Genomic DNA, 61401 nt, shown 5'->3' on the forward strand with positions numbered 1-61401 from the left:
AATTAAAAATAAAAGTATATCTGTTTATAAATTCATGAAAAAGGCTCAGGAAAGAAACACAATGAAGTGCTGTCATTGGATAAAGAGGGACCTTAACAGGTTGCTTGTATATTTTTTATTCTTTGAATCTTACAAAGAGTATATTTGTGCATTGCTTATGTAAGTTTTAATAGAAAAAAAGAGACATATGAATATGACATAGAAATATAAAAATACAGTGTTAATTTTTAAAGAATGATTTACAAAACATTTTTTATAGAATCATGCATGGGTGTATGTACAGGTAGATATACTGCATATATATGTGTATGTGCAGGTCTGTAAATGTTAGCAAGGTTACCTCTGGAAAAGGGAATAGACTTGGAAAATGGAAAGAACGTCAGTATTGCTGCATTTGTATAATATGTATGTATTATTTGGTAATTTTAAAACAAATTTCCTGATAAAATTTCTTTGCCTATAATTCTTAACACTCCCCTAATTGGCCTTAAACCAGATTTCCATGCTTTTCTTTCACTTCTGTATTTTTATAGTCCTTTTGTGAAGCTCAAGACCGCTGTTTCCATAAAGCCACACTTAATCACCGAAGCCAAGGCTGTGGGTTATTTTGCGCAGATTATGCCCTGGACAGGGATATCTGGCCATGGGATGAAGGACTCAAGCTCACCAACACCGCATGGGCCACTACAGACCCAGGACAAAAGCACTCTATCGGCTGGCAACCTCCCTAAGCCCAGTCAAGAATGAACATGCTCTCCTGTGATATCTTTGATTCATTTACCATCTTTCTATCACATTCATTTGCTAACTTTTTTTCTCCCCTATTATGTGTAAAATATCTTGGTAATGGCAACTGTATTTTATTATCTTTCAAGTGCCTAGGACTAATATGAAATGGCTAATACATATCTGAAAAAGGAAAGAATGTGTTTAAGAGGCATGCTATTACACACTGATGTGGCATGAACTTTTGGGTATATTGCCAAATCTTGATTAAAATGTAAACCTGTCTTTCACGACAGCTGAGGACCTCTGTATTATACTTTCACTACAGCTGAGGAACTCTGTATTATAGCAATAACGATCTGTCAAAACTTTGAACTAAGTAGGCCATAAAAAGTGGTGCAAGTCAATATCCTACTTACAAAAAAGCAAAAAAAGGGCACAGTTTATTCCCAAACTAATACCAAAATATACTTATTTATTGAAACTTAAAGTGTCTTGCCTTGTGAATATATGAGAGTGCCAGATAAAGGAAATGAGTTCTATTCAAATCACAACTGATAATCAAATTTGAATAAAGCAAAGGGAAGAACAATAATTTGTACATGGAGGCATATTAATTCCAGAAAGTGTGAAACAAAAATCCTGGCATTCAACAGTGTTCTGTAAACTAAAAAGATATTTGGAACCATTATTCTTAATAGAGACACAATCACCCCCCTCATACGGGCTCTGCTAATAAGCCATTCTCCATAGACTCTCAGGCTACGATTTAGTTAGGCAAGTGGTGTGGAGCAGGTTCCAATCCGTGGCTTAAATTCAAACCAGGGAGTGTTGATTGAACTCCAGCTTCTGGGAGCCATATAACCAAGTCTCCAGGGATCATATTTCAACATCTCAGTCAGCTTTATATTGCCAGTTCCCTGTAAATGTGTTTGTGTGAGTCATTCCATCAGTCACTCTAGATGCTTGATCTTGATTTCAGAGTTCCAGGATTTAATACCAGGATATCATGGCAGTTAGAGAGTAGCTGGAATGAAAATTATCTGGATAGCTAAATCCTTCCTCTACTCCTTGACCCAAAAGCCTATATTGATTAATTACAATCTATTGATGATTGATAGATCTTACTTGATTGCCAGTGAACTTTATTTCTTATCGGCAAGATTGCCCAGGAAGCGGGTTCAGAGCCTCCAAATAATTTTTTTTAACTTCCATAATTTAGGCTCAAGAACTAGCCTGAACCCGGGTGCACAGAGCTAAATTACTCAGTTTGCACCATTAAAGTAGTTAATTGAGAATCAAAGCCCCTGAAGGCATACCTTATTAATTTCATTAGATTTGAAAACAAATTAGTGTATTAAACAATCTTCTAAGTAGAAACGGCAAATTTCCTACAGAGGTTATGGGTGGGCCCCTGGACACAAGGGGTGATCAATGGCTCATGGAGTCCTGTGCTACTTTGAAAGAAGAGGGTGAAGTTTCTCTGTCCCCTGCTTTTACCTACAATCTTCTCACACTGCCCACCCTTCCCTAAGAAGGCCTATTTTTCCAGCTGCCTGGATTTTGATACGTAATACTGCCTACAGGACAGAGTAAATCAATAGATAAACTGAATCACATTAAGGTATTAATGACTAAGGTATCTTATATTCTTCTTTCTCATAGTCCTAATTCAATTTTTATGCTGGTGATAGTTCAACCCCTCTGAACGTGCCACCACTTTCCCAGAATTTCAGTTTGCCACAATTCATCCTGGTATCAGGGGAATCTCAACATCATCTTCTACAATTCTTCCTTTCATTCTGCTCCTCACTAACCCAAGTGTGGAATTCAATCATTTTCCTTAATTTCTATTAAAAGGCATTTTTTGCATAGCAGACTCTACTGAAGGTTCTAGGGAATGGATAAGATGCATTTAACTGATGCAATATAAATAAACTAAAACTGAATATTAGGCTTACCTGTTCTTAAAAATAGTCCTTCAGCTTGTTTCTGTCGACTTGGGCTGCAGCCTCCAAAAATGCTGCTCAGCTGGTTGTTTCCTTCTCTATCACTTGCATTTGATTGTCCTCAGCAATTCACTGGAGCCTGCCTGTTCATATCCCAAGGCTCATCCACATGCTGTGCTTACCAGTGGGCTGTCCACCACGATCTCTCCTCTACCTACCTCTGTAAGGAGAAGAGACCAATGTGGAGATTCTTTCCCCACTGATAATGCCACCTCTCTGCTAGAGTCACTTCCAGTTTTGTGCAATAATTTTTCCTTCTAAAACTTTGTTCATCCTTTGAGACTTAGTTTACCTCCCCTGGATTAATTTTCTTGACCTCTAACCCCTAGCCTGTCTGCTACTCTTCCTGTCAAAATCAGTTGGCCTCTCCTCACAATGTATATTTTAGAAACCTCTTCTCCTCTAGAACACAATATACTCCCCAAGGAAAGGAACCAAGTCTTATTCATTTTTTAATTCCCAGATCCTAACATAATGCCTACAGTATACTATGTATTTAATAAATGCATTTTGAACTTGTCAAATATTCGAAGTATTTGCAAATAGCGATGGCAATATTTAATCACTTTTTAAAACCCTAACTCCTAATTATTCACCAAGATTTAGTTCAAATATTATCTGTTCTATAAAGCTCTCTCTGGGTTCTCACAGTACTTCGCCTTTTATAATAATTATATAGTAATTGTTATTATATAACAATCTTTTCACATAGTTGTTAGGTGTCTTTTTCCCAAGTAGGCACTGAGCTCCTGAGAGGAAGGAACCATATTTACTTGATTACAATGTCCCAAACTCCCCAGCTGTTACGGTGTCTGGCCCATAAAAGGCATTCAAGTAGATATTTAGAGAAGAAAAGGAGGGAGAAAGAAAAAGAAGGAGGGAGAAAGGAAGGAATTAAGAGGGTATAATAGTGGTACTTTCAGATAGCATTTGGGGTAGAAGATGTTTTGAGAAAAGCATGCATTCCAGGGCTTTTCAAAACAAACCATATTGCTTACTGTTTATTATGTCTACAAAAAGGTCAGCCCTGCAATTTGATCATTCATTTAACTTAGCAGAAAAAATAAATATATTTCAAAGGTAGAACTTTTGCAATAAGCATTAAACCTCAAAGTACCTTTGGAAATAATATCCCTTAGGTTCTTCAGTTCTTAAAACACACACAAACATACAAACACAGAATTAAGTTGGAGTGCCTGCCTTATGCCAAGTGACCAGCAAGCATCTGTTCATTTGATATAAGAATCTCTTCAATTAAGCCCATATGTAACATTAGCTGAAAGTTGTGCTAGTGATATGCCACAATAGTATATAGCAGTTCTATTTTTATTTCTGAGTTAGAAAAAACTTTTCTCCTTTCTTGGAATTTTTCACTTCCCAAATTTTAAATCTGCATTCAGTTTACTACTTGTTAAATGATGCATTCTCCCTTAAAAACCAAGGAACAAAAGAGTTAGGGAAAAAAAAAAAAAATAGGAACTCAGGCACCTGGGTCATTGTTCCAATTTACGTAAACATTCAACCAACTTGCTGTAGATGTATCTTGATTAAAGAAACTCAGTAACTAAAAGGAATGTGTATGCTTTGTCCCAGGACCACAACTCTGGCTTGGGTCCTTAAGACCAAGGATAAGAGCCTAGGTTCTGAGAGAAATTGAATAACAGTCCTAGCCCCACCACTTGTGGACGGTATAAGGAAAAATCTTTCCTAAGCTTCCATATCCTCATCTGTAAAATGAATATAACAACAGTTTCTATCCCAAAGGATTGTAAGGAAAAGTCAATGAGAAAATCCATGGAAAGCTCTTCGCACAGGGTATAGGAAGCAAAAAACTTTAGCCATTACAATGATGATATTTTTGTATTATTACTTTTATTATTATGACTCTTGTAACAACCTCTTGACTAGTCTCCTTGGGTCTAGCCTCACCCACTTCCACCACACAAATACTCGTTAAACACCATTTCCAGGTTAATATTTTACAGTTTTCCTTCAGTCTTATCATTACCCAGTTCTAAAATTTTTAATGAGTATGGTTTATTCATTGAATATACTAAAAACCATCTTCAAAGCCAGATTTTTTGCTCATAGTCACACCACCCTCTGACCACAGCTAGAAAAGGCTCTACAGCTTTAAGGACTGGTGTGATTAGTTTGGACCTATCTAGATACTCTCCCCATCACAAGGTCCCTAATCTTAATCACACCATCTGAGTCCCTTTTGCCATGTAAGGTAATATATTCACAGGTGATATATAAATACATGGATATCTGTGGGGGGCCATTTTTCTGCCTACTTCACTGCCCATTCATGGCATTCTAATATACGATTAGTGAAATTGTAATTGCAAAATATTTTGGGGGAGTAGTTTGGCAAAATATATCAAAGTTAAATTTTTGCATTCTCTTTGACCCGATAATCCTACATATATAAAATCTGTGCCACAGAAATACACATTTATTCACTCAACAAGTGCATACTGAAAGTCTGTTGCATGCCAGGGTTTTTTCTAGGTTCTGGGAATAAAAAGAAAACTCTTGATCTCAAACCTCTAGTGGAATAAAACAAAATTTAATATGTCAAATGATGATAGATGCTTTTTGTCAGTTGCTATTCATTCTATCTTCAAAATAGGCTGGAATCCAACCACTACATGCACACATTTGGCTGCCAATTTTTTTACTATAACTTATTTTGCTTTAATGGCAAGATTGCCAAGTGAATGGATTCAAAAATTTTATTGACTTCCACAATTTTGGCCTAAGAGCCAGTTCAAACACAGATGCACAAAACTAAATTACACAATCTAAATTATTAAAGTAGTTGGATGAGGGTCAAATTCCTGAAGGCGTTCCAAATTAATTTCATTTCACTTCAAGCACAATTCAAATAAATAGGCATTGAATGTAAATATCTCTACTGGATGGTATATTGCAATTTTCTGCAACTTTCATTGCTAGGCCCTCAGAGTCCATTGTTTGTCTCTTCCTACTATGAAATAAAGCAGAGGCCAAGGGCAGGAAGCACCACATTTGAAAGAAGATACCCCTTTTTGTCACCCACCTTCCAGCATTTTCTGTCCTCTTAGAAATGTCTATGCCACTTCCTGAGGCTCTTCTTCCTCACAAGCAATGGGGTCATTGATGCTGTCCAGGACCCTTGCTCCTTGCTTTATAAAATAAAGCATCTCATGAACTATTTCTGTTGAAATATTAGTGACTCAAACAGAGTACTTTCATTCTCCTTTCTCACAAATCTTATTCCAGCTTTAATGCACAGATCAGCATCCAGGACCTCCACCTCAATCCTGGATCCATCCTTACAGTATCTCTGTGCATTCTTAGCGCTACCTTCTCATGACACTAATGCATCTGAGTTCTTGCACCTGAGAGGTCAATAATCACCTCTTGTGAGGTACTCCACCACGTGGAAACCAGATTTATTTCCTTGTTTTCAAGGAAAAGGAAAATAGGAAGAGAGAAGCCAGACAATGCCATTTGTGTGGCATTCTTTTGCAAAGGTCTGAGGGCAGTGAATGATGTTATATAGCAGCAACACACAGAGTTCATTATTATCCACCTACTTTGACTGAAGTATCCTGCAATGATGCTCAGCTCTCATTGCCTCTTTCCCTCTTTTCTGACCACCAGTATTTCAAAAATATCATCTCTTTTCTTCCCTTTATATATCTCAAGACTCATCCAAATGCCCTGATAAACATAGGTCATCATGTCTGAATCTATTTTTCTCCCTTCCTATCCAGTATCTAAGGGCAAGGGAGCAGTATGAAGATTTATTTCTCCACTGATATGGATCATGCCACACTCCCTACAAAGCAGAAGCAGCCAGAGTTAATTTTGATTTTAAAGAACTATTATTTTGCTCTGTAACATTATATATCCTTTAGTTAGAACTCAGTTGAGCGTCTCCTCACGAAATGTTAAAACTATCTCTTTAGAGATCCCTCTTCCCATAAGACAATCCACACTTCAAAATCAGGAACCAAGTCCTACTGTTTAGTTTTTAGTGTCTATCATAGACAACAGTTTAATGAGTCTTTGGGCACTAATCACTCACCTTCACTGGCATTCTGGCTCAGTGGAGAAAGCCCTAGTCATTTTCAGTTTCCAGGGCTGTGACTCCGGGAAGGGCGGAGACACCACAAGCAGTGAGTGAGACCATTGAAATGCTAATGACCTCCACCTGGGGGGTCTGTCTTCTTTAGGAGGAAAGGGGTGGGGCCCTTTCCATTCAGAACCAGACCCCAGAGCCTGGGGGAACACGGCCATACTGCTTCACACCAGTCAAGAATTATAGGCTGACAGGCGCCACCTGCTGGGCAGAAAAGCACAGTGACCCAAGGCATCAAAGGGTGGAGCAATTTTCTAAGACACACCCACAAGGAAACCAGATACTGAATATTTCTTCCCTCTGGGACCTGAGCCTGTTCTGGTCTGGGAAAACCTGATTTGGATAACCAAGGAAACCATGCCTATACAACAGAAAATTAAAACCTACACTAAGAAAAACAAAGTTATGGCCCAGTCAAAGGAACAAACGTGCACTTCAACTGAGATACAGGAATTTAAACAACTAATGCTAAATCAGTTCAAAAAGTTTAGAGAAGATATTGCAAAAGAGATAGAAGCTGTAAAGGAAGCACTGGACATGTATACGGCAGAAATCAAAAGTTCAAAAAAACAACTAGAAGAATCTATGGAAATAAAAGACACAACACAAGAGATGAAAGACACAATGGAAACATACAACAGCAGATCTCAAGAGGCAGAAGAAAACACCCAGGAACTGGAGAACAAAACACCTGAAAGCCTACATGCAAAGGAGCAGATGGAGAAAGGAATGAAAAAATATGAGCAACGTCTCCGGGAACTCAAGGATGAAACAAAGTACAATAATGTTCGTATCATTGGTGTCCCAGAAGGAGAAGAGAAGGGAAAGGGGGCAGATGCAATAATAGAGGAAATAATTAATGAAAATTTCCCATCTCTTATGAAAGACATAAAATTACAGATCCAAGAAGTGCAGCATACTCCAAACAGAAGAGATATGAATAGGCCTACGCCAAGACACTTAATAATCAGATTATCAAATGTCAAAGACAAAGAAAGAATCCTGAAAGCAGCAAGAAAAAAGCGATCCATTACATACAAAGGAAGCTTAATAAGACTATGTGTGGATCTCTCAGCAGAAACCATGGAGGCAAGAAGGAAGTGGTGTGATATATTTAAGATACTGAAAGAGAAAAACCGCCAACCAAGAATCCTGTATCCAGCAAAGCTGTCCTTCAAATATGAGGGAGAGCTCAAAATATTTTCTGGCAAACAGACAATGAGAGACTTTGTGAACAAGACACCTGTTCTACAGGAAATACTAAAGGGAGCACTACAGGGTGATAGAAGACAAGAGTGCGTGGTTTGGAACACAATTTTGGGAGATGGTAGCACAACAATGGAAGTACACTGAACAAAGGTAACTATGAATACGGTTGAGAGAGGAAGGTGGGGAGCATGTGAGACACCACAAGAAAGGAGGAAAGATAACGACTGGGACTGTGTAACTTGGTGAAATCTAGAGTATTCAACAATTGTGATGAAATGTACAAATATGTTCTTTTACGAGGGAGAACAAGCAAATGTCAACCTTGCAAGGTGTTAAAAATGGGGAGGCATTGGGGGAGGGATGTAATCAGCATAAACTAGAGACTGTAACTAATAGAATCATTGTATTATGTTTCCTTTAATGTAACAAAGGTGATATACCAAGGTGAATGCAGATAAGAGGGGAGGCACGTTAGACACTTGACATTGGTGGTATTGCCTGATTCTTTATTCTACTTTGATTTAAGGTTATTTTTCCTTTTGCTGCTTCCTAGCTGTCTTTTTTTTTTTTCCTCTTTCTTTTGCCTCTCTACCTTCTTTGACTCTCCCTCCTGCCTTGTGGAAGAAATATAGATGCTCTTATATAGATAGTGGTGAAGATGGTGAACACATAAATGTATGACCATGCAGAAAACCATCAATTATTTACTTGGGATGGAATGTATGGTGAGTGAACAAAACCATATTAAAAAAAAAATGGTTGATGACAAAACCTCGAGGGCAATATACTGAGTGAAATAAGCCAGACACATAAGGACAATTATTGCAGGGTCTCACTGATAGGAACTAATTATAATATGTAAACTCATAGACATGAAATATAGGGTACCAAGATATAGGATGAGGCTTAAGAATGGGGAGTGGTTGCTTAATATGAGGAGAATGTTGAATTAGGATGAACTCAAATGTTTGGAAATGAACAGGGGTGTTGGTAGCAAGATGTGAGAATAACTAATAGCGCCGAATGGTGTGTGAATGAGGTGGAAAGGGGAAGCTCAGAGTCACATATGTCACCAGAAGGAAAGTTGGAGGTCAAAAGATGGGAATGTATAAAACTGAATCCTATGGTGGGCAATGTCCATGATCAACTGTACAAATACTAGAAATCACTTCCATGAACTAGAACAAATGTATGACAATACAACTAGATGTTAATAATAGAGGGGCATAAAGGGAAAAACTATATACCTATTACAAACTATATACTACAGTTAGTAGTATTTCAACATTTTTTCATAAACAGTAACAAATGTACTATATCAATACTACGAGTCAACAATTGAGGGGGGTTGGTTAGGGATAGTGGAGGATTAGAGTTTCCTTTTCTTTTTTTCTTTTTTCATCTTTCACTTTATTTCTTGTCTGGAGTAATGAAAAGTTTCTAAAAATTGAACAAAAATTAAGTGTGATGGATGCACAGCTGTATGAGGGTACCCAGGGGCAAGTGATTATACACTTTGGATCTTTGGATAATTGTATGGTATCTGAACAATCTCAATAAAAATGAAAAAAAAACTGAAAAAAAATTTCTTCATTTAATCATGGTTTACTTTTTAATTTGCCACTCTCTTACACAGCACCTGGCATATGGGAGTGTCCAGTTACACTTCTAGAACTACTGAACTTTCAGGAATTTTCATTTTGAGGGGGCAATATTCAGTCTCTCTTCTCCTCCTGACAAATTACCCAGTTCAGTACTGAACTCAGTTCAATATTACTTTCTCTTTGAAGACTTCTCTAACTTCTAACTTCTCTCAACCACAGTTAGTTACTGCCTCTTGTGGGCTCCCATAGCACCTCATTCATACCTCCAGCATGGATCTAAATATTATGCATTAAAATTATTTTTTTAGTCCTCAATATCCCTAAAGTAAGGCATTCCTTTAAAGCAGTAATTGTGTTTTGTTTACCACAGTGATCTTAACTCCCAGAGAACCCAGCCCTAAGGAAGATTTTATAAATATTTGAGGAAGGGAGTGAGGCTTCAGACAAGAAGATTTAATGGCAGCTGCACTCTGCCATTGTCGGGAGCACTCTGATGCCCAACATTTACCACACTCCACTGCTATGTAAGCTTATATGCACAGGGTTTTTGTCTGTTTTATTTATTGCTCATCTCTATCACCTAGGATAGTGGCTGGCACATAGTAAGAGTTTAATAAACATTTTTTAATGAATGAATGAGAAAAGATCTTGGCCCTACACAAAAGATTGATGAGTTGAATGTGCATTCATTAGTCAAAATATTTACTGTATTATCATTTTTTATGAGCCCCTGCTTTCACAATATTTTTGATAAACCAAATGTTAAGGATTGGATCATGTGTCCACAAAAGTCATGTTCAGGTCCGAGCCCCTGGACCTGTAAGTGGAAACCCATTAGTAAATAGGACCTCTGAAGGTGCTATTAGTTCAGGTGTGCCCAAACTGAATGAGGATGGGTCTTAATCCAATACAGATGAAGTCCTTATAAGAAAAGGAAACTGTACACAGGAGGAGAAGTCACAGGGAGAAGCAAGAAGCTGGAAGTCAACGAAACCCAGAAGATAAAGGAGAAGACACTGCCTTGTTCATTGCCACATGAAGAAAAAGCCAAGAAATCCCAAAGATTGCTGGCCAGCCAGAAAATACCAAACCCAAGAAGAAGCAAGCCTTCTAACTTCTGAAACCATGAGCCAATAAATCCCTATTAAGCCAATCTATTGTATGATATTTGTTTTAGCAGCTGGGAAACTAAAACACCAAGCATTTATATAAGTGGCTATCATTTGGGTTCAAACTTAGATTTATTACCCTCAGAAGTATGTACTGTTTGGAACTTAATAACCTGCTAAGGACCTTATTTCAGTGTAAGAGTCAACAAAGTAAACAATGTCCATGGTTGCCAGATCCAAAGGCACATTGTATTCCTCCGTGTGCTGATCTTTATACACACAGTGACTCAACAAACAGAATCGTTGCTCCTTTCCTCAGGGTAACTATGTCCATTACATGGATGGGGTTGGGGGAGGAGGCAGCAGGTGGCAGTTAGGTAGATCTGGATAATTCAACTTACTGAGATGGAAATTACATTCTCCTTCTCATCCTTGGTTCAGGAACTCCATTTGATTTACTCTGACCTGGCAATATTATGAGGACACTTGTTTGGTTGTCAGTGAGCTTTCTGGCAATGGAGTTAGAAGTCCCCGATGGACTTTGGTATTCTCATTGTGGCCTCATAATAACTAGCTCAAATAGGTTCCCAGAGGCAAATTACTTAAGGTGTATTTTAAAATGGCAAATATCCATAATAGATAAGAAGAAATTGCCGAGTTTCTACCGCATCCGGGTATCCAGCCCTAGCTTTCAATTTCTTGATACTTGCCAATGTAACACAAGAAAACAGACTAAGTAGTGATGGAGTAGAACCTAAGAATGAAGTATGTGAGATTTCTGGCCAAAAAACCCACCTCATCTTTGCAGTCTTCCTATACAGACCACCTATCTTTTAGAAGTCCTTCTTTCCTTGAGTGCTTCAGCTTTTGATGTTGCTTAGATTATGCCCTGTCCTGGAGTAAAACAGCCTGATAAATAATTTTATGCCAAGATTTTAATAACAATTTACTTTTTTCTACACATACATGCTTTTTGTTTTAACAAAACTACTTCCAATTCATCCTTCAAGTCTCAGCTGAGGAATCATTTCTCTGAACCCCTATGACTAAATTAGATGCCTCTTCTCACTTGAATTAAAATTATCTCATGAGAAAATGAAAAGAAAACCTACAAAACTGGGAAAAAAATATTTTCAAATTGCATATCTCATAATGAACTTGTATCCAGAATAGTTAACTCCCAAAATTCAATAAATAAGAAAGCAAACAATGCAATGAAAAATGAACAAAAGATTTGAACCAACACTTCACCAATGATGGCAAAAAAAAAAACACATGAAAAGATGCTCAACATTATTAATCATTAGAGAAACATGAATTAACAGTGTAATGTGATACCACTACATACCTACTAGATTGTCCGAAATTAAAATGACTGAGCATACCAAATGTTGGCCAGGACGTAGAATGACTAGAACTCTCATGTACTGCTGGTGAAAAATGAAATTGTACAAAATCAACAGACAATTCTTTAAAACTGTCCTTTAAACGCTAACCTAACATATGACCCAGTGATTCCATACCTAGGCATTTACCCAAGAGAACTGAAGGCATATGTCCACACAAAGACTTATACATGAATGAATCTGGCAGCTTTATTTGAAACAGCCCATAAATGGAAACAACCCAAATGTCTATCAACAAATGAATTGACAAATAAGTTGGGAAATAGTTATACAATTGAATACTCCTTAGCAATAAAAAAGAGTAATTGTTGACACACACAACAAGAGTGACTCTCAAAATGATTATGCTAAGTGAAAGAAACCAGATGAAAAAGAACACATAGTGTATGCACATTTATAGAAGTCTAGAAAAAACACAAAATAAACTCGTGACTGAAAGCAGGCCAGTAGTTGCTTAGGGGAAGGGGAGGAAAGAGTGAAAAAGGGTGGCATTATAAAGGGACACAATAACTTTTGAGGGTGGTGGATATATTCATTATGTTGATTGTGGTGATGATTGCATGGGTGTATATACGTATGTCAAAATTTACGCTTCAGATATATATGGTTTATTGTAAGTCAGTTATACCCCAATGAAGATGTTTAAAAAAATATGTATCTCTTTAGGGCTAGGGACCAAGTGTTAATGATCTTTGTATTCCTCAGTGCCAGATGCTGCCCCTGGTACCTAGTAAGCACACAGTAACACAACAAGTAGTAGCAGTTGATAAATAAGATTAAAAGAGGACAATGTCTAACTCCTGTGGAGAAGCCTCATAGTACTTTGGTCATGATAGATTAACTTTGAACAAGTGAATTAATTTTATCTCAGTTTATCTCCTTGTATAATATTTATGCTGATACCTACTTCATGAGAATACTTTCAGTTTTTAATACATATTGTAAAGTAATTGAGATCATAAATATTGCAATTCTTTGAGTGAACATTGTTATTTTTTACCATTCGTTTCAGGTTTTCATTGTCTCTTGGCCCACTCTTCATTCAGAGCAAATGGAAAAAAAGCAATAGGCAGTCAGTTACAAATTAAGAAAAGAACAGTAAAAAAAAAATTGTCTACTTTATGTTCAATTAGAAGAAATAGAAAGTAAAATCACAAAATATTTAAACACCATTAAAATATTTGGCAATAGGTACAATACCAGCTCTGTCAAATTAACCACAAAAAGAAAGTGTCAAATAAAGCTGATCCACTGGACCCGGGCTGAAAAATTCATATTAGAAATGTAAATCATCCATACGCTGAAATTTACTTTTTGCCACTGCCATCCTATAAATTACCTTATTTACACCTGACTCTGTAAATCTATTTTTATTGTTATTTTGAGGTCTGAATATAGAAAAATAAATACTTGATGCCACTGGTTGGAAAGAAAATCATTTCTTAGCATTTCTTACCTAACAGGAAAATGGACAAGACAGAAAGTTGATAGAGAAGGAAATATGAATTGCTCTTAAATATGTGAAAAGATGTTGACTAAGTGCAAGTTAAAACTGGAAAAAGATACTACTTGTGCCAGTTTGAATGTATTGTGTCCCCCAAAATGCCATGCTCTTTGGTGCAGTCTTGTGGGGACAGACATATTAGTGTTGATTAGGTTGGAACCTTTGATTGTTTCCATGAAGATGTGACCTACTCAACTGTGAGCAACACCTTTGATTAGGGTAAGACCTCTTGATTGAATGTGTCCATGGACGTGTGGCCCTGCCTGTTCAGGGTGAGTCTTGACTTAATCATCTGGATTCATATAAAAGAGTTCACAGGCAGAAGGCCCTCAGAGCAGCTAAGAGTGACATTCTGGAGAGCAGCTGCAGCTGAGAGACATTTTGAAGATGGCCTTTGAAAGGGATGCTGACATTTTGTAGAATGCCATTTTGAAACACAACCTGGGAGCAAGCTGACACCAGCCATGTGCCTTTCCAGTTAAAAGAGGTTTTCCAGATGCCAATGGCCTTTCTCCAGTGAAGATGCCTTACCTTGGACACTTTATGGCCTTAAGACTGGTAACTTTGCAACCAAACAAACCCCCTGTATAAAAGCCAATCCATTTCTGGTGTTTCGTAAAATGGCACCATTAGCAAACCCGAACACTACTTTTCATCCCATCCGATTGGCAAAAATCAAGCTACTGATAACTCACTGTGTTGTTGACAAGGATTGGGGTAAAGGGCACTTTCATTCCTTGCTGGTGAAAGTACAGATTGACACACAATATCTATGGTGGACAATGGGCAATATTTCTCAGAATTAAAAAGTGTGGATCCTTCAACCTAGCAATTCTACTTTTTGAAAGTTATGCTACAGATTCCCATACTTATACAAAATAGTGTTTCTAGGAAGATATTAATTGGAGCATTGTTTATAAACAAAGATTGGAAACAACCTAAATGTCCTACAGTTGGATACCAGGTAAAAAATTTATGGTACACCATAAAAATAAATTCCATGCAGCTGTTGAAAGAAAATGACAGCTTTATATGTAATAATATGAAACAGTCTCCACTCTATATTGAGTGGAAAAGAAGCAACATAAAGAGGAGAATGTTATATGAATACTTTATTGGTTCTGTTGGTATAACAAAACCCCAAAATAACAACATCTTAAATAAGAAATTGTCTTTTTCTTCACACAGCAGTCCAGAAATAAGTACCCAGCAATAGTATGGTGGAATCATAGTGTCAAGACCCTTGGCTCCTTCTCTCTTCTTGCTCTGTCATCTTTGCAGTATAAGCCAACTCAGCTCATTCCATTCCAGTCAAAAAGAAGGGGTATATATACCTAGTAGTGGGATTTCTGGGTCATACGGTGCTCTAGTTTGCTAATGGTGCTGGAATGCACAACACCAGAGATGGATTGGCTTTTATAAAAGGGGGTTTATTTGGTTACAAAGTTAGTCAAGGCCATAAAGTGTCCAAGGTAACACATCAACAATCAGGTACCTTCACTGGAGGATGGCCAATGGTGTCTGGAAAAACCCTGTTAGCTGGGAAGGCACGTGACTGGCATCTGCTCCAAAGTTCTGTGTTCAAAATGGCTTTCTCTGAGGACGTTCCTCTCTAGTTGCAGCTCCTCAAAAGTGTCACTTTCAGTTGCTCTTCAGGTGTTTGTCCTCTCTTAGCTTCTCTGGAGCAAAAGTCTGCTTTCAATGGCCATCTTCAAACTGCTTGTCATCTGTAGCTACTCTCTCACTTTCTGTGCATTCTTCAAAGTGTGTATCTTGGCTGTAGCTCCTCTTCAAAATGTCACTCTCAGCTGCACTGAGTTCCTTCTGTTTGTCAGCTCATTTATATGGCTCCAATTATTTAATTTAGACCTACCCTGAATGGATGAGGTAACACCTCCATGGAAATTATCCAATCAGAGTCATCACCCACAGTTGGGTGGGGCACATCTCCACAAAAACACTCAAAGAATTACAATCTAATCAACACTGATAAGTTTGCCCACACAAGATTACATCAAAGATAATGGCATTTTGGGGGACATAATACATTCAAACTGGCACGTATGGTAATTCTATACTTTGTTTCTTGAGGAACTACCAAACTGTCTTCTGCAGTGGCTGCACCATTTTGCATTCCTATCAGCAATGAATGAGTGTTTCTTTTACTCCACATCCTCTCCAACATTGTAATTTTTGTTTTTTTAATCATAGCCATTCTAGTGGGTATGAAGAGATATCTCAAGGACGTTTTGATTTGCATTTCCCAAATACCTAAGGATATTGGGCATCTTTTCATGTGCTTTTTTTTTTAATTCAGTTTTATTGAAATACATTCACACACCATACATTCATCCATTGTATACAATCAACTGTCCACAGTATGATCACATAGTTATGCGTTCATCACCACAATCTATCTCTGAACATTTTCCTTACATCAGAAAGAATCAGAACAAGAATAAAAAATAAAAGTGGAAAAAGAACACCCAAACCATCCCCCCATCCCACCCCATTTGTCCTTTAGTTTTTACCCCCATTTTTCTACTCATCCATACACTAGATAAAGGGGGTGTGATCCACAAGGTCTTCACAATCACACTGTCACCCCTTGTAATCTACATTGTTATACAATCATCTTCAGGAGTCCTGACTGCTGGGCTGGAGTTTGGTGGTTTCAGGTATTTACTCCTAGCTATTCCAATACACTAAAACCTAAGAGGTGTTATCTATATAGTGCATAAGAATGTCCACCATAGTGACCTCTCGACTCCATTTGAAATCTCTCAGCCACTGAAACTATTTCGTCTCATTTTGCATCCCCCTTTTGGTCAAGAAGATACTCTCAGTCCCACAATGCCAGGTCCATATTCATCCCCGGGAGTCATATTCTGCATTGTCAGGGAGATTTACACCCCTGGGAGTTGTGTCCCAGGTAGGGGGGAGGGCAGCGAGTTCACCTGCTGAGTTGGCTTAGCTAGAGAGAGAGGGCCACATCTGAGCAACAAAGAGGCACTCAGGGGGAGACTCTTAGGCACAATTATATGCAAGTTTAGCTTCTCCTTTCCCTGAATTGTAATGCCTATCTCTAAACTTTGAGATGCTGATCCCTTAGTGTATAACCTGATTGGTCTCTGGAACAAGTCATGTGCTTTTTAAAGCCATTTGTATATCCTCTTTGGAGAAATGTCTCTTGAAGTTTTTGCCCATCTTTTAATTGGGTTCTTTGTCTTTTTATTGTTGAGTTGTACGATTTCTTTGTAAGTTCTGGATATTAAACCCTTATTAGATATGTGGCTTCCAAATATTTTCTCCCATTGAGTAGGCTTTCCCTTCACTTTTGTGACAAAATTCTTTGATACAAAAAAGTTTTTAATTTTGAGGAGGTCCCATTTATCTATTTTTTTCTTTCGTTGCTTGTGTTTTGGGGGTAAAGGCTAAGAAACCATTGCCAAACCCAATGTCCTGATGATGCTTCCCTACATTTCTTCCAGGAGTTTTATAATCCTGGCTCTTATTTTAAGGTCTTTGCTCTGTTTTGAGTTAATTTTTGTATATGGTGTAAGATAAAGGTCCCCTTTCATTCTTTTCCACATGGATATCCATTTCTTCTAGCACCATTTGTTGAGGAGGCTATTCTTTTCCAATTGAGTGGACTTGGCAACCGTGTCAAAAATTAATTGGCCTTAGGTGTGAGGGTCTATTTCTGAACCCTCTATTTGATTCCTTTGGTCAATATATTTATCCTTTGTCCAAGTAACATGCTCTTTCGACCACTATAGCTTTGTAATATGATTTATAGTCAGGAAGTGTGAGTCCTCCAACTTCATTCTTCTTTTTCAAGATGGCTTTAGCTATTTGGGGCCCATTTCCCTTTGAAATGAATTTGATAATTGCATTTCCCATTTCTGCACAGTAAGCTGTTGGAATCTGGATTGGTATTACAATGAATATGTAAATCATTTTGGGTAAAATTGACATTTTAGTGATATTTAGTCCTTCAATCCATGAACACAGAATGTCCTTCCATTTATATAGGTCTTCTTTGATTTCTTCCAGCAATGTTTTGTAGTTTCTGGTGTACACGTACTTTATACCCTTGGTTAAAATGCTTCCTGAGTATTTGATTCTTTTAGTTGCTATTGTAAATGGAATTTTTTCTTGATTTCCTCCTCAGAATTGAAAGCAGAGACTTGAACAGATATTTGCACACTGATGTTCATATGAGCATTATTCACAATTGCCAAAAGATGCAAGCAACCCAAGTGTCCATCAACCAATAAATAGACAAAATGTGGTATATACATTTGATGGACTATTTTTCAACTGTAAGGAGGAATGAAGTACTGATGCATGCAAGAGCACGGATGAACCTTGAGGACATTATCCTGAGTGAAATAAACTAGGCACAAAAGGACAAATATTGTATGATCTCACTGGTATGAGCTAATTATAAGAAGCAAATTCATAGAGACAGAATCTAGAATATAGGTTACCAGGGGATAGATTGGTTAGAGAATGGGGAGCTGATGCTTAATTTGTACAGAATCGCTATTTAGATTGATTGTAAAGGTTTGGAAATTGATGGTGTTGACGGTAGCACAGTACTCTGAGTGTATGTAACAGCACTGACTCTGTATGTGAATGTGGTTGAAAGGCGAAGTTTTGGATTGTGTGTTACTAGAATGAAAGTTAGAAGATAACACACAGGACTGTATAACACATTGAACCTTGTTGTCGACAATGGACTGAGGTTAATAGTACAAATATAAGAATGTTCTTTCATGAATTATGACTAATGTATGACACTAATAGAAAGTGTTAATAATAGGGTGCTATATGTGAAGAAAATGTACCTAATATAAACTATGGACTATAGTTAATGGTGCTATTTCAATATTCTTTCATTAATTGTAACAAAGGTACCACACTAATGCAATGTGTCAAAAATAGGGGCATATATGGGAACATTGTACATTTTATGACTTTTCTGTAAACCTACAACTTCTGTAGTTTAAAAAAACATTATGCAGTCGAAAGAAACCAGAAACAAAACACTACATATTGTATGATTCCATTTGTATAAAATGTAAATAAAAATAAATCTATAGATTTACTCAATTAGAGATACGGAATGAAGCTGATCTGGTTAGGACTAAGGCAAATCAGACTAAAGGGTAAAGGACGGTATTTAAAAACTTCAATTTCTTTGTGAGACCAAAGGAAGAGATGTTTATTTCATGTAAAATCTATATTTTCTGTCGCATACTATATAATTTAACTTGTATGGTCAGTTTATTCGGCCGTCAGCTGTCTCAGCATGAAGCTGAATATCTCCTTCCCAGCCACAGCTGCCAGAAGCTCATTGAGGTGGCCGATGAACGCAAACTTAGCACATTTTATGAGAAGTGAATGGCCACAAAAGTTGCTGCTGATGCTCTGGGTGAAGGGTGGAAGGGTTATGTTGTCTGAATCAGTGATGGAAATGACAACAGGGTTTCCCCATGAAACAGGGAGTCTTGACCCATGGCCGTGTCCGCCTCTTACTGAGTAAGGGGCATTCCTGTTATAGACCAAAGAGAAGTGGAGACCCAAAGCGCTAATCTATTCTCTCTAAAGATGATGTCTGCCAGTATGTTGCGAGAAAGCCCCTGAACAAAGAAAACAAGAAACCCAGAACCAAAGTGCCCAAGATTCAGCATCTTGTTACTCCACATGTCCTGCAGCATAACGTCGGCATATTGCCCTGAAGAAACACTGTACAACAAAAACAAGGAAGAGGCCACAGAATATGCTAAACTTTTGGCCAAGAGAATGAAGGAGGCCAAAGAAAAATGCCAGGAACAGATTCCCAAGACATGGGGGGCTGTCCTCACTGACAGCTTCTACCTCAAAGTCTGAGTCCAGTCAAAAATAAGATTTTCTAAGAGTAACAAATAAATAAGATCAGATATTTAAAAAAATAAAGAAAAAAAAGTATTTCTTTCTTTGCAGACTTCCAAACACTTTGTGAAATAAGTAAAGCATAAATTTAGGGTTTAAGGGAATACCTTTCGTAACACTATCTGGATACAAGTTAAGGAACAGATGCTTCAGGGTCTAAAGTTCAAAGATAACATGTTAAATTTTCAAAATCTCCTGGTTGCAAAAAAAGATTACAAAACATAAAAAAACAAAACAAACAAACAAACAAAAAAACAGGAAACCATGGCCTTGCAAAGAGCAGGATAAAGCAATAGAAACCATCAACAAGGAGGACCAGACCCGGGAAATACATGACAAAGACTTCTTTAAAATTGTCCTAAATACAATATAAAAAAGATGGATGGATAGATAGAATTATTGGCAAATGTGCCAAAATGTTAAAATGGTGGATTTGGGCAGCTAGGATTGGATGCAGGTGGTATGTTGGAGTTTTCTGTAGGGGTTTTGTATTATTTTTGCAACTGTACTGTAAGTTTGAAATTATTTCAAAATTAAAAGTTGATGATCATACAGGGGTTTGGGACAAGACATCCATAGATAGCGTGATAGACGCCTTTCCCGTCACAAGCTACATGACCTTGGGTAAGTTATCCAAGCTCTCCGAGCCCTGGTTTTCTTATCAATAGGATTGCCAAGTGTCCAGTTTTGAACTGCTCAGTATAGTACTTCAGATTTATGTCCACTGAGAATACCAGATGCAAATGTCCTTTTCATTAATATATTATTTGCTATTAAAGTAATTTTACAAATATAGGAGAGCCATCTAATATAAAATTAAAACTAAAATATAGATTGTTGAGATTAAAGTTTCCACAACTTATCTTTTTTTCATTTGCTCTATACATTTGCTTTGGATATGTCCATTATTTTTTTTCCTTAAATGATGTAGCAAACTTATCTGAAAAACATGAGATAATACCTACCAAAAGCTGCACAATGCTTTCTTATTTATCTTTGTGTCTCCTGTGCCTAGCACAGATACAAGACATTTGAGGACTTCATTACTGGTTTTTTAAATTAATATAGAGACTAAGGAATTTAACAATAACACTGACAAGGGATTTCTTAACTTTCTATTGAAGTAACACATATCCAACTCAAAATTTCCCATTTTAAGCATTTTCAAGTTTACATTTCAGTGATGTTAATTATATTCCCAATATTGTGCTATCATCATCAAATTCCATTATCCCAACGTTTTCATTATCTCAAACAGAAATTCTGCACTTGCATTATATACTCCTGAATAAAACCATGTTCTTAATCTTAATCCATTCTTGTGGGTGTGAACCTATTTAAATTGGACTTTCCAAAGATGCTATTTTTAATTACGGTGTGGACAACTGAATCAGAATGTATCTTAATTCTATTATTGGAAGCCTTATAGAGAAGGCCATGGAGAGAAAGCCATGTGGACAAGCAAGAAGCTGGAAGTCAATGGAAGAGAAAGGAGAAGACAATGTCATGTGCTTTACCATGTGACAGAAAAGCCAAGAACCAAGGATTGCCAGCCACCAGCCCCATAACACCTCCATCTTTTGGGAGAAAGCATCTCCTTGCTGATGCCTCGATTTTGGACTTCTCCTGACCTCAAAATTAAGATCCAATAAATTCCCCCATTGTTTTAAGTCAACCCATTGTACAGTATTTGTTTCAGCAGCCAGGAAACTAATACAGCATCCATTAGGTAATAACTCTCTCTCCCCGCAACCCTTATCCCTACCAGTAATCTATAATCAACTGTGTCAGTTTGGATATATCATGTTCCTCAAAAAGCCATATTCTTTAATGCAATCTTGTGGAGGCAGGCTGATTAGTCTGTTGATGAGGGTGGAACCTCTGATTGAATTATTTCCATGGAGGTGTGGCTCTGCCCCATTCAGGGTGGGTCTTTTTTTTTTTTTTTTGATTTTTAAAATTCAATTTTATTGAGATATATTCCCATACCATAAATCATCCAAACTGTACAATCATTGTTCACAGTACCATTATATAGTTTGTGCATTCATCACCCCCATCTATTTTTTGAACATTTTCCTTTACCAGAAAAAGTAAAAATAAGAATAAAAAATAAAAGTAAAAATGACACCCAAATCATCCCCCCTCCACCCCTATTTTTCATTTAGTTTTTTGTTCCCATTTTTCTACTCATCCATCCATACACTGATAAAGGGAGTGTGATCCATAAGGCATTTCACAATCACACTGTCACCACTTGTTAAGCAACATTGCTACAAAATCATCTTCAAGAGTCAAGGCTACTGGGTTGCAGTTTGATAGTTTCAGATACTTATTTCTAGCTATTCCAATGCATTAAAACCTAAAAAATGTTATCTATATAGTGCCTAAGAATGCAAACCAGAGTGACCTCTTGACTCCATTTGGAATCTCTCAGCCACTGAAAACTTTATTTTGTTTCATTTCACATCCACATCAATTGATTTTTTTGGCATTTTTTTTTCATTTTTATTGATATTGTTCAAAATACCATTACAATTATCCAAAGATCCAAGTGTACAATCACTTGCCCCTGGGTACCCTCATACAGCTGTGCATCCATCACACTTAATTTTTGTTCAATTTTTAGAAACTTTTCATTACTCCAGACAAGAAATAAAGTGAAAGATGAAAAAAGAAAAGGAAACTCTAAACCTCCCCTATTCCTAACCAACCCCCTCAATTGTTGACTCCCAGTATTGATATAGTACATTTGTTACTGCTTATGAAAAAAATGTTGAAATACTACTAACTGTAGTATATAGTTTTGTAATAGGTATATAGTTCTTCCCTATATGCCCCTCTATTATTAACTTCCTAATTGTATTGTCATACATTTGTTCTGGTTCATGAAAGTGATTTCTAGTATTTGTACAGTTGATCATGGACATTGCCCCACCATAGGATTCAGTTTTATACATTCCATCTTTTGACCTCCAACTTTCCTTCTGGTGAGATATATGACTCTGAGCTTCCCCTTTCCACCTCATTCACACACCATTCGGCGCTGTTAGTTATTCTCACATCTTGCTACCAACACTCCTGTTCATTTCCAAACATTTAAGTTCATCCTAATTGAGCATTCTGCTCATACTAAGCAAGAGCATCTACATTTCTTCCACAAGGCAGGAGGGAGAGTCAAAGAAGGTAGAGAGGCAAAAGAAAGAGGAAAAAAAAAAAAAAAAAAGACAGCTAGGAAGCAGCAAAGGAAAAATAACCTTAAATCAAAGTAGAATAAAGAATCAGACAATACCACCAATGTCAAGTGTCTAACATGCCTCCCCTATCCCCCCCTCTTATCTGCATTCACCTTAGTATATCACCTTTGTTACATTAAAGGAAGCATAATACAATGATTCTATTAGTTACAGTCTCTAGTTTATGCTGATTGCATCCCTCCCCCAATGCCTCCCCATTTTTAACACCTTGCAAGGTTGACATTTGCTTGCTCTCCCTCGTAAAAGAACATATTTGTACATTTTATCACAATTGCTGAATACTCTAGATTTCACCAAGTTTCACAGTCCCAGTCGTTATCTTTCCTCCTTTCTTATGGTGTGTCACATGCTCCCCATCTTCCTCTCTCAACCGTATTCATAGTTACCTTTGTTCAATGTATTTACATTGTTGTGCTACCATCTCCCAAAATTGTGTCCCAAACCACACACTCCTGTCTTCTATCACCGTGTAGTGCTCCCTTTAATATTTCCTGTAGGGCAGGTGTCTTGTTCACAAAGTCTCTCATTGTCTGTTTGTCAGAAAATATTTTGAGCTCTCCCTCATATTTGAAGGACAGCTTTGCTGGATACAGGATTCTTGGTTGGTGGTTTTTCTCTTTCAGTATCTTAAATATATCACACCACTTCCTTCTTGCCTCCATTGTTTCTGCTGAGAGATCCGCACATAGTCTTATTAAGCTTCCTTTGTATGTAATGGATTGCTTTTCTCTTGCTGCTTTCAGGATTCTCTCTGTCTTTGACATTTGATATTCTGATTATTAACTGTCTTGGCGTAGGCCTATTCATATCTCTTCTGTTTGGAGTATGCTGCGCTTCTTGGATCTGTAATTTTATGTCTTTCATAAGAGATGGGAAATTTTCATTAATTATTTCCTCTATTATTACTTCTGCACCCTTTCTCTTCTCTTCTCCTTCTGGGACACCAATGATACGTACATTATTGTACTTTGTTTCATCCTTGATTTCCCGGAGACGTTGCTCATATTTTTTCATTCTTTTCTCCATCTGCTCCTTTGCGTGTAGGCTTTCAGGTGTTTTGTTCTCCAGTTCCTGAGTGTTTTCTTCTGCCTCTTGAGATCTGCTGTTGTATGTTTCCACTGTGTCTTTCATCTCTTGTGTTGTGCCTTTCATTTCCATAGATTCTACTAGTAGGTTTTTTGAACTTTTGATTTCTGCCGTATACATGTCCAGTGCTTCCTTTACAGCCTCTATCTCTTTTGCAATATCTTCTCTAAACTTTTTGAATTGATGTAGCATTAGTTGTTTAAATTCCTGTATCTCAGTTGAAGTGTACGTTTGTTCCTTTGACTGGGCCATAACTTTGTTTTTCTTAGTGTAGGTTGTAATTTTCTGTTGTCTAGGCATGGTTTCCTTGGTTATCCAAATCAGGTTTTCCCAGACCAGAACAGGCTCAGGTCCCAGAGGGAAGAAATATTCAGTATCTGGTTTCCCTGTGGGTGTGTCTTAGAAAATTGCTCCACCCTTTGATGCCTCGGGTCACTGTGCTTTTCTGCCCAGCAGGTGACGCCTGTTAGCCTATAATTCTTGACTGGTGTGAGGAGGTATGGCCGTGTTCCCCCAGGCTCTGGGGTCTGGTTCTGAATGGAAAGGGCCCCACCCCTTTCCTCCTAGAGAAGACAGACCCCTCAGGTGGAGGTCATTAGCATTTCAATGGTCTCGCTCTCTGCTTGTGGTGTCTCCACCCTTCCCAGAGTCACAACCCTGGAAACTGAAAATGACTGGGGCTTTCTCCACTGAGCCAAAAAAGAAACAGATAGTCCCCTTCAGACCCAGTCCAAGGCAACCCTCCGGCTCTCCCAGGTCAGTCGTCACCCAAAGCCTCTCTCTGTGTTTTGGGGATACGTACCTGTAGTGAGCAGTTCACACTCGCTACTTAAAACCCTAGTTGGAGCTCAGCTGAGCTGTATTCGCTTGCTCGGAGAGAGCTGTTCTCTGGCACCACGCGGCTCTGCAGCTCGGGCTATGGGGGAGGGGGTCTCCCGACCTGGTTCCAGCAGGTTTTACTTCACAGATTTTATGCTGTGTTCTCAGGGCATTCCTCCCAATTCAGGTTGGTGTATGATGAAGTGGATGGTCTCGTTTGTCCCCCCGCAGTTATTCTGGATTATTTACTAGTTGTTTCTGGTTTTTTGTAGTTGTTCCAGGGGGACTACTTAGCTTCCACTCCTCTCTATGCCGCCATCTTGCCCGAGTCCAGTTCAGGGTGGGTCTTAATTAGTTCACTGGAGTATTTAAGAGACCCAGATGCTGACTGATGTTTAGCGATGCTTGGAGATGAGGACAGAAAGACGCTTGGAGATGCTAAGTTAAGAAATGAAACTGAGAGTTTGTCCCAGAGAAGCTAAGAGAGGAACCAAGACAGACACCCAGAGACATTTTGGAAAAGCCATTTTGAAACACAACCCAGGAGCAAAGGACCGGCAGATGCCAGCCATGAGCCTTCCCAGCTGACGGAGGTTTTCCAGACACCATCAGCCTTCCTTCAGTGAAGCATTAGCAAACCGAAACACCAATTATCTGTATCTATGAAATTTGCTTTTTCTAGGTATTTCATATAAATTAGACCATACAATATTTGTCTGTTTGTGTCCAGCTTATTTCACTCAAGACAATGTCTTCAAGGTACATCCATGTTGTAGCTTGCATGAAAACCTCATTGCTTTTTATGGTTGAATAATATTCCACTGTATGTATTTAGCACATTTTGTTTATCGATTCATCTATTGATGGACACTTGGGTTACTTGCACCTTTTGACTGTTATGAATAATACTGCCATAATCATTAGTGCACATACATAATGATATCTTTGACTCTACATGGGGAGAAAAGCAAGGTCTATTTCAGTCTAAGAATCCAAGCAGAAAGTATGTTTCTTGCCAATTCAAATTTAAAATACCCCCTCACACTAACCCAGCATGTGGGACAGAGAGCTGAAGCACCAGGAAGTCATTTCTATATATTAATGCAAATAAAGAGGTACCAGTGATTTGCCAATCATATTAGAAGAAAGCATACGCTTCTATAAAAGACTATTGATAAGGGCTTGATACGTAAAGACTGCACTTTGAATAAGTGCATAATCAAAAGCCAGATTTGTAACAAGGGTCTAAAAGAGGAAGCTGACAGAACATATGTGGGACAAGACTAATATGAGACAAACAGAACATAATAAAGATAGGACCAGAATGGAAATTATTCCATTAGCTACAACAGATAATGGGTGTCACCAGATTCTTAGCCAGGGGAATAGGAATTATTTCTAAAACCACCAGGAATCCTTTAACATTTGTTATTTGTAAGTACATAAAGTAAACATTTCTTGTTACAGAGCTTAGATTTATTTATGATCAACAGACCTTTTTATTTTCTTTACTAAGACCTGAGTTAGAGATATCAAAATAGCAGGAGTCACCAGGTTAGTGGCTGCAAATCAAGGAAGAGACTGCCTTGCAGAATTCTCTTGTAATTTTTTTTGAAGCCTGTTTCAATCTTTATAGGCAAAACATACACAAATTAAGGTTTTGCCAAAACATATTATTTGGAAAGTTAGACCTGGCAAATGCTGCTTGGTTTGGAGGGGAGGGAAAAAGGCTCAAGGGACAAGATGAGAAGTGAGTTCCTTGGTTCAAAAAATATTTACTTTAGACATTTCGTGGAAATTGATGATGGTACTTTCATATTAAAGAGGGAAATTGCTGCATAAAGAAACATCTTTAACATAAGATTTCTCAAACTTACTTAAGAAAAGCTTCTCCTACATAATATTAAATAATTCACTAAAAGATCTAATATTTCACAAAACAATCTTTGAAAAAGAATGTATTATGTTGTGATAATTAGAGATAACAAGTTAAGACATTTGGAATATAACCAGTACCTGTTGACATCTAACATGGGTTTAGAAAGGAAGATCTTAAGTTATAAAAAAGCTTGAAAAGGGAGAGTTGTTCAAGCACCAATAGGAACTTTCTTGAAATAAGGTAAAGTATAAAAATTAAGAATCATGGGTAGGAGACCATTAGAGAAATTAATTCCATTTCACAAATATATATTGGCAAATTGACCTTATATTTCAATTTATACTCGTCGTTTCAGCATATAGCTGCTAACTTTCAAAAGTGTCGTGGTTTGGATTATAAATTACATGAGACAGCCTATATTTTGAGCACCCACCATATGTTAGGTGTACTAAGCATTAACAGAAAATTAAAAGAAAAATAAGGCATGCATCTTGACATCAGAAAGTGGCATTACAGAGACAAGAATAACGTGTCTGAAAAAATCTGAATGCAATAAAACATGTTCTAGTTTGGCAACGTCTGGTAGAGCAAATAAATTGCAGAAGAAATCAAGAAGGGAAGAGGGCAGAATGAACTAAAAGTATCAGGGAAGGGAGATGAACAAGCTTTCAATCCAGCACCTAAAACCCAAACTTGAACCATCCTGATGTCCTTGAATGGAAAAATGGTGCCTACAGATGAGACTGACTCCAGGCCCCTGCCTTCTAAAGACTGCCTCTTCTGCAGCAACAGGTAACCAAGATTACACCCTTCAAAAGAGTCTTCATTTTTCAACCAATATATTTTTTATTAGAAGACCAAATATTGCCTCCACAAAAAATATAATCAAAGTATATACCAGAACTTTCCTCCATCACTTTAAGACAACAAATGTACCAAATTTGGAAATTCATTTATTTCTCTAAGAGCCTTTTAACTCACTGAGAAGGGCACACTGCCCAGAAGTTTCCAGGTACCAAAAAAACCAATAAGCAGGGAAGCTTTGCTCCCAGAACCCTTTGTATTTCTAGAGCAGCCTCTGATTCTTATGCTCTGCTTCATTTTCCAGCAGTCACTTGCTGAATGTCAGCATCAAAAGTTCAATTTGTTCCCAGGGTTCACAGGGGATGAAACCATGCTAATTTTCTAACAGTAGTTCATTTTAATGGGTCTTACTTCTAAAGCCAGAGAAGAAGTAGATATGTGCTCATAAAGGTAGACTTTATTTAACATCCTTTGAAATCTGGTGGCCGAGCAAGAAGACTCATGAAGCACAAGACAAAGAATTCCACAATGTGTATCACAGGGAAAGATGAGATGCAATGCAATCATCCCCTTAGTGAGCACCCTTTCATGAAGAACCCACATGAAAGGGTGAAGAAAAGCACCCTTTCATGTGGGTACCTCATAATGCTTTGCATTGATTTTACACAACTTCAAACACTTCGCTGTTGAGAGTAATAATCTGCAATCTACAGAGTAGTACACAGTCTTTTCACAGATCTCATGGTGCCCTTCAGACTTCCAGCTGGCTAGACATGGACACCAGACAACACTTCATTTCTAGTATCAGAAACAAGTTCCTGATTCACCCACAGAGGGAGGTAGGGAAATAGTTTCAGTTAAAGGCTTTCTAAAGAGCTATGTCCTTGCGATTGGCATACATTGATCCAGGAGCCCAAGTAAGTACAACTTGAAATTAAAATACAATGGTAATTCTCTTATCACTAAAATAGGATTTTATTGTATGTGACAGGCCATGATCAGGTCAATCCTAATATTTCATAAGATAGGATAAACTGAGTAACAAAATGTTCAAAATAGTGGCTTGTTCAATGTTAACTCAGTCCCACAACAGAAAGATTGTATAACAAATCCTTGGTTCTTCATATAATCAATTTCTGGCTGTGAAGCAACCAAAATATGATTCACAAGATTTTATTCAAAGTCATAAGACACTTTTTCAATATTAAATATTTTAAGATAACACATGATAAAAAAGAAAGAATTCCTAAGATCCTTCTACATTTGTGTTCATCGTTTATATGAGATTTTGAAATTTGATCACTTTAGTGGATCCTATTAAAAGGTATGAAAAGTAAGTGGTAGCTCTTAACCACCATGAATCAATTTTTCTAGAATTTCTAGTTTTAACTTTCGGTTATCAAATGCATTTTACATCTAAATTCTAGGAGCAATTGGTAAATTTCTACCACCATCTCTTTTAAGTGGAACTGGTTTGAAGCCAACAAGTATCCTGGTTAATTTCAACAAAAGATTATCTACAGAACTTTATTCCAATGGGTTGTTTTAAATTATTTTAATTATTCTAATTTTAAATTATGTATTATCTTTACAAATATTTTTCAGATCTATACAATGCTAAAAGGCTCAAAAAAATAGCTGTTCCAAGTACTCCTTGCCTGCCACTTTTTGTCCTATTTGTAGTTTTAAGTTTCTTTAATATTTACTTTCAAATATTTAAATAATATATATCCTATATCTCAATTCATCCAATTTTAAAGTTATTTACAAACTTTCCAATATGATAAATAATTTAATTCACCCTCATCCACTTCTCCCATTCCTCTCAATATAATAATATTCTCTTCGTCTATCTCTGTGTCTCTATGTCTCTCTTGTTTAAATCTAAATGCAGAATTTTCATTAATTTAATTATGTAAATATTCTTCACTGCTGAGTATTATGATTGTAATTACTTTCTTGTACAAATTTGTGTTTCCAGTAATTGATGATAGCCTCATTTTTTTCATTTGTTCCATTTCTAACCCACTCCAACAGCTCTACAAGTTTCCCTGCCATATTATTTTCAACTCAATCAAACCTGTCAGAAAACGTCTCAATTCCGTCATAAAACTTCTGTCTGAAAACTTCAAAGCCCTTCTGCTTTCCCAACCTTCTGTTCCTATATGGAGCCATCATGCCAAAAATTCTCTTTAGAATTCCTTTCATGTCTCTTATTTTGGATCTCCTGTTTCCTAAGTCCAGAATCTTTTTTTTTTCTTAATTTACTCCTTTATTTTGTTGAAGCACATTTCTCAGTATCTTTCTAAGGAAGAGTGTGTGGGAAATACGTGTGTGGAGCTTACATTTCCAGCAATGGCTTTTTTCCACTATATTACTGATTGATGGTCTGTTATATAAAAAATTTTGCCTTCTAGTTGTCCAAGTTTCTGTTGAGAAGCCTGATGCTATAATATTTTCTGATGCTATTCTTTGTAAGTAAAGTTTTTTCTCTGGAAAATTTTGGTGTGTGTTTTTCCCCCTGGTATTGAGATACCTTGATAATTACCCATGAAAAGAATTTGCTAGTATTTTTTGTGCTGGGAATTTAGTGGTATTTTTCGATCTAGAATCACAAGTGTTTCACTTCTGGGAAATTTTCCAGTATATATAATTCATGATTTCTTCCCTTCTGTTTACTCTAGTCTCTTTTTGTTGGAACTTCTATAACTATGGTGTTGAAACTCCAAGATTAATTCTCTTATTTTCCTATCTTTTCCTCTCCAATATATCCATCTCTGTTTTTTTTATTTTTCTGGGAAATTTCTTAACTTTATCTGATGATTATTCTTTTGAATTTGTTTTAATTCAGCTACAATGGTTTGAATTTCTTAGAGTTCTTTCATATTCTAATGGTTCCTTTTTTATAGCCTCGTGCTCTTGATTAATGGATGCTTTTCTTCACACTCTAAGGATAACAACTTTGGTTTCTTTGAAGTTTATTTGTACCACCTCCGTTTCCTCGGGTGATTTCCCGTTTCCTGTTGGTTTGTTTTGATCTTACATACCAAAGGCTTTACTCACATATCTAGTGCTCCTTGGCTATTGATTCCTGAGTCAGCAACCTATGGCCCTAGGGTAAATCCAACCAGTGGTCTGTTTTGTAATACCTTGCAGGATCCTTTTCTCTGGAGACTAAATCTCCAGGCTCCTGTAGAAAGAGGGATAGTAACCTAAGTATCCAGCAGGGGTAGAAGGACAGGGTAATCTAACTGTTCCTTTTACATTTTGTTAAAAAAATCCCCAATTTTAGGTCCCTTTACACACCATCTTACCTCCACATTTTGAGTTATCTGATATATCCCATTCCTGAGCCTTTCCAGGGTTCTACTGAGCAAATCAATTTGCTTGTCCAAAAGGAAATTGCTGTCCTCTCTGGAAATGAGACATTCACCAGGTACACGAGCACAGCTTCCTGGCCCTTAGCCTGAGAAAATGTCACCTTACATCCAAGAGCTCTGTTATGTGTTAGAATTACTGGCCTGAAGAACCCAATTCAAGACTAACACATTCTCTTTGTAGGGATGCAAAGATTTACCAAAGGCCTCATTGCTGTTTACTGCAGACAGAACCCAGTAAAGATGAGTAAGAATAGAGAAATAAATATTGGAAGATGACTAGAATGAAATCATCTGGTAGGAAATGTTGCCAAATATAATCTAGGGGTTAATTACTTAATGAGCTTTGAGAGCTCTGGTAAATGTTTTCTGCCACTGAGGCAAGGATGTCACTAGCCACATTGCAAGTAGCCCAGAGTATGCTCAGAGGAATGATTTTAGAATTAAGCAGAGACCTCTTGAGCTTTCAGACTAAATTAGACTGGTATTAGAGAGGTGATGCTAATGGAAATACTTGAAAACAGAGAGAACAGTTAATCCAGCACTGCAAAGACTGATTTACACTTAACAAATCCCATGTTCTGTTCTGAAAATGACCCCAAGCTCAGAAATGTTGGCTTCACAGCATGGAAAGCATTTTACCTAAATAGAGGTCCGGGGAGTGGGGGGCTTGGGCATGGGGGTGCGGAGAGAATAAAAGATGCCACTCAGGAAATAAAACAATTGTAGGCCTGCAAGCATAAACCAATTTTTTTTTTTTTTTTTTTTTTTTTTTTTTTGGAATGCTTCTGAGTTTCCAGGGACATAATAGAAGAATAAGTCAATGACCTTGCTCACATGAAAACTACAGCTTAATATAAAGAGATAAAACATCAGTATAACAGAAGATATGCTGATCAGTATAACATCAGATAACAGAAGAAGGGATAACAGAAGAGAGAATTTATTTCTAATTAAGAAGAACAGAAATGGTTTCCTGGAGGGAACATTTGAGCTGGCTTGTAAAGGATGGATAAGATTTTGATAGATGGCGATAGGAACAAGGATGGGAAATTCTGATTCAGAGAACAGGAGTGGTTCTCAGAGATCAAGAGATATCCAGGCCACTTTAAATTTCAAGGCTCCCAATACATTAAAAAGTAAAGAAATGTGGCATATTTTAAATATTCAATCCTATCTATGTGTCTCCTTTTTCATTTGAAGATTATATTAAAAAATAAATTTAAGATCCTTTTTGAATGAAATCCCCTGGGCAAATGGCCTTTTTGGCTTTCTATCACCCTTCACCCTAAATAGACCTTGGGATTCAACAAAAGCAAAGGCAAACGAATTCAAAAGACATGTTCATAATGAAAAAAATGTGAATTTGATTACAGAAATAGACAAGACAGTATAGGTTGTTTGTTCCTTTTATATCTTGGGGTCATTTTCAGAACAGAAGATGGGATTTGTTAAGTGTAAATCAGTCTTTGCAGTGCTGGATTAAGTGTTCTCCTTGTTTTCAATATGTTTAAGGAAGTTCTTTCATTAAAAAAAGTTGTTTTTCTTAATGGGTTCAAAGGATTTATCTGTCACCCTCACCATACGTGCTCTCCTTGCCAGTTGCAGTAATAATTTATCTTCCTAGTAAACTGTCTCATTCCACAGTTTTATTCCACGTTAATTTTTATTTTTCAGCAAAATGTAATATTATTAAACCATAGTATAACTTTCCTTGGTATGACAAAAGATTTTGTCATAAACACAAGATGATCTTGTCACTGAGAAGCTGATCAACTAGAGACAAAATTGTGGTCTGAGGGAAGAAACTTCCTCTTCAACAGCAAAAATATTCAATAAAAATCAACATAGATGTCAAAACTCACTTGCTCATAAAATTACTATTTTATGTTTTATAAATCCCTCATTTTATGCACTGCATTCTACACAAAATCCACCCCCTCTTTTTTTCCTATTAATATGGCCTTGGAATTAATATCATTTTAGATAATATTGGTTAATAAATTAGAGTTGATTAAGCAGATAAATTAGCAATTCTATATTTATTTCCCTGGACCTTAGAAGAGAATGAGTTGAAAAATATCAGGAAAGAAACTATCAAAGGAACTGGAAGTGATAGTGGGCCAGCAGAGTCACAAAAAATCTGTGAAAAAATATATTGGATTAAGATTTTCCTGTGTAAGAACAAACTAAAACTTGACAGCCATGAGACCTATCTTAAAGTAACCTGGGCATCAATTGAAAGAAGAGGAGATGAAGTCATAAAAATTCTGTATTTTAAGTTGCCTTAAATATATTGTTTAAGTAATACCTACTTAAATAATGAAGAATGGATTTGCTATTTTTTAAAGATGTATAAAGGATCTACATTTAGTGGTCATTTTGCCATATTGATTTTTCTCCATTGAGGAAGTAAAAGTTGGAAGAATGGTACTAGAGTCATTCTGAAAATTCCTAAGACAAGTGAGTATTTTTTATTAAATAAAATTTAAATTATATATAACAGCATATTATTAGTCTCTTTTCAATGACCCTAACTGTCATTGACACTCTTGGAAAGACAGATTTATTTGCTATCCTTCATCGATGAATACCAAGCTCTACCAAGGCCAAAGAGAGCACCTGATATGTTCCAGAGGGAAATGCAAATAGTACAGAGGACACCCCATAAAACGCCCTTCATTATTGTGATATACTAATTGCAAAAGTATCCCCAATCATTTATCCCTTCCCTGCAACCATTGCCTTTTGCAATGTGATTTTGCAACTCCTCCCATAAAGAGGTGGAGTCTTTTTCCCCCACCCCTTGAATCTAGGATGGCCTTGTTACTTGTTCTGCCAAACAGAACGCAGTTAAAGTGATGCTGTGACAATTCTGGGCATAGGTCACAAGAGGCCTTGCACATCTCCACTCTCACTTAGAACCCTACCACTGCCATGTAAACAAGGTGAGTGAGCCTGTTGACTAATAAGAAGCACTGGGGAAGGCATAACAAATGTTGGGTAGAGAAAAATCAGAACTATCTACCAGATATTGATAAAATCTGGGTTTCCAATGGAATGTTTAATCAACAATAATAATTGTAATGATGATTGTCACTATTTAGGGAATGCTTAATATATATTAGATACTGTGTGTTTTAGTCTACTAAGCTGCAAAAATGCAATATACCAGAAATTAGCTGGCTTTTAACAATGGGATTTATTAGTTTACAAGCTTACAGTTCTGAGGCTGTGAAAATGTCCAAAATCAAGACATCATCAAGACAATGCTTTCTTCCCAAAGACTGGCTGCCAACCTATCCTGGACATCCAAGGCACATGGTGGCATCTGCTGGTCTCTCCCTTCTCTTCTGGGCCTCACCTTTTAGCTTCTAGGTTCAGGGGCTTCCTCTCTGTTTCTGTGGCTTTCTCTCTTAGCTTCTGTGTGTGGCTTTTTTTTGTTTTGTTTTGTTTTTTTCTTGTTACTCATAAAGGACCCAAGTAAGAGGATTAAGACCCACCCTGAATGAGGTGGGTCACAATTTAAGATCCTACTCACCAAAAGCTCCTACTTACAAAAGGTCCACACCAACAAGAATGGATTAACTTTAAGAATGTACTTTTCTGGGGCCCATAAAGCCTCCAAATCATCACACCATATTAAGCATTTTAAAAGTATTGTATCAGTTGTTATTCAAAATAGTCCAAGAAAGTAGGTACCATTATTATCCCAAGTTTAGAGCTGAGGAAATAGAGAAGTAATTTGCCCAAGTCACAGGACAAGTAAAACCAAGATTCAAATTCAGGTAGTATGGCTCCAGATTCCATACTTGTAACCCTATTCTTTATTTGAAAAACATGAGGTATTCTAGAGATAAATATAGTATGGGGTACATATCACAGTATTATAAAATATGCAGCTTTGCAACTTAGTATAATTAAAGTTCATAATAATTATACTAAAACTGTCTTTAGCTCAATTCTCCCCTTCCATATTTCCAACAACATGTTTTCCAGCAGATTGATAAGTGAAGCAAAACAAGATTTCCTAGATATGAGGATTTTTTTAATGGGTATCTTTTATTTATCTGTACTTAAAAATTTATAAATCAACCAAACTACTAAAATATTGCTATAATGCAGCAAAAAAACAAAACATCTATTTACAAAGACTAAAGTAATGAACAAATTAGAGGCAGCAAACAAAGAAGGGGTGGAGGAAATCAGTGAAGCAGGGTCATGATAGCTTAACAAGTCAATGAAGCCTCCCGATACCTTAAAATAAGTAATCCATCACACATTTTTATTCTTTTACTTCCTATTCTTGAGGCTAGATCCCAAAGATATCCAAACTAATATTATATCTACTTCTCTAGAATCACAAACATCTATCTCATCCTGTATGTTGTCCAAAACAGCCAAGGTCATCTGGCCCATTACTACTGAGTTTTTGAAATCTGATTAGACTCATAACATACCTATACCCATCCCAATTACCCAATGAAAACCAGGATAAAGTCAGATACACAGCTGTCAAGATAATTCTGCAAGGAAGGAAGTAATGCAGCCTCTGCCCAGATTAAGATTATAGTATATACCCATCTTCACCCTTATCTTCATTCATCTTCAGGCTGGGTATTCATGAAGTAATTTGGGAATAAATCCATGGTGTGTAGGGTTCTTAAATATTTAGCAGTTTGCTCTATTACATTATGGCTTTCCCCAGAACTTCCCGAAGTGGCCTCCAACTCACTGGCAGGAGAATTTTGCTGGAATTGGACCTGGGTTTGCTGGGATTCCTCTTCACTGTTCTGGAACTGATTGTTCCAGACTGGGTTATTATTCCAGGCTTGGGTGTACCAGGGTTGGCTGTTTCAGGAATGGCTGCTCCAAATTGGACTGTTCCAGGTCTGGTTGCTCCACATGGGAAAGTTACTATAAGTGTTCACCAAGCTCCCTTGCGGATAGGAAGAGTAGAGTTCTGGGTATTCTGTAGGTGCTAAGCCCTGGATCACACTGTTGCTACTCTTTGACCAGTTGGTGTTTTTCTGCCACTTCTTACATTTCATTCTCCGGTTCTGGAACCAGGTCTTAACCTGTTTGTAGTTGAGATTCAGAATGTTGGAAAGTTCTTGCATCTGCTGGAGGCTGAGGCATTTCTGTCTTTGAAATCTATCATTGAGTATACATAGCTGGGTCTGAGAGAACACGGTTCTGATCTTCTGTTTCTTGACCTGGCCCTCATCTTCCTTCTTCCCTATGCTCTTCCCTCCAGGCACGGGTAGTTTTACTTTGGGACTGGAAGAGTAGGGGCTATCCTGAGTAAGCAGATCCACAGAGGAAGGAAGAGGAGAGACTGTCTCTGACTGGTGCACCTCAGCAGACGACAGTTGCAAGGATGCTTAATTTTCTTCAGCCTCATAAATCTCAGGCATTGGTAAAGACTCGCTAGAATCATCTGTTTCGGGGCAAGGCAGGCTTTGGGGAGAAGCTAGATCCATGCTCATGTTGTTGAGCGGAACGGGGTGAGGGGAAATCAAAGGCCTAGACTGTGAGAATGGCTAAGGTAGGCTTAAAAGACTATTTGGGTGGAAGATCTTAGAGAAATATCTAGATATGAGGATTTTAATTTTCCTACTCCAGATGTACCTGTTTTCTCCATGAATTTAGGAAATCTGTCCTCTGGCATACAGGTTAGAGAATCAGGCAAATTATTTCAGACTGGTTAATCCCCATGAAAATTGGGGTGATGGTTTAAACAGCACTGTTCCTTCCTACTAACATGGTAGATCCAGCTCAGTACAGAGAGTGGTCCCTGGTTGTTTTACATGTGATGGGTAAGGAGGAATCCATGAAGGTCTGAGGCAGATCTTAAGATTCAGTCAACATGGAATATGATGTGGTGTTAGGAAGGAAGCAGTGTTGCAGAGCATCACCACAACGTTGGCAAGGGATAACCAATCTGGCTTTGCAACCTGGAGACCAGAGCCAGACTAGAGAGTACACAAGCAGGTTGCAAACCTTTCCAGAAGAACCTAAAGATCTAGCACAAGTTCCTCCCTCATTAGTTAGAACCTCCATCCTGACACTCTCCCTGCTGACTATGTCTAGCCTCCTAGAATACTCCAAGAATAAGGAGGATGTTTAAGTGTGCAGAAGCATCTAGGGCTGCTCCAGATCATGACTTCCCCTCCTGCTCTGGTAGGAACTTTTACCTATAGGTTGGGCTAATTTTAAAAATGTTCCTAAACATGGGAAACAAAGATGATGGCTCTACAAATTTCCATTGTTTTACTTTTGTTCAACATTAGCTCCCATAAAATAAGAAAACTTTGAAACTGGAAGGTGTGGTAGGCAGAATAGTGATAATGGCTTCACAAAGAGATCCATACCCCAATCTTCAGAACCTGTGAATATGTTGCCTTCATGGCAAAAGAGACTTTGCAACTGTGATTAAGGTCAAGGACCTTGAGATATGAGATCATCCAAGTGGGCTCAATCTATCATGTGTCCTTAGAATTGAAGAGCATTTCCTGACTGAGTCGGAGAGATGAGACGGAAGAAGAAGGAGGAGAGATTCAAAGTGTGAGAAGGACTATACCCATTGTTGCTAGCTTTGAGCTGGAGGAAAAAGGGGCCATAAGCCAAGGAATGTGGTGACTTCTAGAAGCTGGAAACTGTCCTTTAGCTGACAGCTGGCAAGCAAATGGAGATCTCTGTCCTACAACTGCAAGGAACTGAATTCTCCCACCAACCAGAATGAACAAGGAAATGATCCTCCTCCAGCCTTTAGAAAGGAACACAGGCTTACTGACATCTTAATTTTAGTCCAGTGAGACCCACGTCAGACTTTTAACCAACACAATTGCAAGATAACAAATTTGTATTGTTTAAGCTGCTAAATTTGTAGTAATTTATTATGACAAAAATAGAAAACTAAAACAGAAGGTTTCCATTTTAGTTTCCTAGCTGCCAAAGCAAAAAACATGAAATGGGTTGGTTTAAACAATGGTAATTTATTGGCTCATGGTTTTGAGGCTAGTAGAAGTCCAAAATCAAGGGATCATCAAGGCAATTCTTTCTCCCAGAAGACCGGTGTTCTGGGGCTGGCTGCCAGTGATCATTGGTCTGTGGCTTTTCTGTCACATGGCTATGCACATGGTGGTCTCTCCTGCTTATCCTTTCTCTTCCATGTTCCACTGATGTTCAACTGCTGGCTGCTCCATTTGTCCTTCTCTCTTTCTGTGATCTTCCATATAAGGCGTTCAGTAATAGGATTAGCATACATCCTGATTCAGCTGACCCAAACCTTAACTAGAGTTACCTCATCAAAAGGTCCCATTTACACCCCCACAGGAATGGACCACATCCAATAACATGTTTTTCTTGGGTACATAGCTTCAAACCACCACAAGATCTTAGGGATTTTTTAGTCCTATTGCTCATTTTACCAGTGAGAAAACTGAGTCCTAACTATGCTATGGAAAGTTCTTCCTATCTTGTTCACCTAGTAGATCCTACTCTGCCCTCGAGACTCAATTTGGAAACCTCTTCCTTCAGGCAGCTTTCCTTAACCCTCCAGTACTGGGTGAGGTGTCCCTACTATGTAGCCTCATAAAACCACATGTATGGTTTATTTAGCACACTGTATTCTTTTCTGAACTCCCTAACAGACTTTTGAGAGCAAGGACTTTGTCTTACTCAACATGATATCCCTTGAACTTAGCATATTCCAGCAGCTGTTGCTCAATAAATATTTAATGAAAAAATAAATAAAAGAAGCTAAGTCTCCTGATTACCTCTCCATGAGTTGTTCCTCCAACACTTCTAGAATATTCTGCTAAAAATGACCAAAGCCTGATAAACAAATTAGTAGCCTTTAAGTGGCAATATGACTTTTTTGTTAAGAGCATGGGCTTTGGAACCATACATACCAGGTTTATATCTTAACTCTACCATCTATTAGCTGTATAACCCTAGACAAGTCTAAAGTTCTAATTCCATTTAATGTTAGTTCCTCATTTATAAAAAGATGATACTAGTACTTACCTTAAAGGATTATATGAGAATTCATTGAAATGGACACCTTACTAGTATTTTACTTATCCTAGCAAGGAAGCCAGTATATAGTAAGAGCTAAATAAAATCAACTTGTAAAAATGGAAACATGAAGATAGGCAGGATTCCCATTCACTACTATAACTAAACATTCCCTTCATTTCGTAATTAGATGGGACTCTTTTGGTTAGCAAGATCAGCAGCAACAACAACAAACTCCAAACTGGTTTAACAAAAAAAGAAAAAGGGAAAATGTAATGGCTCATGTACTTTGACATGAACTGACAAAAGTCTAGCTTCAGGGCTAACTGTATCTAACATCTCAAAAATATCAGTGGGGACAGTTTCTTTATATCTCTCAAGATGCTTATGCCATGAGGTTTCATTCTCACGAGGTATTCCCCTCATGGTGGCAAGATGGCTGCAGGGACTCCAGACTAAATACTTCCACACTCAAGTCCCAAGGGAACAACAGTGCATCTTCTAAGGTTAAAGTTCTTATACAAGTTCTAAAGTTCAAGTGTTCACCCAGAACCATCACTGGACTGACACCACCCAGAACCATCACTGGACTGACACTGGATGTGTGGGTTGGTTTAGGTTAATCTGGGTTCCCTGCTAGAACCCCCCACAGATCCCATGTGGGGAGGCTTTTCACAGGATACATGCTTACAGAAGAAGGCTAAACAGATGCTAGGCAGCCAAAATGAGAGGCCACCACTCAATTTTGGTTATCTTGCCTTGTAAAAAGGCTATTTCGGATACTGGGGCAAGATGGCAGCATAGAGAGGAGTGGAAGCTAAGTAGTTCCCCTGGAACAACTACAAAAAAACAGAAACAACTAGTAAATAACCCAGAATAACTGCAGGGGGACAAACAAGACCATCCATTCATCATACACCAACCTGAATTGGGAGGAATGCCCGAGAACACAGCATAAAATCTGTAAGTAAAACCTACTGAACCAGGTCAGGAGACCCCTCCCCCATAGCCCGAGCTGCCAAGCCTCGTGGTGCCACAGAGAAGCTCTCTCCCAGCAAGCGAATATAGCTCAGCTGAGCTGCAACTGGGGTTTTAAGTAGCGAGTGTGAACTGCTCACTACAGGTACGCATCCCCAAAAGACAGAGGCTTTGGGTGATGACTGACCTGGGAGAGCCGGAGGGTCGCCTTGGACTGGGTCTGAAGGGGACTATCTGTTTCTTTTTCTGCTCAGTGGAGAAAGCCCCAGTCATTTTAAGTTTCCAGGGCTGTGACTCCGGGAAGGGCAGAGACAGCACAAGCAGAGAGCGAGACCATTGAAATGCTAATGACCTCCACCTGGGGGGTCTGTCTTCTCTAGGAGGAAAGGGGTGGGGCCCTTTCCATTCAGAACCAGACCCCAGAGCCTGGGGGAACACAGCCATACCTCCTCACACCAGTCAAGAATTATAGGCTAACAGGCGTCACCTGCTGGGCAAAAAAGCACAGTGACCCGAGGCATCAAAGGGTGGAGCAATTTTCTAAGACACACCCACAGGGAAACCAGATACTGAATATTTCTTCCCTCTGGGACCTGAGCCTGTTCTGGTCTGGGAAAACCTGATTTGGATAACCAAGGAAACCATGCCTAGACAACAGAAAATTAAAACCTACACTAAGAAATACAAAGTTATGGCCCAGTCAAAGGAACAAACGTACACTTCAACTGAGATACAGGAATTTAAACAACTAATGCTAAATCAATTCAAAAAGTTTAGAGAAGATATTGCAAAAGAGATAGAGGCTGTAAAGGAAGCACTGGACATGTATACGGCAGAAATCAAAAGTTCAAAAAACCTCCTAGTAGAATCTATGGAAATGAAAGGCACAACACAAGAGATGAAAGACACAATGGAAACATACAACAGCAGATCTCAAGAGGCAGAAGAAAACACTCAGGAACTGGAGAATAAAACACCTGAAAGCCTACACGCAAAGGAGCAGATGGAGAAAAGAATGAAAAAATATGAGCAACGTCTCCGGGAACTCAAAGATGAAACAAAGTACAATAATGTACATATCATTGGTGTCCCAGAAGGAGAAGAGAAGGGAAAAGGGGCAGAAGCAATAATAGAGGAAATAATTAATGAAAATTTCCCATCTCTTATGAAAGACATAAAAGTACAGATCCAAGAAGCGCAGCGTACTCCAAACAGAAGAGATATGAAGAGGCCTACGCCATGACACTTAATAATCAGATTATCAAATGTCAAAGACAGAGAGAATCCTGAAAGCAGCAAGGGAAAAGCGATCCGTTGCATACAAAGGCAGCTTAATAAGACTATGTGCGGATCTCTCAGCAGAAACCATGGAGGCAAGAAGGAAGTGGTGTGATATATTTAAGATACTGAAAGAGAAAAACCACCAACCAAGAATCCTGTATCCAGCAAAGCTGTCCTTCAAATATGAGGGAGGGCTCAAAATATTTTCTGACAAACAGACAATGAGAGACTATGTGAACAAGACACCTGCCCTACAGGAAATACTAAAGGGAGCACTACCGGGTGATAGAAGACAGGAGTGTGTGGTTTGGAACACAATTTTGGGAGATGGTAGCACAACAATGGAAGTACACTGAACAAAGGTAACTATGAATACCGTTGAGAGAGGAAGATGGAGAGCATGTGAGACACCACAAGAAAGGAGGAAAGATAACGACTGGGACTGTGTAACTTGGTGAAATCTAGAGTATTCAACAATTGTGATAAAATGTACAAATATGTTCTTTTACGAGGGAGAACAAGCAAATGTCAACCTTGCAAGGTGTTAAAAATGGGGAGGCATTGGGGGAGGGATGCAATCAGCATAAACTAGAGACTGTAACTAATAGAATCATTGTATTATGCTTCCTTTAATGTAACAAAGGTGATATACCAAGGTGAATGCAGATAAGAGGAGGGGATAGGGGAGGCATGTTAGACACTTGACATTGGTGGTATTGTCTGATTCTTTATTCTACTTTGATTTAAGGTTATTTTTCCTTTTGCTGCTTCCTAGCTGTCTTTTTTTTTTTTTTTTTTTTCCTCTTTCTTTTGCCTCTCTACCTTCTTTGACTCTCCCTCCTGCCTTGTGGAAGAAATGTAGATGCTCTTGCTTAGTATGAGCAGAATGTTCAATTAGGATGAACTTAAATGTTTGGAAATGAACAGGGGTGTTGGTAGCAAGATGTGAGAATAACTAACAGCACCAAATGGTGTGTGAATGAGGTGGAAAGGGGAAGCTCAGAGTCATATATCTCACCAGAAGGAAAGTTGGAGGTCAAAAGATGGAAATGTATAAAACTGAATCCTATGGTGGGCAATGTCCATGATCAACTGTACAAATACTAGAAATCACTTCATGAACCAGAACAAATGTATGACAATACAATTAGAAGTTAATAATAGAGGGGCATATAGGGAAGAACTATATACCTATTACAAACTATATACTACAGTTAGTAGTATTTCAACATTTTTTCATAAACAGTAACAAACGTACTATATCAATACTAGGAGTCAACAATTGAGGGGGGTTGGTTAGGGATAGGGGAGGTTTAGAGTTTCCTTTTCTTTTTTTCTTTTTTCATCTTTCACTTTATTTCTTGTCTGGAGTAATGAAAAGTTTCTAAAAATTGAACAAAAATTAAGTGTGATGGATGCACAGCTGTATGAGGGTACCCAGGGGCAAGTGATTGTACATTTTGGATCTTTGGATAATTGTATGGTATCTGAACAATCTCAATAAAAATGAAAAAAACAAAAAACAAAAAAACAAAAAAAAAAACAAAAAAACAAACAAACAAAAAAAAAGGCTATTTGATTTTAAGAATAAAAAACACAAGGGGATACCTGGTGTAATGGTTAGGTTCATGTGTCAACTTGGCCAGGTGATGGTGTCCAGGTGTCTGGTCAAGCAAGCACTGGCCTAACCATTACTGCTTGTTAATAAACCAGAAGGCTGGTTTATTAAATCATTAGTCAATAGCAACTGTGACTGATGACATCAACGAAGGGCATGTCTTCCACAATGAGAGAATCCAATCAGCTGGCTCCAATCAGTTGAAGACTTTTAAGCAAAACAGATAGAGGACCTTCACTTCTTCAGCTAGCCAGCGAAGCATTTCCTGATACCTTCATCAGAGGTGCCAGTTCGCTGCCTGCCCTATGGAATCTGGACTCCTGCATCCCCACAGTTGTGACACACTTTTATAAAATCTTATATTTACAGATATCTCTTATTGATTCTGTCTCCCTAGAGAACTCTAACTAATACACCTGGTGTGATGGTTAGGTTCATGTGTCAACTTGGCCAGGTGACCCAGCTGTCTGGTCAAGCAAACACTAGCCTAACAATTGCTGTGAGGACGTTTGAGGCTGGTTTATTGAATCATCAGTCAATTGACTGCAGCTGTGACTGATGACTCATCAAAGGGCATGTCTTCCACAATGAGAGAATGCAATTGGCTGGATTTGATCCAATTAATCAGTTGAAGACTTATAAGCAAGACAGATAGAGGACCTTCACTTCTTCTTCGGCTGCCCAGTGAAGCATTTCCTGAGGAGTTCGTCGAAGTTGCCGGTTCGGTTCCTGAGGAGTTCATCGAACTCGTTCGTTGAAGATCCCAGTTCATTGCCTGAGGAGTTCGTCGAAGTTGCCGGTTCGTTTCCTGAGGAGTTCATTGGACATCTTCCTTGGAGTTGACAGCTTGTTGACGGCTCTACAGCATTTGGACTCGTGCACACCCACAGTTGTGTGAGTCACTTTTGCAATTTGATAATTAGAGACACCTCTCATTGATTCTGTTTCCCTAGGGAACCCTAACTAATACACCTGGCATGAAATATGTTTGAATGCCAAAAATGAAAAATTTATAACAGCAAATTTCCTTTCTTGATTCCTTTAAAGAGAGGATAACTTCTAAACCAGTTTCCTTCCCACCATATTATGATGATCATTACTGCTATTTGGTGATGATTAAACTTACTCTGCCATCATCTACATTAGCTATGCATATGGACCAGCCAAGTTCTCTGGCATTTTTTTCCAATATTGTATTTAAAAACAACAATAACCACCACTTGATTAAAGCAGCTTGTGTTTGGGCTAAAATGAAAAACCTCCCCACCCCCAGGATAAACCAGTTTGTTACTTAGTAACTACAGCTGCGTGTTCTAATTCTAAACCACAACAGGAATTGGATGGATAGTTATTATTTTTCATGATTCTAGTATTCAAAACACTCTGTATATAATTTAGAGAAAGAACTTGAAGGTATACTCATGAAAATGTTGACAAGGGTTATTGCTGAGCCATAGGAACAGCTAAGAATTACTAAGCACCTACTCATGCACAATCTAAACATTTTGAAAACTCTATGAAGCAAACATTATTATTATCCCCATTTTACCTATGAGAAGGGTATTGAAGGTTAGAGTTTAAATAAGTTGCTCAAACCAAGGTCAAATAGCTGGTAAGTGCCTAAGCTGGGTTGTGAACTCAGGAAAACTGATTTCTACTTTTCTATAATAAAAACCTATAAAAAGATCCTATTTTCCCCTTTAAATCTCTAAATACTCTACCACAAAATTACTTTTGCAAAAAAAATATATATATATAACTGGAAGGAAGAAAGGAAGGGCAGAAGGAAAGCAGGGAGAGAGGGAGGGAGTAAAAAAGAAGGGAGGGAGGGAGGAAAGAAGAAATTAATTATAGACAAATAACCAGAACACTGTAGTCACCATTACTCTTTTAGTCTATCTTGAAGACTGTTTGATATAAATGATACAATTTGATATGGTAAAACTCACCACTTGTAGTGGATGTTGTAGTGCCCTACTCAAATATCCTTTATGTACCCATTCCAAGAGAATTGCCCCCAGATGATTGGAGCCACTTTACCAGATTAGTTACCTATGCCTCCCACCCTTTCTCCCCACCCCCAGTCCACAACAATGATTGAAGATACAGGGCCATAAAAGGCCAACCCTTTTGCCCCAACTTTGCAGTGCATTTATTTCAGAGACCATTCCCTGAGCAGCAGGTCAAGACTAGAATTTTCTGGGCTCTTTCATTTAAAAAAAATTGAATAAATATATATCCATCTTTTATTAGAAAGCCACCACTCCATTCCCTTTTCCGATTTGAAACTACGGTTTTCAAAATGAGGCCTTGATCACATCATAACAAATCTTACAATTTCAAGCATAGCTTGCTAATCTGCTTGAGAATATTCTGTGCTGGACTCAGAATAGAGTACTAGAACACTGAAATGAGCAATCAAAAGAGGGTTCTGGGGTGTCGACACCAGCAACATGCTCCAGGCCCTGGAGAGCAAGCATAACCAGGCTGGCTCCAGAGCAATGAAACCCCCAGGAAGAGACTCCAGTAATCATTTGGGAAGTCCAGAAAAAGTCATTCCTTCAAGCAGGCCCAATAGGATAGCATCTGATATTTTTGGACCAACTGAAGAACCTCAGAATGTACCCAAGAGGACAAATCGTACAGGGTTTTGGAAAAGGAAGTGGAATCTTTGACGAATCTATGCCCACACAGACTCCACAGTGTCTGAACCCACCTGGTGGGAAAACCAGTGACATCTTTGGGTGCCCCCATCACTGCCACTTCCCTCTTGACACATCCAAACAAACCCAAGGACCATATTTTCTTACCTGAAGGAGAAGACCCAAAGTTGGAACCACAAGCTGCAGCAAGGACCCCACCAGGAAATGAGAAAGGATGCTGGGAGGAGCAGACCACCCTAGGGAGCCAGAGTTCCTGCCCAGGGTCAACAGCCTGAGCCCAGGCTGGGGCCACAGCCACACACACAAAACAAGGTTCTGAATTCTCCAGGAGGCGAGTCCAGCATCTCCTTCTACTAAGGAAGCTGCCGCTTTGCTGGAGCCAGACAAGAAACCCAAGAGCTAGGGTATCAAATCATAGTTTATTTTAGCCCAAAAGAGTTCAGGTGGGATTTGTCATGCACCTGAAGCTCTTTGTAGTTTCCATGGCCATCGGTGAAATCTGCACAGGGTACGGTGCCTTCCCGAGTACCAAGAAGAATCTTCTTGTAGATAAAAGTATTTCCCCAAGTGTATGCTCAGTTGTACTTCTAGATTCTGAGGGAACTAAGGCGGATGGGTGGGGAGATGGTACCAGGTGGCAGAGTGGCCCAATCAAGCAGGATCTTCTATGCACGTGGAACATCAGTAGTCTGAGGGCCTCACGAGCATTTAGGAATGACCAAAGCATTGCAAACCCTAAAGCATTCGAAAGGACACCGAAGTCAACCCATCATTGCCATGGCTTAGAGGAATAAGGCACAAGCAGAAACACTAACACAAGGCAAGCTGGGTTGAGGAGCACCAGATACCTTCTATCCTCCATGGAAGCAGATTAGTCCCTGAGAATGCCTCATCCAAGTCCAGTGTCTTGTTCTTCAGTTTTTCCTTGAAAATCAATTGCTTTTCCTCAGCAACTTTCAACAAAAGCCAAAAAGTTGCATTTAAATTGCTATCTGTCAGTGTTTTACCAGACAGCTTACCTTTTCCTCTTGTTCTCAGTCTGATGCTTTTTGGAAGATTTTTGTACCCTAATCCTCTGAAGTGCTTAATTTCTGCTATCTGATACCTTGGCCAGATCGTATAGAACCACCTCTGCCTTTGTTTCACAAGGGAGCGGTTTTGGTCTTTTTACATGTTGGTTTTGCTTGTGAACTGTTCATTTTTCCTCTCATAAACCTTAAGTCTAGGCCTTTGCTTTTCACCAATGATGTGGGCAGTTGCCCTCACAAGCTTCAGTTCTTCCTTTATAAAAGGTCATCTGACATCTGAGGACATTTTTAATCTATTCAGATATACCCAGGCAGTGGGGTTGTTTAATGGGTTCATCTGTCTTACTTTATTCCTGTTGATGGGAAGAAGAGATGCTTGAGAATCTCAAGTTCTTCAGTTCAAATTCTTTAATAATATCTGAAGAGCCAATTTTAAAGTACCAGTTCACATAAACGATTGTTTCTGACACCTTTCCAGGAAAAAGTCAGTTACTCAGGTACACCAAAGAGGAGGAAGAGTTGCTTAGGCCACCCTTCGTAAAGCTTTGCAGAACCCCTGGATCACATCTACAAACAATCTTCCACAAGAGACTGGAGAAATCAGGTCAGGAGAGTAAGTAGCTTAGCAGCAAAATCACAACCGGTCAGGTCTGTGATACTTTCCAGCAAAGATAACTGGCTAGCGAGAACCATGGCCCTTTTATCTTCAGGCAGAAGTTTCTCCCAAACAGCCCTCAGCTCAGTCTCAGTTCTCACACTGTGAGCTGTGCCGAGCTGTCTGTTAACAAGGAGGGGGTCCTGGTGGTGGTGGCTTTTGGGTTGGGTACCCAAGAGGCCCACAGCAAATAATAGAAGTCACTTCATCTTTATTACAATCTGTCAGGCAGTAACTGTGTCACTTGCCTTCCCCTGCCTGTGGGAGACACTTGATGAGCTCTAACTTCTTCCCCAGCAGGTGGAGGTGCCACACATGGCTTTACAAAGGTCCTTCTTCCCCTTTTCATTCACCTTGCAAACTATGGAGCCAAGAAACGCTCCTTGCCTCCAACTTTCAAATCATTTGCCACTCAAAGTTATTTATAAGAAAGTTGTTTGGAATTCAGAGCAATTTTTTTCTCCATTCAAGAACATTGTCATAAATGGTGGATTAGCTTTTTAAGCCCAAATGCACTAAATTATGTAACTTATAAATGACATATTCTAATGGTGGAAATGAACTACCATTTGTAACCCTGTTTCTTTGTGAGGAAATGATTGATGAATTTCATGTTGGATTGCCAGGAAGAAACTTGACGTTATAGGTCCACCCTTGTTACTTTCCCCCATGTCCCTGCTGTCAGCCTACAGCAGGAAAGCTTTTCTAGTTCCTTGCCACTGGCAGGGATTTCTGCACTGGGGATGGGGAAACAGAGATGGGAACAGTCTGTGCTAAATGAAGAAAATATGAACTATGAGAGCCTCTGAGCAGCAATGACAGAACTTTCTGCCTCGCCTTTCTTCCCATCTTACTCCTTTTCTTTCTTTCCATGATGGCACAGGAGTAGGGTTCAGACTATCTGAGAGGTCTATTCACTGGGAGAAGAGGAAGAATTACTGCATAGAGCCCAACAGGGTGGTCATTTGTATTAGGAAGACATTCTAAATGTTGGGGACTGTCTGTATTTGGAAGATTCAAACCCTCTTAACATTCTGTCCTTAACCTCTAAGCTGCCCTGAGAATTTACTAGTCTATGTATTTTCATTAGGCCTTATACTCTTTTTTAGTGCATGTGGTGCCAACATTTTTCTAGAGCTTTAAAAAACAAAACAAAACAAAAACCTGTACTCACATCCCAGTGTAATTTTGATAGGAACATTTTGTTGTTTTTACAAGGCAGAATTGGGTATAACAGTTGAATTAAACTTAGCAAGAGTACTTAAAAAAATAAATAAATAAATACGGTTCTAACCCCTGCTCTGCCCCTTATTTTTACAAGTTGTATAATACTCAGCACAGCCACACTGAGCCTTCCTTCCTTCTCTGTAAAAGAGGATTATACTTATATTTGTCCCTTCTAACACAATGGGAAAGTGTGAGAAAGACTAAGTGAATAAATAAAAGAAGCAAATACAAAAAAATCAAGCCTGCATTTTTTTCTAATCAAAGGAACTGAGATATGAAGTATTGTAAAAATAGTAATGAAGATTAGCTTGAAATACAACAATTTCCATGCCCAGTGCTGTGCTGTATGTGTTCTGCTAGAGACACACTACTCAAAACACCAGGAATGTTTGCAACACCTGACATTTCTCCCTGCAACAAATGCAAATGGAATCAAATGTGCTCATTAGAAAAAAGAAATTTTTAACAATCCTTTCTCCAACTAATCTTCATTTTCTATCCCAAAAGCAATTGCATTTTTTTATTGTACTTATTTTTTTCCTAAGTAAGTTTGTGGTTGTATTATTAAGCAAATGGAAACAGGGTTTCTATAGTTGTAGAGATGGAAAACCATTTTTTTAAGTCTTTGGATAATTTCAAAGAGAAATTTCCCTATTTTGAAAAATACTTTTGTAACTCCTTGATGACTTTTGGTTTAATCACGTTTACCATGTTTTATTCTGTTTTGTTTATTTTCATATTGGCAACCTAGAGCTTTGTCTTGAAGCATTTATGTTCCTTTGTGTCTTTTTAAAGTGTATAACAAATGTTACGTCCTTTTCCCTGAAAATTTTCTCAGGTCCAACTGAACAGCTAAGTGATACAATTCTTTTCTTTTCTTTCCTTTTAACTTTATTTGTCAAAAAATTAAAAAACAAACTAACAGTAAAAAACAAAACAAACAAACAAACAATAAAACTCCAGGCAGTTTCCTAACTCCTCTGTGGAATTCAAGCCATATAGCATTGTTAAAAAGGAGGCCTTGCGAGTGACATCATCAACATGGCAACATAAGCCAAAAAAAAAAAAAAAACTTCCCCCAAGATTTAGCTATCAGGTAGGAAAATTCTGTCCTGGACTGCCAGTCCCTTCCCACTCCCCTCCCCCTCACTCAGTCCTGTGCAACTTGGGAGTCACACAGAGGCAGCACAGCCAGGTCCTTCCCACTGCAGACACACTGCAGGGCAACTCATGGAAACAAGTTAGAGCTCCACACACATGCAGGCAAAGGGACCTAAGTTCACAGATTCACAGGAGGGAACAAAAGTCACAAAGGAATACTGAATAAAAAAGAGCCCCCTGGGGGTGGGAAGGGGAACACTGCAAAAGAAATGCTGGCAAGAACTGTTGTGCACTCACTCAATCCAGTTTCAATCGGCTGGACAACCTAAAGGCACAATAGACTTTTCTGTGGTAGTGACCCACCTTTCAGGATTGACCCCATCTGGCTCCCTGGGTGGGACACCCTAATGGGGAAGAAACCAGAGGTAGAAAAGCCTCACAGAAAGAAAAAAAAGAGAGAAAGAGGGGGGTTAAACTGAACTGCTATAAGATAGGACAGGTCCCCAAACTGAAAAGTATAAGGAAAACAGGGCATTGAGTGGGGAAGAGAATTTAAACAAATTACAGGAGCTGGGAAGAAGTCTGCACAAAAACAAACAGAACAGATGAAGATTCACAGAGAAGGAAGAGAAGAAAGGAAGCTCTCTGGAGGTGAAACAATTGCACAAACATGCAATCTTAAAAACTGATCTGCATATCCAGGGCATGCATATCCAGGGCATATCCAGGGCAATCTGATTAGATGAAGAAGAGCTGAGAAAATCTGAACAATTAATATAGGCTACTCTAAAGATCTAAAATAAGTTAGGCCAAGTATCAAAGAAGAACCTTAATACAAAGTCAATCAACAATAAAACCCTAGACAAGAGGGAGAAATGGACATTCAGAATTAATCATCAAGATAATCAGATACCTAGACATCAGCAAAAAATTGCTAAGAAACAGGAATATGTGGCTCAGTCAAGGGAACATGTTAAACTTTCAGAGACCCAGAATTTGGAACAACTAATCAAAGAAGTTCAAAAAAATCTACAAAATCAATTCAAGGAGATGAAGGAAAATATACATGAAGAGATAAAGGATATTGAGAACACAATGTGTGAATATAAAGAAGAATTTGAAGGTATAAAAAGAAATATAAAAGAAATTATGGGGATGAAAGGCACAATAGTAGAGATTAAAAATTCACTACAGGCATACAACAGCAGATTTGAATAGGCAAAAGAAAGAATCAGCAAACTAGAAGACAGGACAACCAAAATCACACAATCAGAAGAATAAATAGAGAAAAGAATAGAAAAAATTGAGCAGTGCCTCAGGGATTCAAGTAACACCACAAAGCACACAAACATACATGTCATGGGTGTCACAAAAGGAGAAGAGAAGAGAACAGGGGCAAAATGAATATTTGAGGATATAATGGCTAAAAATTTCTCAACTCTTACGAAACACATAAATATACATGCCCAAGAAGTAAAACATACGGCAAAGAGAATAAATCCTAATAGACCTACTCCAAAAACACAAACTAATCAGAATGTCAAATGCCAAAGGCAAAGAAAGAATTCTGAAAACAGCAAGAGAAAAGTGATTTCATCACATACAAGGGATTCTCAATAAGGATAAGTTCTGATTTCTCATCAGAAACCATCAAGGCAAGAAGGCAGTGGTATGATATATTTAAGGTACTGAAAGAGAAAAACTGCCAGCCCCAAATTCTTCATCTAGGAAAACTGTCCTTCAAAATGAGGGAGAGTTTAAAATATTCACATATAAACAGAAACTGAGAGAGTCTGTCAACAAGAGAACTGCCCTACAAGAATTACTAAAGGGTGAAGGGAAAATTAGGAGAGAGTGGCTTGGAGTAGTGTGAAGAAATGATCATAAGTAAGGTAACTAAAAGGATAAATGCAAAACCCAATGGTTCTGTATCTTTAATATACAACTCTACTCTTTAATTCATATAAAAATCAGAATGCAATTGAACAAGAAAAAGGCATATTTCCTGATAATAGACATGCAAAATATAAAGTGGTGAAGTCGGACAAAAACAACATAAAGAGGGGAAACAGAGGGATATGGGAGCAGAGAATGTACATGCTATTGAATCTAAGTTGGTATCTTTCCAAATAAGATGTAGGTTGTGGGGCAATATAAATACAAAGGTAACCACAAAGAAAGTATTTTTAAAATATACAGTCGCAGAAATGAAAAAGGGATCTGTCAGATAGATTGCAAAAGATCAACTATACAGAAAAGGAGGTTGCAATAAAGAAAAAGAGAGGTAAAGAAAAAGATGAACATATACAAACCAAAGGACAAAATGGCTGAAATGTGTACCGCCTTTACAGTAACAACACTGAATGTTAATGGTTTAAAATCCCCAATCAAAAGACAGGGGATGGCAGAATGGATTAAAAAAGCATGATCCAAATACATGTTGTTTACAAGAGGCTCAACTTAATCCCAAAGACACAAATAGGTTGAAAGTGAAAGGATAGAAAAAGATATTCCATGCAAATAATAACCAAAACAGAGCTGTGGTAGCTATACAAATATCAGAAAAAATAGACTTTAAGTCAAAAGCTGTTATAAGAGACAAAGAAGGACACTGTACGTTAATAAAAGGGGCAATTCACCAAGAAAAAATAACAATCATAAACAGTGCCTCAAAATACAGTTTTGCTCCAGGCAAAACCGGTAGACTGAAGGGAGAAATAGACACCTGTACAATAGTAGTTTGAGACTTCAATACAACACTTTCATCAATAGAGAGAACATCTAGACAGAGAATCAATAAGGAAACAGAGAACTTGAACAATATGATAAATGAACCAGACCCAACAGACATATATAGAACATTGCACCCCCAAAGCCGCAGGATATACACTCTTCTCAAGTGCACATGGATCATTCTCCAGGATAGACCATATGTTGTGTCACAAAACAAGTCTTGATAAATTTAGAAATATTGAAATCATACAAACATCTTCTCTGATCATAATGGAATGAAAGTGGAAATCAAGAACTGGTGAGAACTGGAAAATCCCAAACATATGGAAGTTAAATAAGTCTCTTAAACAGTCAGTGGGTCAAAGAAGAAATTGCAAGGGAAATCACCAAACATCTTAAGATGAGTGGAAATGAGAACACAATGTATCAAAACATGGGATTCAGTGAAGGCAATGCTGAGAGGGAAATTTATAGCCCTTATTGCCTACATTTAAAAAGAAGAAAGCTAAAATCAATGACCTAATTGTACACCTGGAGGAAATAGAAAAAGAACATTAAAATAATCCCAAAGTAAGCAAAAGGGAAAAAACTAAAGATTAGAGCAGAAATGAATGGAATTGAGAATAAAAAAGCCACAGAGAGAATTAACAAAACTAAAAGTTTGTTCTTTGAAAAGATCAATAAAATTGACAAACCCTTACTAGATTAACAAAGAAAAAAAGAGAGAAGACGTAAATAAAATCAGAAATGAGAAGGGGGATATTACTACTGAACACACAGAAATAAAAAGAATCGTAAGAGGATACTATAAACAACCGTATGCCAACATAGACAACCTAGAGGAATGGACAAATTCCTAGAAACACACAAACAACCAACATGGTACAAGAAATAGAAGAACTCAACAGACTAATTCCAAGCAGAGGTTTTCAGTCACCAAAAACTTCTAACAAAGAAAAGCTTAGCACCAGATTCACAGGTGAATTCTAACAATCATTCCAAGAAGAATTAATACCAATCCTGGTCAAACACTTCCAAAAAATTGAAGAGAAGGGAACACTATCTAACTCATTCTGTGAGGTCAAAATTACCCTAATACCAAACCAGACAAAGATACAACAAGAAAAGAAAATTACAAACCAATTTCTCTTATGAATATAGATGTAAAAATCCTCAATAAAATACTTGCAAATCAAATCCAATAGCTCATCAAAAGAATTATATACATCATGATCAAATGGATTTTATCCCAGGTATGCAAGGGTGGTTCAACACAAGAAAATCAATTAATGTAATATACCACATGAACAAAAAGAAGGGAAAAACCACATGATCATCTCTATTGATGCAGAAAAGGCATTTGACAAAATTCAGCATTCTTTCTTGATAAAAACACTTAGAAAAATAAGAATAGAAGGAAATTTCCTCAACATGATAAAGAACATATATGAAATCCCAAAGCAAGCACCATATTGAATGGTGAAAGACTGAAAGTTTTTCTTTGAATATCTGGAACAAAAAAAGGATGCCCTCTGTCACTACTGTTATTCAACATTGTACTGGAAGTTCTAGCCAGAGCACTTAGGCAAGAAAAATAAATAAAAGGCATCTAAATTGGAAAGAAAGAAGTAAATCTTTCACTATTTGTAGATGACATGATCCTATATTTAAAAAAATCCACAACACTCCTAGAATTAATAAATGAATTCAGCAAAGTTGTGGAGTGCAAGATAAACACTCAAAAATCAATAATGTTTTGACACACTAGTAATGAGCAACCTGAGGAGGAAATCAAGGAAAAAAATTTCATTTACAATGGCAACTAAAAGAATCAAATATCGAGAAATAAATCTAGCCAAGGATGTAAAGGACTTGTACACAGGGAACTACAAAACATAGCTAAAAGAAATCAAAGAAGACCTACATAAATGGAAGGACTGGAAAACTAAATATTGTTAGTATGTCAATTCTATGCAAAATGATTTACAAATTCAATGCAATCACAATCAAAATTTCAACAGCCTACTGTGTAGAAATGGAAAATCCAATTATCAAAGTTATTTGGAAGGGTAAGGGGCCATGATTAGCCAAAAACATCTTGAGAAAGAAGATTGAAGTTGGGAGACTCACACTTCCTTAAAGCATATTACAAAGCTACAGTGGTCAAAACATCACGGTACTGGCACAAGGGTAGACACATTGACCAAAGGAATCAGATTGAGAGTTCAGGAATAGATCCACACGCCTGTGACCAATTGATTTTTGACAAGGCTTCCAAGTCCACAGAATTGGGAAAGAATAGCCTCCTCAACAAATGGTGCTAGGAAAACTGGATATCTGTATGCAAAAGAAAGAAAGAGGACCTCTATCTCACACCATATAAAAAAATTAACCCAAAATGGATCAAAACCTTAATATAAGAGCCAGGACTATTAAACTTCTAGAAGGAAAAATAGGGAAGCCTTTTCATGACCTTGGGTTGGGTAGTGGTTTCTTAGACTTTTCATCCAAAGCACAAGCAATGAAAGAAAAAAAAAAAAACAAAAGAAAGATAAATGTGACCTCAAATTTAAAATTTTTGTGCATCAAAGGACTTTGTCACAAAAGTGAAGAGTCAACCTACTCAATGGGAAAAAATATTTGGAAACCACATATCCGATAAGGGTTTAATATCCAGAACTTATAAAGAAATCCTACAACTCAACACTAAAAAGACAAACAACCCAATTAAAAATTGGGCAAAAGACTGGAATAAACATTTCTCCAAAGAGGATATACAAATGGCTAAAAAGCACATGAAAAGATGCCCAGCTTCATTAGTTATCAGGGAAATGCAAATCAAAACCACAATGAGATATCATTGCATACCCACTAGAATGGCTATGATTAAAAAAACAAAAATTACAAGTGTTGGAGAGGATGTGGAGAAATAGGGACAGTCATTCATTGCTGGTGGGAATGTAAAATGGCGCAGCTGTTATGGAAGGCAGTTTGGCAGTTCCTCAGGAAGTTAAGTTCAAAGTTGCCATATGACCCAGCAGTTCCGCTACTAGCTATATACCCAGAAGATTCGAAAGCAGTAGCTCAAATAGATATTTGCACATGATGTTCATAGAGGCATTATTCACAGTTGCTAAAAGATGGAAGCAACCCAAGTGCCCATCAACTGATGAATGGATAAACAAAATGTGGTGTATACATATGATGGAATATGATTTAACTGTAAAAAGGAATGAAGTCCTGATGCATGCAACAACATGGATGAACCTTGAGGACAGTATGTTGAGTGAAATAAGCCAGACACAAAAGGACAAACATTGTATGATTTCACTGATATGAACTAATTGTAATAAGTAAACCCACAGACTTAGAATCTAGAATATAGGTTACTAGGGGATAGACTGAGGGAATAAGATGGGGAACTGATGCTTAATTTGTACAGAATATCTGTTTAGGTTGATTGTAAAGGTTTGGGAATGGATCGTGGAGATAGTAACACATTATTGTGAGTGTAATTAACAGCACTGAATTATGTATTGAGTGTGGTTGAAAGGAGAAATTTGGGTCATGTTTATTACTAGAATGAAAGAAGGATAAAACATTGGACTGTATAACAATGAATCCTATTGTAGACAATGGACTGAGGTCAACAGTACAAGTATAAGAATGTTCTTTCATGAGTTATAACAAATGTATGACACTAGTACAAAGTGTTAATAATAGGGTGGTATATGGGGAAAAAATATACCTAATGTAAACTATGAACTATAGTTAATAGTACTATTTCAATATCCTTTCATCAATTGTAACAAAGGTTACTTTGGACACACTAATGTAATGTGCCAACAATGGGGAAGTATATTGGAACACTGTATTTTTTAATGGGTTTTCTGTAAACCTACAACTTCTCTAATTAAATATATATATATATATATATATATATATATTTTTTTTTTTTTTTTTTTTAAAAGATGTCATTTTTTTCTAAAGTCAAGATTTCACTGTGACCTTATTTATCCCTAACATCTCAGAGCCAGCAGTCTTTGGTATAAAATTCCAAAATAACGGACAATTTTATTTACCTTACCTAAGAAAGAATTCACTTAAAAAAAAAATGAGGAGGCGGGGCAAGATGGTGGACTGGTGAGCTGTATGTTTTAGTTACTCCTCCAGGAAAGTAGGTAGAAAGCCAGGAACTGCGTGGACTGGACACCACAGAGCAATCTGACTTTGGGCATACTTCATACAACACTCATGAAAATGTGGAACTGCTGAGATCAGTGAAATCTGTAAGTTTTTGTGGCCACGGGACCCGCGCCCCTCCCTGCCAGGCTCAGTCCCGTGGGAGGAGGGGCTGTCAGCTCCAGGAAGGAGAAGGGAGAACTGCAGTGGCAGCCCTTATCAGAAACTCATTCTACTGATCCAAACTCCAACCATAGATAGACTGTGACCAGACACCAGAGAATCTGAGAGCAGCCAACCCAGCAGAGAGGAGACAGGCATAGAAAAAAACAACACGAAAAACTCCAAAATAAAAGTGGAGGATTTTTGGAGTTCTGGTGAACATAGAAAGGGGAAGGGCAGAGCTCAGGCCCTGAGGCTCATATGCAAATCCCGAAGAAAAGCTGATCTCTCTGCCCTGTGGACCTTTCCTTAATGGCCCTAATTGCTTTGTCTCTTAGCATTTCAATAACCCATTAGATCTCTGAGGAGGGCCCTTTTTTTAATCCTTTTTTCTTTTTCTAAAACAATTACTCTAAGAAGCCCAATACAGAAAGCTTCAAAGACTTGCAATTTGGGCAGGTCAAGACAAGAGCAGAACTAAGAAAGCTCTGAGATAAAAGGCAATAATCCAGTGGCTGAGAACATTCACTAAACACCACAACTTCCCAAGAAAAGGGGGGTGTCTGCTCACAGCCATCATCCTGGTGGACAGGAAACACTCCTGCCCGTCGCCAGCCCCATCGCCCAGACCTGCCCCAGACAACCCAGTGTGACGGAAGCGCTTCAAATAACAGGCACACACCACAAAACTGGGCGTGGACATTAGCCTTCCCTGCAACCTCAGCTGATTGTCCCAGAGTTGGGAAGGTGGAGCAGTGTGAATTAACAAAGCCCCATTCAGCCATCATTTCAGCAGACTGGGAGCCTCCCTACACAGCCCAGCAGCCCAGAACTGCCCTGGGGGGACGGCACTCACCTGTGACATAGCACAGTCATCCCTCAACAGAGGACCTGGGGTGCACAGCCTGGAAGAGGGGCCCACTTGCAAGTCTCAGGAGCCATACGCCAATACCAAGGACTTGTGGGTCAGTGGCAGAGACAAACTGTGGCAGGACTGAACTGAAGGATTAGACTATTGCAGCAGCTTTAGAACTCTAGGATGACCAGGGAGATTTGATTGTTAGAGCCACCCCCCCTCCCTGACTTCCCAGAAACACGCCCCATATACAGGGCAGGCAACACCAACTACACACGCAAGCTTGGTACACCAATTGGACCCCACAAGACTCACTCCCCCACTCACCACAAAGGCTAAGCAGGGGAGAACTGGCTTGTGGAGAACAGGTGGCTCGTGGACGCCACCTGCTGGTTAGTTAGAGAAAGTGTACTCCACGAAGCTGTAGATCTGATAAATTAGAGATAAGGACTTCAATTGGTCTACAAATCCTAAAAGAACCCTATCAAGTTCAGCAAATGCCAAGAGGTCAAAAACAACAGAAAATTATAAAGCATATGAAAAAAACAGACGATATGGATAACCTAAGCCCAAGCACCCAAATCAAAAGATCAGAACAGACACAGCATCTAGAGCAGCTACACAAAGAACTAAAGATGAACAATGAAACCATAGTACAGGATACAAAGGATATCAAGAAGACCCTAGAAGAGCATAAATAAGACATTGCAAGACTAAATAAAAGAATGGATGATCTTATGGAAATTAAAGAAACTGTTGACCAAATTAAAAAGATTCCGGACACTCATAGTACAAGACTAGAGGAAGTTGAACAACAAATCAGTGACCTGGAAGATGACAGAATGGAAAATGAAAGCATAAAAGAAAGAATGGGGAAAAAAATTGAAAAAATCGAAATGGACCTCAGGGATATTATACATAATAGGAAACGTCCGAATATAAGACTCATTGGTGTTCCAGAAGGGGAAGAAAAGGGTAAAGGTCTAGGAAGAGTATTCAAAGAAATTGTTGGGGAAAACTTCCCAAATCTTCTAAACAACATAAATACACAAATCATAAATGCTCAGCGAACCCCAAATAGAATAAATCCAAATAAACCCACTCCGAGACACATTCTGATCACACTGTCAAACACAGAAGAGAAGGAGCAAGTTCTGAAAGCAGCAAGAGAAAAGCAATTCACCACATACAAAGGAAACAGCATAAGACTAAGTAGTGACTACTCAGCAGCCACCATGGAGGCGAGAAGGCAGTGGCACGATATATTTAAAATTCTGAGTGAGAAAAATTTCCAGCCAAGAATACTTTATCCAGCAAAGCTCTCCTTCAAATTTGAGGGAGAGCTTAAATTTTTCACAGACAAACAAATGCTGAGAGAATTTGCTAACAAGAGACCTGCCCTACTGGAGATACTCAAGGGAGCCCTACACACAGAGAAACAAAGAAAGGACAGAGAGACTTGGAGAAAGGTTCAGTACTAAAGAGATTCGGTATGGGTACAATAAAGGATATTAATAGACAGAGGGGAAAAATATGACAAACATAAACCAAAGGATAAGATGGCTGATTCAAGAAATGCCTTCACGGTTATAACGTTGAATGTAAATGGATTAAACTCCCCAATTAAAAGATATAGATTCGCAGAATGGATCAAAAAAAATGAACCATCAATATGTTGTGTCATCTTAGACACAGGGACACAAAGAAACTGAAAGTGAAAGGATGGAAAAAAATATTTCATGCAAGCTACAGCCAAAAGAAAGCAGGTGTAGCAATATTAATCTCAGATAAAATAGACTTCAAATGCAGGGATGTTTTGAGAGACAAAGAAGGCCACTACATAGTAATAAAAGGGGCAATTCAACAAGAAGAAATAACAATCATAAATGTCTATGCACCCAATCAAGGTGCCACAAAATACATGAGAGAAACACTGGCAAAACTAAAGGAAGCAATTGATGTTTCCACAATAATTGTGGGAGACTTCAACACATCACTCTCTCCTATAGATAGATCAACCAGACAGAGGACCAATAAGGAAATTGAAAACCTAAACAATCTGATAAATGAATTAGATTTAACAGACATATACAGAACATTACATCCCAAATCACCAGGATACACATACTTTTCTAGTGCTCATGGAACTTTCTCCAGAATAGATCATATTCTGGGACATAAAACGAGCCTCAATAAATGTAAAAAGATTGAAATTATTCAAAGCACATTCTCTGACCACAATGGAATACAATTAGAAGTCAATAACCATCAGAGACTTAGAAAATTCACAAATACCTGGAGGTTAAACAACACACTCCTAAACAATCAGTGGGTTAAAGAAGAAATAGCAAGAGAAATTGCTAAATATATAGAGACGAATGAAAATGAGAACACAACATACCAAAACCTATGGGATGCAGCAAAAGCAGTGCTAAGGGGGAAATTTATAGCACTAAACGCATATATTAAAAAGGAAGAAAGAGCCAAAATCAAAGAACTAATGGATCAACTGAAGAAGCTACAAAATGAACAGCAAACCAATCCTAAACCAAGTAGAAGAAAAGAAATAACAAGGATTAAAGCAGAAATAAATGACATAGAGAACAAAAAAACAATAGAGAAGACAAATACCACCAAAAGTTGGTTCTTTGAGAAGATCAACAAGATTGACAAGCCCCTAGCTAGACTGACAAAATCAAAAAGAGAGAAGACCCATATAAACAAAATAATGAATGAAAAAGGTGACATAACTGCAGATCCTGAAGAAATTAAAAAAACTATAAGAGGATACTATGAACAACTGTATGGCAACAAACTGGATACTGTAGAGGAAATGGACAATTTCCTGGAAACATATGAACAACCTAGACTGACCAGAGAAGAAATAGAAGACCTCAACCAACCCATCACAAGCAAAGAGATCCAATCAGTCATCAAAAATCTTCCCACAAATAAATGCCCAGGGCCAGATGGCTTCACAGGGGAATTCTACCAAACTTTCCAGAAAGAACTGACACCAATCTTACTCAAACTCTTTCAAAACATTGAAGAAAATGGAACACTACCTAACTCATTTTATGAAGCTAACATCAATCTAATACCAAAACCAGGCAAAGATGCTACAAAAAAGGAAAACTACCGGCCAATCTCCCTAATGAATATAGATGCAAAAATCCTCAACAAAATACTTGCAAATCGAATCCAAAGACACATTAAAAAAATCATACACCATGACCAAGTGGGGTTCATTCCAGGCATGCAAGGATGGTTCAACATAAGAAAATCAATCAATGTATTACAACACATTAACAAGTCAAAAGGGAAAAATCAATTGATCATCTCAATAGATGCTGAAAAAGCATTTGACAAAATCCAACATCCATTTTTGATAAAAACACTTCAAAAGGTAGGAATTGAAGGAAACTTCCTCAACATGATAAAGAGCATATATGAAAAACCCACAGCCAGCATAGTACTCAATGGTGAGAGACTGAAAGCCTTCCCTCTAAGATAAGGAACAAGACAAGGATGCCCACTGTCACCACTGTTATTCAACATTTTGCTTGAAGTGCTAGCCAGGGCAATACGGCAAGACAAAGAAATAAAAGACATCCAAATTGGAAAAGAAGAAGTAAAACTGTCATTGTTTGCAGATGATACGATCTTATATCTAGAAAACCCTGAGAAATCAACGACACAGCTACTAGAGCTAATAAACAAATTTAGCAAAGTAGCGGGATACAAGATTAATGCACGTAAGTCAGTAATGTTTCTATATGCTAGAAATGAACAAACTGAAGAGACACTCAAGAAAAAGATACCATTTTCAATAGCAACTAAAAAAATCAAGTACCTAGGAATAAACTTAACCAAAGATGTAAAAGACCTATACAAAGAAAACTACATAACTCTACTAAAAGAAATAGAAGGGGACCTTAAAAGATGGAAAAATATTCCATGTTCATGGATAGGAAGACTAAATGTCGTTAAGATGTCAATTCTACCCAAACTCTTCTACAGATTCAATGCAATCC

The 61401-nt window shown here is 38.0% G+C and overlaps 2 pseudogenes; one reads left to right on the forward strand and one right to left on the reverse strand.

Moving 5' to 3' along the window:
* Positions 1 to 35459: 35459 nt before the first annotated feature.
* Positions 35460 to 36350, reverse strand: LOC119513876 (annotated as a pseudogene).
* An 8863-nt stretch (positions 36351 to 45213) lies between these two features.
* Positions 45214 to 45780, forward strand: LOC119518880 (annotated as a pseudogene).
* Positions 45781 to 61401: the final 15621 nt, after the last annotated feature.

The sequence above is a fragment of the Choloepus didactylus genome, chromosome 2, assembly GCF_015220235.1.
Source record: "Choloepus didactylus isolate mChoDid1 chromosome 2, mChoDid1.pri, whole genome shotgun sequence".
Taxonomy (NCBI): Eukaryota; Metazoa; Chordata; class Mammalia; order Pilosa; family Megalonychidae; genus Choloepus; species Choloepus didactylus.